At 33.5% G+C, this 58,524-nt stretch overlaps 3 protein-coding genes across 3 annotated transcripts; all 3 read right to left on the bottom strand.

Annotated features, from left to right (window-relative positions):
- Nucleotides 1-16,639: 16,639 nt before the first annotated feature.
- LOC146897016 (inorganic pyrophosphatase 2-like) lies at nucleotides 16,640-18,055 on the bottom strand. The gene is made up of 3 exons (XM_085735600.1): nucleotides 17,780-18,055; nucleotides 17,337-17,663; nucleotides 16,640-17,122 (listed from the first exon to the last, which is right to left on the bottom strand). The coding sequence occupies exons 1-3, from the start codon at nucleotides 17,918-17,920 to the stop codon at nucleotides 16,766-16,768; spliced, it is 825 nt and encodes a 274-aa protein (XP_085591726.1). The 5' UTR covers nucleotides 17,921-18,055; the 3' UTR covers nucleotides 16,640-16,765.
- Nucleotides 18,056-19,612: 1,557 nt separating this feature from the next.
- Nucleotides 19,613-27,161, bottom strand: LOC146897017 (ABC transporter C family member 8-like). The gene is made up of 12 exons (XM_085735599.1): nucleotides 27,073-27,161; nucleotides 24,072-25,486; nucleotides 23,423-23,743; nucleotides 22,783-22,869; nucleotides 22,072-22,692; nucleotides 21,783-21,947; nucleotides 21,388-21,682; nucleotides 20,974-21,188; nucleotides 20,497-20,802; nucleotides 20,356-20,419; nucleotides 19,989-20,228; nucleotides 19,613-19,883 (listed from the first exon to the last, which is right to left on the bottom strand). The coding sequence occupies exons 1-12, from the start codon at nucleotides 27,101-27,103 to the stop codon at nucleotides 19,753-19,755; spliced, it is 3,891 nt and encodes a 1,296-aa protein (XP_085591725.1). The 5' UTR covers nucleotides 27,104-27,161; the 3' UTR covers nucleotides 19,613-19,752.
- A 2,316-nt stretch (nucleotides 27,162-29,477) lies between these two features.
- LOC146897018 (ABC transporter C family member 8-like) lies at nucleotides 29,478-36,806 on the bottom strand. The gene is made up of 12 exons (XM_085735602.1): nucleotides 36,659-36,806; nucleotides 34,345-36,281; nucleotides 33,766-34,086; nucleotides 33,262-33,348; nucleotides 32,600-33,187; nucleotides 32,338-32,502; nucleotides 31,939-32,233; nucleotides 31,269-31,483; nucleotides 30,471-30,776; nucleotides 30,330-30,393; nucleotides 29,968-30,207; nucleotides 29,478-29,860 (listed from the first exon to the last, which is right to left on the bottom strand). The coding sequence occupies exons 1-12, from the start codon at nucleotides 36,681-36,683 to the stop codon at nucleotides 29,739-29,741; spliced, it is 4,365 nt and encodes a 1,454-aa protein (XP_085591728.1). The 5' UTR covers nucleotides 36,684-36,806; the 3' UTR covers nucleotides 29,478-29,738.
- Nucleotides 36,807-58,524: the final 21,718 nt, after the last annotated feature.

Below are 58,524 nucleotides of genomic sequence, written 5' to 3' on the forward strand. Positions count from 1 at the left end.
ATTCGGGCATTACGTTCAGAGATGATCCAGTGTCTACCAACACGTTGGATATCAGGTCAGACCCACAATGCACCGAGATATGTAGAGCCAAGTTGTGGCGTTTCCCTGCTTCGGGGAGCTCATCACCACCAAACCCCAAGTTGTTGCAGGCAGTAATATTGCTCACTATCCCATCAAACTGATCTACAGAGACTTCGTGGTCAACATAAGCTTGTTCAAGTATCTTCATCAACACCTTTCTGTGAGCTTCCGAGCTCATGAGCAGAGACAAAATTGATATCTTTGATGGGGTTTGTAGTAGCTGATCAACAATCTTATAGTCACTTTTCTTGATAAGCCTCAGGATTTCGTCCAGATTGGACTCTTCAATGGATTGGCCTGCTGGGCCGGTGTTCTTGTCAACAGGAGGAACAACTGGTGGAGTTACCGTAGCAATGGGTGTGACCATCTGCCTTTGAAACAAGGGTGGACGGACTTTCCCACTTCTGAGAGCTGTAACTTCACTAGCAACATTATCAACTGTAGCTGGGGATACCAGAGGTACTTCCACCCCATTCTCGACCATGGTTGCATTGTATTTGTAGGGAATTGCTTTGGTAGAGGTATAAGATACCGGACCAGGTAGCCTGATCACCAAAGGCTCAACATTCTTTGTACTTTCAACAGGAGAATCATGGAACACTGGCACAATCACACATACATCACTGACGATCAAGTGTTTGTCATCCATCAGGCTCTGGATATCACCTTGTACCACACAGCAGCCCATAGGATTCTGCAGACATTCTAAACAGGAAGCATGATCGTGTTTGAATAGAGAAGCCTGGCAAAGTTTGACATGTAATGGCACCAAGGGAGTAACGACATTGCGGACATCCAACATGGGATCCTCTTGAGGGGCAGGAACCCTTTCAAAGGCCTCAATTGTAACACCCCGTTTTTCCCAACTTGAAAATTTCATCATAAATCAGAGTATTTAAATCACAAACGGAATGTCACATACTTCCTTAAAACCACAAAATAGATAATAATAATTATCTTTCAAAATTCAACGTCAAAATCTATAATCATGCAGCGGAAATTATTCGACATAATAAAAGTCTTGGCACACAGGCCTTATCAGAAATCTCATAAGTTTTAGTTAATGTTTATTCATAAAAAGTTCATGAAAGCAAGCCCCATCCTGTTACATATCAGAGCACCTAGACACAAGTGAGGAGTCCTCTCACGAACGCTTCTAATCTTTATTACCTGCACATTACCCACGGTCGAGGCAACATATACGCAGAAGGGGTGAGATTTCACAGTCAATAAATTAAACATATAATTCGTCAAAATGCATTTAACAACATAAATCATCATTTACATTTAAAACATTTACCATTTAGCATTATATCAAATCATATTCAATTATCATTGTCAAATATCATCATTAGTTCGTAAACAATTATCATCTCTAATTCATAAGCAAAAATCATCATTAAGTCATAATCAAGTATCATCATATATTTAACAACTTAAGACATCATAAACATCAGCATTAATAATCATTTAGTATCATATTATTATCATCATCAATCATAAACAGACATTATCATCAAATATCATCATCAAATCATAATCAAACGTCATCATCAAAGCATCATCGTCAGACATCATCGTTAAATCATCATTAAATATAAGTTATGACGACTCTACAATGCAACTACAACTTCAACAACAACTCAGACCACTTCAACAACAACTTAGACAACTTCATCAACAACTTAGACAACTTCATCATGCATGTGGTACCAATACAGAGCATCAAGCTCCCAACCAACTTATATGAGCGTAATTAGGCTCTTCAGGGCATCAAGCCCCCAACATAGTGAGCAAAAGCTCCAGGGCATCAAGCCCTCACCAATCATGTGAATGACTAAGCATTCCAGGGCATCAAGCCCTCAACCAACTTATACGAGTATGCAATGGACTCAACTTCCAACAACTTAGGCAACGACGTGTACAACTCATACGACTCATAATCATGGACAACTTCTTAAATTCCAACAACATAGACCGACTCATGCAACCTCAAGACACTAACAGTCGACAACAGAAAACAGCAGCAAGATACAACATATAATAGCGTCTAAATAACATATAAACATTAAAGGGAATGAATCATAACAACTTATAATCACAACGCATCTTAAATAATTCTTATACATCATCACCACTAATCTCAGTCACCTAAACAGACCTCTGGAACTTCTGAAAGTATCCTAAACGACCATTTTTCTTACTTATAAAATCAACTCATGACTACACGTGCGAAAGGATCGCATCGGGACAATTTTGGGCAACTAACAGCCTAACTCGCAGTGGCGAGTAATTTGCTCGCAATGGCGAGCTCGAAGGTCCTACTCGCAGTTGCGAGTAACGTTGCTCGCAGTTGCGAGCGATGCGGTGCAGCTCGCCGTTGCGAGTGTTTCTACTCGCAGTTGCGAGCGATGAATGTCAGTACGGCCAGAAACCTAAAAATCACAACTTTTCACCTATTCTTCATGATTCTTTCATCCATATGGCATCTAATTAACACCCTAGACAATATCTAAGGTCTGTAAACTAATTTTGCATCAATCTAACATCTTTTCATGGTTTAATCATCAAATCGGTCATTTAACCCTAATCTCAATTCTCACCAAAACTCAACCTAATCATGTTAAATTCAGTTCTCAGAACCATACCCTTAATTATATTGAAAGCTAGTCTCACCCTTACCTTAATTCAGATGAACAAAGCTTGCGAAAAACAAAGTGATGAAAACACCCAAAAATACTGCTTCAGTGCGCGATAGTTTTCTCTCAACTCAGACCTTGTTTCGACGATCCGAACGGTGAAAAGGTAGACCCAGGTGTTGTGAATGCTGTGTCCAAAAATCGTCACGATCCAACGGTTAACGAGTGAGATATCATTGTTTTACTGAGGTAGGTTTCAGAAAAACGGAAATTGCTTTCTCTCTTCTTTTTGGTGGCTACTCTTCTCACAAAACAGTTTCTACGTAATAGCTATTCCAACCTAGTCTCTCATATTTATAACCCTCCAACTATTCTATTTACTCTTTCTAATAATTATAATTACCTACTAAATATAATCTAATAAATAATAAACCAAATAACATATATATATTTTCCAGGCTCACATTACATAATTATTCAGAACACATAAATCATATAAATATATTCTAAATTCACATCACATATATAATCACATAAAATCACACCACATCATATAAATCATATAAAATCATATAAATATACACATCACATCACATAGTTCATATAAACATATAAGTCATATCAATATTCACATCTCATCACATAATTCACATAAATATATATAAATATATTTCTAGGCTCAATAAATAAACCAAATAAATCAAGTAACAAAGAATAAATCAACTAATTAAAAAAAGTGGGCGTTACAACTCTCCCCCACTTAAAGAATTTTCGTCCTCGAAAATTGAACATCCTGCAAACAACTCTGGATTAGTCTATACCACAAACAACAATTTTAAACAACATACAATCAAACAACAAGTCAGAACAACAAAAGACAATGTAAAATTATTACACAACACTACGTTGCTTGACACGACTCTACTACTTGGCCGGACGGACCGACCTGCTCTGATACCAATTGTAACACCCCGTTTTTCCCAACTTGAAAATTTCATCATAAATCAGAGTATTTAAATCACAAACGGAATGTCACATACTTCCTTAAAACCACAAAATAGATAATAATAATTATCTTTCAAAATTCAACGTCAAAATCTATAATCATGCAGCGGAAATTATTCGACATAATAAAAGTCTTGGCACACAGGCCTTATCAGAAATCTCATAAGTTTTAGTTAATGTTTATTCATAAAAAGTTCATGAAAGCAAGCCCCATCCTGTTACATATCAGAGCACCTAGACACAAGTGAGGAGTCCTCTCACGAACGCTTCTAATCTTTATTACCTGCACATTACCCACGGTCGAGGCAACATATACGCAGAAGGGGTGAGATTTCACAGTCAATAAATTAAACATATAATTCGTCAAAATGCATTTAACAACATAAATCATCATTTACATTTAAAACATTTACCATTTAGCATTATATCAAATCATATTCAATTATCATTGTCAAATATCATCATTAGTTCGTAAACAATTATCATCTCTAATTCATAAGCAAAAATCATCATTAAGTCATAATCAAGTATCATCATATATTTAACAACTTAAGACATCATAAACATCAGCATTAATAATCATTTAGTATCATATTATTATCATCATCAATCATAAACAGACATTATCATCAAATATCATCATCAAATCATAATCAAACGTCATCATCAAAGCATCATCGTCAGACATCATCGTTAAATCATCATTAAATATAAGTTATGACGACTCTACAATGCAACTACAACTTCAACAACAACTCAGACCACTTCAACAACAACTTAGACAACTTCATCAACAACTTAGACAACTTCATCATGCATGTGGTACCAATACAGAGCATCAAGCTCCCAACCAACTTATATGAGCGTAATTAGGCTCTTCAGGGCATCAAGCCCCCAACATAGTGAGCAAAAGCTCCAGGGCATCAAGCCCTCACCAATCATGTGAATGACTAAGCATTCCAGGGCATCAAGCCCTCAACCAACTTATACGAGTATGCAATGGACTCAACTTCCAACAACTTAGGCAACGACGTGTACAACTCATACGACTCATAATCATGGACAACTTCTTAAATTCCAACAACATAGACCGACTCATGCAACCTCAAGACACTAACAGTCGACAACAGAAAACAGCAGCAAGATACAACATATAATAGCGTCTAAATAACATATAAACATTAAAGGGAATGAATCATAACAACTTATAATCACAACGCATCTTAAATAATTCTTATACATCATCACCACTAATCTCAGTCACCTAAACAGACCTCTGGAACTTCTGAAAGTATCCTAAACGACCATTTTTCTTACTTATAAAATCAACTCATGACTACACGTGCGAAAGGATCGCATCGGGACAATTTTGGGCAACTAACAGCCTAACTCGCAGTGGCGAGTAATTTGCTCGCAATGGCGAGCTCGAAGGTCCTACTCGCAGTTGCGAGTAACGTTGCTCGCAGTTGCGAGCGATGCGGTGCAGCTCGCCGTTGCGAGTGTTTCTACTCGCAGTTGCGAGCGATGAATGTCAGTACGGCCAGAAACCTAAAAATCACAACTTTTCACCTATTCTTCATGATTCTTTCATCCATATGGCATCTAATTAACACCCTAGACAATATCTAAGGTCTGTAAACTAATTTTGCATCAATCTAACATCTTTTCATGGTTTAATCATCAAATCGGTCATTTAACCCTAATCTCAATTCTCACCAAAACTCAACCTAATCATGTTAAATTCAGTTCTCAGAACCATACCCTTAATTATATTGAAAGCTAGTCTCACCCTTACCTTAATTCAGATGAACAAAGCTTGCGAAAAACAAAGTGATGAAAACACCCAAAAATACTGCTTCAGTGCGCGATAGTTTTCTCTCAACTCAGACCTTGTTTCGACGATCCGAACGGTGAAAAGGTAGACCCAGGTGTTGTGAATGCTGTGTCCAAAAATCGTCACGATCCAACGGTTAACGAGTGAGATATCATTGTTTTACTGAGGTAGGTTTCAGAAAAACGGAAATTGCTTTCTCTCTTCTTTTTGGTGGCTACTCTTCTCACAAAACAGTTTCTACGTAATAGCTATTCCAACCTAGTCTCTCATATTTATAACCCTCCAACTATTCTATTTACTCTTTCTAATAATTATAATTACCTACTAAATATAATCTAATAAATAATAAACCAAATAACATATATATATTTTCCAGGCTCACATTACATAATTATTCAGAACACATAAATCATATAAATATATTCTAAATTCACATCACATATATAATCACATAAAATCACACCACATCATATAAATCATATAAAATCATATAAATATACACATCACATCACATAGTTCATATAAACATATAAGTCATATCAATATTCACATCTCATCACATAATTCACATAAATATATATAAATATATTTCTAGGCTCAATAAATAAACCAAATAAATCAAGTAACAAAGAATAAATCAACTAATTAAAAAAAGTGGGCGTTACATCAATCATATTGACAGCAGCATGGTTTGGAAGCGGATTGTCAAGGACATGAGGAACACTGTTCTCAAAAGTCAACCGTCCCTTTTCTATCAGATCTTTCACAATATACTTCAGAGCAAAGCAATTTTCAATATCATGGCCTTGAGCATCCTGATGAAATTCACATGTTAGGTCCTGTCGGAACCTGGGAGGCAATGGATTAGGCGGAGGCTTGCCTGGTCTGGTGACGCAGTGTCCCTTGGCCAGTAGAGTTGGGAGTAGCTCACCGTAAAGCATTGGTATTGTTGGAAAAGAAGGTTTGGGTCGGGGACCCTGTTGTTGCTGCCGTTGCTGTTGAGCAGGAGGCTGTTGTTGTACTTGCTGGGGGATGGCATTGACGGGCATTGGTGGTTGACCCGGTGGTAGAGGATATTGCTGATAGAATGGTGGGAAGAAAGGATGTTGAGAGTATTGCATGTATTGATAGGGCAAGGGTAGTTGCATGGCTGCTGCAGACGGGTTACCAGACACCATCCCTATGTCAGATTCTTTTCTCTTGTGATGACCGTTACCGTACTTCTTTGGTGCACTGGTTGAAGATTCACCCTTTTCAAGGACAATAATACCATCTCGGACAGCCTCTTCTAGTCGAGTTCCCATTGTAACCATATCAGAGAAATTGTTTGGAGCAGAGACTATCATCCTTTCTTTATATTCCTTCTTCAGAGTCTTCAGGAATGTTTGTGTCAACTCTTCCTCATCAAGTCGAGGAGAAACACGGGCAGCTGCCCCTCTCCACCTTTGAGCGTATTCACGGAATGTTTCATCTGATTTCTGAGATAGGGCTTTAAGAGAGTCCCTGTTTGGCCTCAGACGGGTATTGAATTCATATTGTCCTTCAAAGGCAGCAGCAAGTTCCTCAAAGGTATGAATGTTATCTTTGCTCAGACTAGTGTACCAATCTGCTGCATCATCTGTCAAGCTACTCTGGAAGCAGTGGATCATCAGTGCGTCATTGTCGGCATAGTTAGCCATCTTTCGGATGTACCGGATAACATGGTTGTGTGGACAAGAAGTCCCATTGTATTTGTCAAATTCTGGCTCTTTGAATTTCTTAGGAACCTCAAATCGGGACACCAAGCATAGATCACGAGCTTTAGTAGGAGCACCATTGCTTCCCCGGCTAGCCTTGACCTCACGGAGTTCTCCAGCCAACTCCATCAACTGTCTTCTCATAGCTTCCATTGCGGGATCTTGTCCGCGCGGAGTATCAACATCAATCACCTGTTGCACAGTGTGTACAATAGGGTCGGTAACAACGGTAGTCACCTGAGGCATAGCAGTGGACACAGGAATCTGTCCTTGTCCAGCAAAACCAGAGACACCAGCATCAGTATTAGGAGAATAGTAAGCTGAGAGGCCATAAGGACGGCCATTGGGCATAACAAAACGAGCATCAGTAGCCACAGTAGACAGTGGGATAGAGGGAATCACCTCAGCAGTAACTGGAACAGAAGTGGCTGGTTGTTCCTGTGCAGCCATCATAGCGGACATAGCGTCATGAGCCTTAGCCAAGTCTTCTTTCATAGCAGCCAATTCGGCACGGAGCTGAGCATTCTCTTCTTCAAAGTTAGCCATAATTCTTCTCTTGTGAAATCTTGTCTGATGAATTTTATCTGGTTGGTAGACTTTGCGAACACGAGCCACTTTTCAGACTGCGGCGGAAGAACCAGGAGACAATAAGCACGGGAAGCCATTTGTGACCGATGAATGATGCATATGATGCATGATATGTAAATGCGAAAAGACTCTTTTTTGTCAGAGGACTTTGTCAAAGTGGTTGTGAACATCACGGGGAAACACAGTTTTATTTGAAAAATCTTGAGCAAAACTAAAAGTTTAGTTGAGATGGTATCACTTGGCGTTCACATCCGTGATGTTCAAAAGATGACTTGTCTAAATCCTCCGATAAATGCATGGAAAAAAGTTTATGCATGTATGCATGTATGCATGATTATGTTCAAGTTCGGAGAAAACATGGTGGGTTTGAAGCTCAAAGCCGAGGAGTCATGGGTGGACACGGTGTCCGGTGAAACTAGGGTTTTAGGATAATAGTGACCGGGTTCTAAAAAGGTTCCCAAGTTGCAACCTCTCCGACGTATATCGTGGTGTCACGAGTCAACACTCGCTCCATGATTATACGTGGAAGGTCTAACTTGAGTGTAGTATCGCGTGACGACTAAAACTCGAGACAACACCCGGTTTAGCCTCCGCACTACATCCTAGAAAATGGCCATGGATGGGTTTGGTTATCTACGGTTCATAGCGTCATAGAACAATTAGAAGCAAAGTGCCTAAACGCGACAACCCGCGCCGACAACATCACCTCCAAAATGCCTCAGCTATGTGGGATTGATCGCATAATCCAAAACACGAGGCAACCCCCGGAATGAATTGTCGATTATATCCCCCCTAAATCCTAAGTTCACTCAGCCCGGGTGCAGGACTTTTGATATTCTCACCCCACACGTTTGCAAGAATTTAAACATTTATTCACATAGGAAAGCAAGTAAAGGAAGCAAGTAAAAATACAAGCGCAAGCGTGGAAATAAAGACTAGGCGTAACTCTCGAATCTCCCCAGTGAAGTCGCCAGCTGTTTTATCTTGGTTTTCGGGTGTCAAACATTGATTACGTTTGAACCTTTTAAACCGGTGATATCTTATTTTTTCTTGGGAAGGGAAAAAGTAAGCAAAACCCTTGAGAATCGAGGTCCGGGAGTTGTTTTCGCTACGGGAAGGTGTTAGGCACCCATAACGACTATAGTAACCTATAGGAACCGTCTTTAATTTCTACGCGCGCGCTTTATTTTTAAATGCTATTTGAAAATGTTTATTAAACCTAAGAATGTACTAAGTGAAGAATTGGAGGGAGAAGAATGTGTTTGAATTTTTATTTTAGTTGAATTGAAGGAATTTTGTTCCTTGCCTACGTACCCGATTAAGGGATCAAATCCACCGTAGTTCTCTCTCAAAAATGTTTTTGTTTTTGTTGGTTGATTTTAAGTTTGAAAATGGATTTTGAAGAATAGAAAGAGGCCTCAAGGGCATGAGATTGGAAAATAGTGAGGTTGAATTAGTGAATTGCAAAAGAAGTCAAAGTTTGATTATTTTCATTGAAATTTGATTAAGAAAAAGGAAAAGAAAATTCAATGGGATATTGGATCCCAAGGTTTATTTGGAAAAGGTTTGAGTGAAGTTGTTCACATTTGTTTGAAAAATGGGTTTTTTCTAAGTATAAGTCCTAGGCATTCATCTAAACATACAATCCTAAACATACATCTAAACATGCATATTCTAGCTACTTAGTGATGTGTGTGCATGTGTCGGTGCTTGTGTCGGTGTACATTTTTAGAGTCCATTGTCCTTTACATCATATCCTAGATACATTCTATGGCCTCTTTGCCAAGAAAATTAAAATGACATGAAAGTAAAATTTTACAAGAATTCCTAATTATTACATTCTATTTGCTTGCCCATGAAATATAGAAAGAAAGAAAAAAGGGAAATATGCAAAGTGAATATGCAAGATGCTATGGGATAGGAGACATGAAACAAAAGAGTTAGTAGCACAAATGAAATAGAAACAACACACTAAAAGCATAGTAAGGTAAATGCAACTTGAAAATGAAGTAACAAGCAAAATTAACCAAAAATGATAAAAGAGACTTGACATTTTTTAGACGTTTTGGAGAGGGTAAAGATCATAGAAAAGATAGGGTAATGACATAAAAATAATCAAGAGATTATGAGCATATGTTTTGACACACTTTGAAGTCATGAATTTACCAAGAACAATTGAAAAGATGAAAGTGCAAGGGATCGACATAATAACATGCCTAAAATAAACCATTTATGGACCTTGTGAAATGTGAATCCAATGATCATAGCCAAATTTTCAGTCATGATACAAAAATCAAAAGGACCAATATTTCACAAAGTTCACAATGATTCCTATAAGCGTAGTTATCACATTCATTCCCACATTTTTTATCAAGACTCAAGTGCAAATTTAACAAGCAACAAGAATGAAACTCACATACATTTTCATGCTTTGGAGGTAAAATTTAATATGCACAAATTCAAAAAACACACACAAGAAAAACTATGCAAAGAACATGATTGATTTGGAGTTTTTTCCCAACACTTTAATCAAAAATGAAAACCAATGGATTGACAAAGAAATCAATATATCTTCATATATTTTTTTGATCCAAATTAATCATGTATTAATGCTGAAAACAATTAGAATTAACGAGACACAAACATCACAATTTTTAAGAAAGAAAACTAGCGCAAGATTCAATCAAGCAGGGAGGTGCAGCAAGCATTGCAAAGGGTGTATTCAGCAAAATTGCAGAGAAACAATAGAAAAGAAAAAATATATGGGCCTGGAGCGGTTCTAGAGAAGGATCCATGGGTTGAACCAGCTTTGAGAAAAAAGATTGTATAAATGGATTTTGCTTGTTGTAAAAAAAACGGTTTAACACTAAAATTTTAAAGCACTTGCTCTTCTCTCTCACGTTGCCAAAGAAGGCTGGCCCATATACTTTGTCTTCTCAGGTGAGCAAAAATTTTCCGACGCGGTGGCCGGTGGTGGCACCACCGCGTCGGAACTTCGAACCTCCACCATTTTCAAAGGCAAATACATGTTTAGAAATCCTTTTCTTCCCTTTCTTCAAATCCGAAAACACAATTCTCAAATATCTAATAACAAAACCTAGATCTGCAAGTTACAACAACATTTCTCCACAAAACTATCTCAAGCAACATCTTTAACAAACACCACAAACACGTGAACGAACACAGCTCAGAACGGGAGGGAAGCAAAAAGCGTTACCGTCGTTTAAATCGGAGAAAAGGTTGTTCAAGACGGAAAATTTCCGATTAGCTTCGAGTTCTTCTCCTTTGGATTCAGCCTTGACGTTGATTGAAACAGCTTGAACTCTCTCCCTCTGGTTCGATCTATTCAGCTCTTCGTTCTTCATCTTGGATTTGCTTCGATTTTGTACCGTTCGATTCACTTCTCTTCTTCCATCTTCGATCCCGTCTCTGAATCCGATTTCAGCTTCTCTGCTTCTTTGAATTATGAATCCGAAAATGAACATGGATTGATGGAAGTTTTGTTGATTTAATTGTGTTATTGGTGTATGAATTGATGAAATTGATGAGTTTTATGAATTGATGATGAATGTAGTGGGTTGAATTTTGAAGATGAATGAAGATGGAGCATGGATCGGTGCTAATATTGCTGGAAATTTTGTGTAAAAATGTTCTTGTGAAAGCTAAAGAATAGTTGGTTTTGATTTGGAATTTGGGACCGTTTTTGTGAAGAATTGAGTTGGTTAGGGTGGTGGAAGTGGCGGTTAGAGGTTGTTAGGGTGGTTGAAGGTGGTGGAGGAAGGTTGTTATGGTGGTTGGTTAGAGGTTGAAGATGAAGTTAGTTAGAGGAGAGAGAAAGTTGTTAGAAAAGAGGGAAAAAATAGAGAGAAAATAAATTATGAACTTTTTGTGATTTTTTTTGTGGAGTTTTTGTGAAATGAAAAATTGTTGAACCTTGACCATGACTTTGACCTATTTATAGGTGATGTGGGAATACTTGGACCAATGATGGACTGCCACGTGGCACTTGACTTGTAACAAACCTTGACTTTGACTCTAACAAACTTTAAAAGGATTAAAATGCAAATAACGAAAGTGCGCGGACTAAAAAATGAAAATTAAACTAAAATTGAATTGAAAAAGTAAATTGAAAATTAACGTAAAGCGAGACGATTAAAAACAACAAAGCAGATTAAAATGAATCAGCAATTTTATGTGAAATGACCAAAATGCCCCTAGGGGCTAAAAACGACTAAAAATGACTCAGATGAAATTTTAAAATGATTTTTTAACAAGGGATTAAAGCAAGAGTTTATACAAGCGAATTAAAAGACTCAGAGACAATTTTTAGAAATTAGACAGGGCTTTAACACATGAAAAGACTAAAATGCCCCTAGGGGGCAAAACTGACTCAAAATGACTCCAAATGCAATTTTGGAAATGGATTTTGACATGAGATTGAAATGAAGACTTATTCACACTATTTGAAACGACTCAAACAAATTTTTAGAGATTGAAAGAGATTTTGACATAGGAAATGACTAAAATACCCCTGCATGTAAATTTTGCAAATAACATTGAAATAAAATGCAGAGAAAGATGCAATTGATCAGAGACAATTCAAATGACTTATAATGCAAGAAAAGAAAAATTGACTAGTATTTTTAGGTCCAAAATTAGGGTATAACACCGTGTCATGAGAATTTTGCTGGATTATCTCCTCAACTTCTTGACAAGACTCTTCCAAAGGATTCATATCATTTGTATCAGTTTCTATGCTTGTTTTTGCTTCACCCCAATCCCATGCAGCATCCTCCTGAAATTTAACATCTCTGCTAATTACAATTTTTTTCTTGATTGGATCATAAAGTTTGTAGGCCTTAGACTCCTCACTCACACCCAACAGCACACATTTGACACTTTTGTCATCAAGCTTGCTCCTTTTTTGATCAGGTACATGAACATATCCAATGCAGCCAAATATTCTAAAATATGAAACCGATGGCTTAATACCGCTCCATGCTTCCTTCGGTGTGACGTTCTTGACAGCAAGAGTAGGACTTCTATTTAAAATATGAATCACCCATTTTACAGCCTCTGGCCAAAAAGATCTTGGAACTCCTTTTTCTATCAAAACACTCCGAACCATATTTATAATAGTTTGGTTTTTTCTCTCAGCTACGCCATTTTGTTGTGGCGTATATGAAGCAGTAAGTTGCCGTTGAATACCATGTTCACTGCAAAAATCAGCAAACTCTTTAGAAAGATACTCTCCCCCTCTATCAGTGCGCAAGATTTGGATAGGAACACCAGCTTGTTTTTCAACTAATGCTTTGAACTCTTTAAATACACCAAAAGTTTCACTTTTCTCCATAAGAAAATATACCCATATTTTCCTACTTAAATCATCAATAAAAGTAAGCATGTACCTTTTATTTCCATTTGATGCAGGACTGATAGGACCACAAATATCAGAGTGAATTAACTGCAACAACTGAGATGCACGCCAGTTACTTTGTCGTGGAAAAGAATCTCGTTGATGCTTCCCTTTGAGGCAATATTCACAAAGTTGAGTCGGTGGCTTAATGGAGGGCAATCCTTTTACCATATCATGTTCTAGTAAAGTTTTCAGTCCACTATAGCTCAAGTGACCATAACGAGAGTGCCATACTTGAGCTGGTGGCCCAAAACTAGCTTGGAAACAAGGATGAGAAACTCCAGATTTGACGCTCACAGCAAACATACGGTTAGTAGTCATGGATGTTTCAAAAATAAGTCCCTTTTCATTAAACACACTACACTTGTTTTGCTTCATTTCAACATTCAATCCTCTTTCCAAAAGTTGCCCCACACTAAATAAATTATTTTTTAACTCAGGCACATAAAATACATCATTCACCAAATGCACAACTCCATTAATCAAAAGTTTGACAACACCCTTCCCATTGACCTTAAGAGCATAATTATTTCCTAATTTTACCTCATCAGAAAAAGAAGCATCAATTGAAGAGAACCAGTCCTTTCTACCTGTCATATGGTTGATGCAGCCTGAATCGATGAACCACATGTCTTGTGTATTTGATTTTCCATCTGATGAAAGTTGTGCCATGAGTAGCACTGCTTCCTCGTTGGTCTCAGCATAATTTGCGGTGTTGTTCAGGGGTTTATTTGGGCATTCATACTGGAAATGTCTAAACTCATGGCAATGATAACACTCCACTGCTGCCTTGCCTCCTCTACCTCCTCTGCCTCTTCCTCGAGCAGGTCCACCTAGAAAGCCACCTCTTCCACGGCCACGGCCAGCACTTGTCTCATCTTGAGTTACTTTCAGCACTTGCTCTTCATGTGAATTGTGTCCATTCATTCTTTGCTCATGTACCAACAAGCTACTCTGTAGTTCATCAACAGTCATGGAATCCAAATCATGTGATTCTTCAATAGAACATACTACATAATCGTACCTAGCGGTCATTGAGCGAAGAATCTTTTCGATAACAGTAAGATCCGCCATTTGTTCACCATACATTCTCATCTTATTTGCAATTGTGAGGGTACGAGCGAAATAGTCGTTGACAGATTCTCCACTTTTCATCGATAAAATTTCCCAATCGCGTCTTAGGGTCTGAAGCTGTGCTCTCTTCACTCTAGCAGTGCCTTGGTATTTCTTCTTTAAAGAATCCCAAATCTCCTTCGACGTCCCCTTATTCAAAATTGTTTCAAGCACAGCTCGATCAATTGCTTGAAAGAGATAATTTTTTGCCTTCAAATCTTTCAGCTTCAACTCTTCCAATGTTTTCTTCTCATTGTCTGTCAATACAACACCAGCTGCATGTTGAGGAATCCCTGGATCTATAAGATTCCAATACTCCTTTGACCTTAAAAAATTCTCCATGAGCATTGCCCAATGGTCATAATGCTCACCCAATTTTGGAATTGCAGGTTGCACGAAATTGCCATCCGTGGTTGTAGTCATGATTGAAGTCTGTTGCTTCTCTTCACTGCTACACACCTAGCTCTGATGCCAGATGTTATCACAGAAACGGTTTTGGAAGAGGAAAAATACGTTTCTTATTCATTGAATAATAAAAGGCTAAGTTTATAGACTTAGCAATACAACTGACAAGCAAAAAACTAGGAAACTAACCCACACTAACAACACATCCTAAACGTGGGCAAAATAATGGAAACAGCAAAACAGAAAAGAGAATTTATTTATTCTAAATAAACATTGACTCATTCAACACTTCCTCTACCTCTTTTAACCTGACTCTCCTCCATTTGATCTACTCTTCTTACAACGGCATCTACAAGTCTTCTCTCTACATGTCCAAACCATCTAAGCCTATTTTCTACCAACTTTTCTACTATAGGTGCTACCCCCACTCCCTCTCTAATGGTGTCATTCCTAATCCTATCCTATCTAGTCTTATCATGAACCCTTCAATTAAAAATCAGAGGGTTAACACAAAAAAAATTCATACAAGCACGAAATGTAACATAAATGGTAGATATTTGAGCTTCTTAACCATTTAGTCCAAAAAATATTTGTTAAAAGAAATCAACCTTTAAACAGATCTTAAATGATCACTAAACCGACGTATATCTATTCTAAAAATTTATACATAACATTCTATCCTATCTCTATTTAAAAAAATATTGCGTGTATTTTTTAACCCTAAAATTACAAAAAGAAAAATCCTACTTGTCCCCAAAAAATGCTATCACGATGCTTCTTGACTAATACCCTCCTCCATCTCTGTGTGTTAGTTAAAAGGGTAATGCTCAACGTCACGAAAAACAATTTTACGAGAACATCACGAATGCTAGTTCCAACCATGTTTTTGAAAAGAACAATTTTACGAGAACATCACGAATGCTAGTTCCAACCATGTTTTTGAAAAGTGTTGAAAAAGTCAATACACTAGTTCTGTGAATTTCGGCAATTCCCAAAATGTAATTGGTTGAACCACATTTCACAAGTCATTTGAGAAGTTATCTTTCGCGATAAATAATACCACTCATATAAAAAAACTCATTTTAAAATGTACTAGTATCATACAATCTTACATGTTTTCATTTTCTATGTATGTGGATATGATTAATTATACAAGTCACCTTTCAACTAATCAATACAATGAAACTTTGGGTCTTTTGACTCCTATGTAATGAGTTTAAAATTTACATCGTACCAACGTGGATTTTGAAATTGTGTACAAATTTTATATCGAAGTATAAGATAATTCGAAGTGTAGTGCTATTTTTTAAGATTGTCAAAGATTCCATAATTTGGTTTTTAACAAACTCTTGTGTTGAGTTACTAGTAAACAAGTTAACAAAGACGATCAAGTCTCTAACTAGTTTCCACATTTTCACTTACATATCCACTTGTATTAATATTATTCTTAATGAAATGATTTTAGCTTGCTGTAGTAAAAAAAAAATACTAGGAATATTTTTAGAATAAATTTGAAATGATTTTAGCTTGCTGTAGTAAAAAAAAAATACTAGGAATATTTTTAGAATAAATTTAAAGCTAGTTTTGATACAAATTTGAATCTAAAAATCCTAAAATACATTGTCCATTATTTTTCTTTAAATCTAAAATATACAATAATGCAATTAACACATTGATAACTATTGAATCGAGATTCTTCGATTCAAACTCTAAAACTTATTTTAGTTTTAAAGAAAGATTAAGTTTTTTTGATGGAAAAGAAAGATTAAGTTATCTTTATGTCAATAGTGAAGGAAAAAAAAAAAGTGATTTAGACCAATCATTAACCAGCACAATCAAGGAACGTTTAGACCAATTTTAGTACAAGAAAAGGTTTATTAAAGTTAATCAAAGGACAAAAGAAAAACCTATTACATTTGCAATGATAGCAAACTAGCAAGCCTAGAATTTATGGCCTAACTGAGACAGCTTTAGGCAAAGATACAAGAACTGGACTAGGCAGAGTTTGTAGCTTGCAATCTGGTGAAATAAATTGAACATGTTCCTCCATCATAATTTTGTTAATCAAATTCAGCAAAACTTGTTCCAACTCTTCTCCATCACACCAACCATGAATTTCAGCTTTAACAAGTGAAGGATCTTTGCATATCAAATCCCACACTGGAAAATTCTTCCTTGGCATCACAAAGTCTCTTTCTCTGAGCCTCAAGCTAGGGCAATAGTCCCCAGCACCATCACCAAGGTAGATAAACCTCTTGTTATCCTCTTCAAAAATTGAATTTTGAATTTTATCAATGATTAAACCCTGAAATAATGATTTTAAAAAAAAGATTAGTATATTTTATCATAAATAAATTTTAAAATATAGACAAGAGTAACTTTATTAATTTTTGTTCAAAATAAAATTTCTTCATGAATTCAAACTAATGGTCCTACATCAAATTATTCTTTATTTTATATTGGCATAAAATCTAGTGGTCACAAATAAGAGACAAAAAAACACCCAAAAAAATATATACCTTGCACATGTTTGGAGGGCAGACATTGTTGCAACCATGTGAAGCCTTATTGAAATCATGGTAAGGAAAAATTCTAACTCTTCCTTCTTGATTAACATAACCAGGATTAGTGTTAATCTCTGAGAAGTATTCACTAATTCCCAAATGCTTCAAAATAGTCTCAATGTAAAACATATTAGCATCACTCACAATCCTCAAGTCACACCCTAATGCATGTGCTGATTTAATTGCAGGTATTATTCTGTGATGAATTGGAATCCTTTGCAGAACTTTTTCAATCTCTTCAATGGTTATTCCATTTGAATGAAACTCCATCATCATCTTGTCCTATAATTCCAAAACCAAACAAGTTAATCATATATTAGAGACAATGCAGAATTTCAAATGAATGAAAAACAGAGTATTTAACAAAACAGAGCACATGAATGGAATAAAAAGCATACCATGACAGAGTTCCAAGGCATTGTGGGAAGAAGCTGATTAAACAAATCAGTGAAACCTAATTCATCAATCAACCAATTATCACTGTCACAATCAATGATGGTTTTGTCAAAGTCGAAAACAATAACAATGTTATTAGTCATTTTTCTCTTTGAGAGGTGAGAAAATGAATGTGAAAAATTTGAATGACCCAGAAAGAAAAAACTAGTTCACAAGAAATAGAAGCTAAATGGGTATCTGAAAGTGGTTTCAAAATTGGTTTTTTGCTTGGATATGATACAGAGAGAGAGAGAGAGAGGTAGGTATTTATAGTAAGAGAAGGTGTTGGGAGAATCTTTGATGCCAAAGGAATATTACATTATATCCTTTGGCAATTGGCAAAGAATCAGTTGGAGAAGTTAGTGTTTTATTCAATCTTAGCCGTTAAATTTTGGTTGGGAAGAAGATCAGAGGGTGTGGCTTGATTTGACCATGAGAGAAAGTTAGGTGGTCAATTAATGTTGTTGTTGTGAGTTGTGACTGTGTAATGCAATTCTATTTCTCTTCTACCACAAGATGCATTTGCACCTTACAAGAATATTCGAAGTATAGTTCCATTTTATGTATGGTACCAAGATCGTGCATTTATTTACTCTACACTACATTCCTTTTTTAAAAAAATTACTCTACGCTACACTGAACTACTTTATTTATTTTTATTTTTTTTACAAAGAACTACTCCTATTTAAGTGTTTTTTTAAGAATGTAAATTAATCTACATAAATTGATACCGGAAAAAATTGGATTTGTGACGTTGAGAGAAACATACCTAGTGTCTCAAGTACTCATATTTTAGTGTTATTATTGATGATAATAATAATAATAATAATAATAATAATAATAATAATATAACTAATTTAGATAGTTTAATTTAATTTCTATGCATCGACGGAGTTTAATTTAATTTAAAGAGCTTAACATAGTTGATGGAGTATATGTAACCAAAAATAGTTTGTCAAAACAAAAAAATGTAAGCAAAAATAGTTGATGGAGTATACATGAGTTGTGGATAAGTTGCTCACAATTTTTCAAAGCCAACTTATGCCTCCCCTTAATTTATGATTTTTTTTTTTTACATTAATAACGTATATTATTTTGCCTCAAAACAAAATAACGTACATTATTTTCCTTCTTTTTTTTGAAAAACGTATATTATTTTACTTTTTTTGATCAAGTATAATATTTTACTTATTAACGTTTAAATTAAATATACCAATTATTTTTTTTGAAAGAAAAATATACCAAATTTGGAAACTGATACTCTATCTTTTGACAAAAAATATATACAATAATCTTAAAAAGAATCCTCTGCTATTTAATTTTGATCAAGTGAATATAGTTCAGTTTATAAACCGATTTTTTACATTGTGGGTCTCTATCTTTGAGTAACTTTAAGCTAAAATAGAAGAGATAATGTAAAAAAATATGGAGGGAAAATATGATAGAGAAAATAAAAGATGAGAAAGGTGGGAAGAAAGGCAGGTGATCACTTTTCATGGCCGGAGTTCCTTTTCTAATAAATCAAAGCTAAGGATTTACGGTGTACAACTTGTATTTAAATAATACGGTTCAAATTACAACATCGTTGCCTTTATAGTTCTTACTTTCTCTTCGCTCGATTGACAAGCCCTCTTATTGGTAACGATAAGCGATACTCAACAATAACATTGTTCATGAAACATTGACTATTTTTACAAACTCAAAAATTGAAAAGTCTATTAACACAAGATGAGAGTTGTGCCCAACACCTGCCTAGGGTTTTATAGATTTATTATTGATAGATTAGGGAGAGCGACTAAATTGAAATACGTACATTTATAAAAAAAATATTCAAGAATCAAATTTTTTACTTTATTCTTCTAGGCTCATAATTATTGGGATGACAACAATTTTCCTTCAATTTATTTATAATCTTTATTTTTCATAAAGTCAGTATTCAAAGTTGCTGTCTGCTAATGTTTGGAAGGGAATTCTTCCTGCAACTGGACCAATATTCAGCTACCAACTTAGAGAATGAAGAGTTTGTGTCCATTAGCTTTGAAGGCTCATCATATTCCACAAGTTTCCCTTTAATTATGACCAGCCAAAAATTATGAGGCAACCAATAGTACTAAAAAACAGAAGTAGAAAAAATGGGAAATAAAAAGAATGAAGAATAAGGAATTAACATACCATAAGATAGGACCATAACCATGTCACTGTCTATTACAGTTGGAACTCTGTGAGCCACAGTTATAACTGTGCATTCTTCAAATTCTTGTCTAATTACTCTTTGTAGAATTGCATCTGTCGCAGAGTCAATGGATGCCGTCGCTTCATCTAGAACAAGAATTCTGTTTCTCTTCAGTAGAACTCTTCCAAGACAAAACAATTGGCGTTGTCCCAAGCTCCAATTCCCACCTTCATCACTCACTGCAAAATTTATCAGAGTTAGACTTTCATGCTGTATTTATTCGTTGCAAAATCATATATTGAACCATAGAAATGAGAAGCTGTAGCTTCAATGATTATATAGTTTCCTCAATGTTGAAAAACTTACCAGAAGAGTCTAAGAGACTTGGTAGCTTGCTGATTGTTTCCTTAAGCTGACATTTCTCTACAGCCTAAACATACAAATCAAATATAACTTTATTGAATGGCTCATGTAAAATTCAACTGCAATTAAAGTTAGTTCATTCACCTTCCATATTTCATCATCTGAGTACAGGCCTAGAGGGTCCAGGTTTGTCCTAATGCTGCCTTTGAAAAGTGTTGGTTCTTGCGGAATGATGCTTAGCTTCGTTCTCAAATCCTTTAACCCGATTGAGCATATGTTAATTCCATCAATAAGAATATCACCTTTTGAAGGTTCAACTAAGCGAAACAAAGCACTTATAAGTGTACTTTTTCCGCTTCCAGTCCTTCCAACAACTCCTACTCTACTTCCTTCTTTAAATGTACAAGTGATTCGCTTAAGGACTAATGGAGCATTAGGACGATATCTAATCTGAAACCAATGTGAAAATAGCCTTTAGAGTATAATTTTTAGTTCCATTCAGAAATATAAAGGAGAAAACTAAAAGGAGAGGTGGAAAAAAAGACATGGTGTATCATTATACGAGAATCATTGTTTATGAGTCTTAGTCTATATAAATCTAAGACATGGATGCAACATTACCTCCAAGCCTTGGAGATCAATCTTGCCCTTGGAAGGCCATGAAGATGGAGGTCGGTTATCATCCACAATGGCGGGAGGCTCAGCTGGTATGTGAATGAATTGTTTGATTCTTTCAACGGAGATAATATAGTTTGATAAGTTGTTAAACCATCGAGTCCAAAATATTTGGGCTCCTGTCAAGGAAAAAGCATAAGAAAGAGACAGTCCCACAAGGCCTGCACACAACAGGAGAGTTACCAAGAGTTATTAGTCTCGTTAATCTTGTTTTTGTTTTAAGTACTTGCAAAACAAGGACCAAAAGCAAAAAACAATATATTAGTAAGGATTAAAAACAAAAGTTAGAGCATTGAAAAGAAAAAATATGGTATATTTGTGAGGGCAAAATATATTTTTAAACCTATACTATATTATTACCTGGTGATACATATCCCTGAGGATGTAGAATAAGCAACAAAACTGCTGTGATGACAGTCAAGTTTTGAAGTGTTTCAATCCTTAAAACCATCCATTGCATCGCCACATTAGAATGAAAGAACAATGAAGCATCTGTGTCCACAAGTTTTATGTAGTTTTTGAAAAATCTGTCTACCGTGTTGAATGCTCTTACAGTAACCACTCCAACTGATGTCTCAGCTGCAAAATTCATAACTGGTGCTTTGGTGGTTCCATTGATCCGTATTAGTTCCCTTGCAGCAGCTTGATAGTATTGCTTTGAGGAAGAAAAAAAGGAAGATTAAGAAGATCCTACCTCGATGATCTAACGTTGTACATAGAATGAGGAATCAAGAAAACTTAGAAAGTGGGTAAACCTGAATGTATATTGATGCAACCATTGCAGGAACAGCAACAATGAGAACTTGCCATGTGACTGAAACCATTATACAAATTACCACCAAAATTTCAATTGCTGTTGATGCTACAAAGGTGATGGAATAAGGTATATCAAAGTCCAAAATACTCAAATCTGATGAAGCCTGAACAAGAGAGAAGAAAATATTGGCCTAAACACGGGTGGTTGATTAAATAGTAATGAATGAACAGAAGGAAAATACATAGACATAGATTTTTTTCGGTGTTGGTAATAAAAAAAAATCTTACTCTAGTTAAAATCCTTCCTACAGGGGTTGAATCAAAGAAAAGCATAGGAGCATTAAAGATAGCTGTAGTGAATCTTGAGAAGAAAGCAGTAGAAGCTCTTAATCCCAAAAGTGCAGTCAAGTAAGACCTTACATAAACAAAAGCAGCACTAGAAAAAGAAATTAATGCATAAACTCCAATCAAGGTGGCATTAGTTACTTTTGGAATTTCAATGGCAAAAGCAAGCCAATAGGTTGATGAAGTTTGCAAAGCGATAAAACCAGATTGTGCTAACATGATCATACACAGCATGGATGTCCCTTTGGAATAATTAATATAATCCCAAAATGGCTTCCATCCAACATTGCCAATCAATTTTTCTTCCTCTTGTGTAAGCTGTGTACCAATTGGATCCTTGATACTAGAAATCTCTCCCTCACTTTTATTTTTAGTGAGATAAAAACCATGAGAGTCTTGAGGAGTAGACAAAACCTCATTTTCATAACCTCCTCTATTTTCACTATCTCGATTCAACTCAGTAACTTTGTCTTTATGAGCACTCACAAGTAGTTCAAAGGCTGTTCCAGATGTTAAAATATTCTCATAACTACCTGATTGAATAACTCTTCCACCCTCCATTACCTAGAATTTGAGTTCATCATGTTAAATTATATTCAGATGTAACTAGAATGACTGTTTTCTCATAACAAGCATCGAAATGAAATACTTTACCAAGATAGTATCAACTTCTGAGAGAAACTCCACTTGATGAGTAACTAGAATGACTGTTTTCTCTCTTAAAGCATTCATGACACATTCCTGTAGTAATGTTGTAGATGCAGTTAGTTTGATGCGCCAAAATGAGGACAGTAGTTAGTTATATTGTAACTAGCGGAATAGTTAAGACAAAACTCATCACACAGTCATTTAAAATGTTTAATTTTACCAAATATACACATATGTCTGTTTCGAGTTTTTATTTTTGGTCCTACAACTGTCATTTAAAACTCTCCATTACCATTTTTCACACATTCCATTACAAATATACACATATGTCTGTTTTATGTTAGTGACATGGCAGGAACATGTCTGACAAATTATCCTATGTGTACTTATCGCCTACATGTACCTCTTGCCCATTTCTAAATTAGGTTCAGCAATTTGTTGACAAATACTGCGCGATAGAGTAGATGAACTGGGGGAATCGTCCTATGAGAATAGGCCGTGTAGTCCCAAATGTATCCGTTGCCCAACACACACACAATACGATTTAAATAACTTATGTGGGACAAAGGCATTAATACAATTAAACAATTTATAGGAATGCAAGATGTATTTGTCCTTAACTTGATAAAAAGTTATATTTGCTTACATTGAATAGTATTGCAGCTGTATGAGCATCAACTGCACTAAAAGGATCATCAAGGAGATAAATATCAGCATCATTGTACACTGCTCTAGCTAGTTGAATCCTTTGCTTTTGTCCTCCACTTATATTGATCCCTCTCTGACCAATTTCTGTAAGATCACCATGGCTGAAATCATTGATATCCTTATCTAAGGCACAGGCTTTAATTGCTTTCTCATATCTTGTTTTGTCCATGGTCTTGCCAAATAGTATATTATCTTGAACTGTTCCACTTTGTATCCAAGAAGACTGAGAAACATAGGCAAGAGTTCCACCTACCTTAACCTGTTTTCCATTATAGCAAAATATCATGGGGTGAAAATGTTCAAGATACTACTAATACTATGTTTATTCACATGAAGTTAGCATGAAAAAAATCTAAATCTGTTTTACTAATTTCAGATACAAATAATATGTTTATTCATCTGAATTTGGCATGAGAAAAATTTAAATGATAAAATATCCAAGTTAATCTTGAAATTATAGGGCTGTATCGACCTAGTCTCTCACATTATTAATACTACAAATCATCCGTGAAATTGCAAAATGTCTTTCAAGTTTGTCCCTCTTTTTGGATATTTACTCATTTAAATATGTTCTATTAGTAACTTACAGTTCCTGAAATCTTTGGAATCTCTCCTAGTATTGCATACAAAAGAGATGATTTTCCAGCTCCAACTGGTCCACAAACTGCAATTTTCTGTCCCCGCCTGATTTCTATATTAACTTCTCTTAAAGTTGGAGAGACAGATTCATGATTCCAAATGAAGTTTCCATCTTGAATTTCCATAGCATTAACTGAACATTGCTTTAAGTTTCTTTCGCCATCATCATTGTTTATTTCTTCATCAAGCAAAAAGTTATTAAGACGATCGAACGAAACTTTAACTTGAATCATATTGGAAAGAGCCTCTGGGATCAATTTAAACGGTTCTCCCATGTTCCTCAATGTTGCAAGAACTGTGAAAACAGTTTCAGCATTCAATGGTGCACTTTTGGAAACAGCACATCCAAGGAAAACAACGGCAGATATAACTGTAGGAGACATCCAATAAAGAAATGAACTAGAAGCTCTCAGGATCTGTGCCTTATACAACCATAGAAACTCTTTATCACGTAGCGACTCGATTAAGTTCTTAAATTTTTTTTCCCATGATTGTAACTTAATGATCTTCATACTATTTAGAACCTCCGAAGTTGATCGAAGACGTTCGTCCTGTGCAACCATAAACTGTGACTGACAATTTTGTAGGATCCTTGCAAATGGTACATTGAGAAGTCCACATATAAGAAGAGGGACTAAACCTGGAAGAGCACCAATACCTACAACACCAAAAAGAATAAAAATAGACAAAACAATTTGCAATGCAGAAGCCCATGCCATATGAAACCACCATGGAAATTCTGCCATTCTATATGCATCAACTACAATGTAATTCACAATTTCACCGGCCGAGTGTCTTGTCCTTGCCGAGCTAGAAAGCTTTAGTTGCTTTTGATAAATTGCTACCATCAGAGCTGATCTCATTTTCATTCCTGACCTCCTTGAGTTAAAAAACCAATGTCTTTGAGACAGAGAATCAACCAATTTGGTGAGAATCAAAATACCAACTATGGAAAGACCTTGTTTGAGATCTGCCTCAGTTCTATTTGAGTAGTTAACAAAAGCATAGAGTATTAAAGGTGAAACTACAACAGAAATAGTTCTGAGTAATGCAAAAAATGCTATTAATATGTTTTCTTTTAAGAAAGTTCTAACTATAGACCAAAGAACCAAACTCTTTGTATTGTTCTTAGTCCTCTCTTTAACAAGTGATTCCCAGGAATGAACAAATTTTTGATAGGCCATGTTTGCTTCATCTTCAGAAACAAGGGAAGGTATATCTTCAAGATCTAATGGCTTTGAGTAACCTAAACTGAGTAAAGAATTAACCCAAGAGAAAATCAACTTGCTGAGACAGGTAGCACGGCCTAGTCCTGTTTGTTTTGTTTCAACTTTCTGAGCTAGCAGTGGCTCAGAAATATCACCTGCATATATATATATATATATATATATATATATATATATATATATATATATATATAATCCATTAAAGAGAAACAATTAATCAATGTTCAAAGGTTGAATAGTGTTAGAAAAACATAGCCGGCTCTAAAGTAAACAGATAAATAAATGTACACCAGAAAACAACAATTGATCACGGATTCAGCCAATTATGCCTTAGTATTTAAACACATTTTGTACTCTAATCTGGACAGTATCAAACAACACAAATTCTTCATCTTCATGCTAAACAGTAGAATTTGAAGCTACCGTTGACGATGATGACGTTGAAGTTTTGTTTTTGAGTTCAAAATAGGTGCAGAAGATGAGCCTATAAACATCCTTCACAATCTTCAATTATCAGAAAAATGTTCGAACACTCTTTAACTTAAAAAATGGAGAGTTTTTAGACTCTTCTATGAGATTTTTCTTAAAATTCAAGAACATGCACAGTTTTCTGTTGAAATCTATGTCAAAAGTTGTTGATCCATCGAAACTACAGAATATCAAAAACAGTTTTCGGCAAATTAGTTCAACTTCTTAAAGAAGATCAGATTTAAAGAGTTCGGGAGAAAAAGAGTAAGAGCGGTGGAATCAGGTTGTGTTTCTGTTTTAACCGAACTTATTCTTCAATGGAAAGGAAGAAAGCCAAGCGGGATGATTTTGGTGCTTTTGGAGATGTTATGTCAATGTGCTGAAGGAAGATTTAAACTTTTAAGACATGATTGTGGTTTAACTATTGTTTTAAAGAAGATTCCGAGGGTTTCAATGTAACGGTTTGAAATACTCTGAATGTGAGATCCAAGTACCAATAGAATTGTTAATTTCAATAGTTGACCTAGAGTCACAAGTCTCATACTCCATAAGTTTCTGGTTTAACGGATTTATTTGCTCGGGATCAGAACAGAAATTTGTACAAATAAATTTCTGGATCAGTTAGTCCCCATGGTTCAACTTCACACATGTCAAACATATTTGAAAAATCACAGTAAGGAAGGAAGTCCGGCAAAATCCTTTCTGAATTCACAGTGATTGATATCACCATCATAGGCCATGATAGAAATGAATGTATTATTACCAGCAAAAGTATATGAAATGTGCATGTGATACTTAGTTTGAATGCCATATTTGGAATTCCAAACTTAGAAAACCTATTACCAATGACAAGCTCTCCAGGTGCAAATGCAGTCGGTCCGCAGCTCTATTTTCCCAATGTACACAAGTACTAAAAAATGGAATGTAGTGTTGGGCCAGTGATTCACTCACAACAAAGGATAATGGCACAATAAAGGAGAAGAATGGTCATAATCGAAAAATGCAACAATACTAGTAGATTGTGCAACAAAAATCAGTTTCCTGATGAGTTGAGGTAAATGCATCTTAGGTGCTACTACAAGTCTCAGTGGAAAAAGAAAAGAAATGAAAACATGAACAAGAAATATTTATTAATGTATATATGAAATAATTTAGAACTCATGATAGTTGTGACATACAAAATCAAATGAGTGCATATTATAGCTTGGAAGAAGATATATATAGTGTTTTCTTGAAAAAGAATCAAATGAGTTACCTATTGTGTTCTCATTCTCAAAGTAAGTCATTTTTGGAGCTTGAAATTGAATTGCTTGTGCTTCTTAGCTCAGCAGAGTTGACTGAGTTGTGAACATGGAAGGATCTAAGGTTTATTAATAGGGGGCAGTTGCACTGATATTTTAGTTTTAAATTTTTGTGCCCCCTTAAATTAATGTCTTCACTCCATTCAATTAAATACAATACAAGATCACCACAGAAGATTCTATCTTTTTTTTTTTATATAAAAAAGTTCCTATTCTAATTAAATAAATAATCACGTGGGATAAAATTTTGAATTGTTGGTTGGTGAAGTACATACAGAGAGATAATTGAAAATGAAAAAAATATTACAAAACTTTTTAAAATGTAAAGACAAGTAGAAAATAATTATAATTTTTATGTATATTAAGTGTCTTAATTTTTGTTTTTTTTATAAGAAAAAGTGTAAACGAGTTGGAGTCCGAGATTTTACTAGAGTTAGAACAGACCTCAAGACTCAAAGAGCATTTACAAATCATCCACCGAAAAGGTCTTCACATCGATAGTGATAGTGGGGGTTGAACTCACGACCTTCCAACAAGTGAGTCAACCCCTAACCAACTCTCATTATTTATGAGAGTGGTCAATTCTTGTACTTTTCTTCATGTCAATATTTATATTTTCAACCAATTCTAAAAAAAAATTATAGTATTTTCAACCACTCTTCTTTTTATAGTACTAGTTTTTGCAGCAGTTGTCTTGCTATTTAATATTATATCGTTTTATGTGGACTACGTGTGATGCAGTTTTTTTCGTAATAAGTTACCTTGCTGCTGCCTTTTGAACCGTGACATTTTTACGATTATTGTAAGGAAAATATATCAGCTATCTCTATCCTTAAATATAATTTTAGAGAAAAAAAAAATTAATTGTCAATTTTTTTTTAGACACAAAAATGAAATATATTAATGCCCAAGAAAGCGCCTAAATAGTACAAGATGTGCCAAAAAGACGACGAAAGTTTACAAACAAATCCCGCTCAAAGAGAAAACACAAGGCAACAAACAAGCAGGCACGACCACCATCTTTGATGGCCAAATATAAAAGTGACATTAGCTGCCTTTAACCACAAGAGGGAATGAAATTTTACGCTATCTAACAACTTTTCTATAGATTTTTCTTTTTGGTTGAAAAGTCTATTATTTCTTTCACTTCAGGTTACCCAAACACAAGCAAGCCAAATTAGCTGCATAAGCGAACGTCTCGCCAATAAGCTACCAGCTGAAAAAGTGAACCGAACAAAATGGTCATCAGTAGAATTTGGCTCCGCTGTAGAGACCCCAGTCCAAGCTCGGACTAGAGACCAAAGAGCCCTCAAACCATTACAAGAAAGGAACAAATGACTAACTGATTCGACATCCCCACAACCATTAGCGCGTAACTGCATGTCTTGGGAAATAATTCCACGCGCCGCCAGATTGTCCTTGGTCGGTAACCTGTCACGCAAAAGTCTCCAAGCAAAAATCGATACTTTTTTAGGAACCTTATTGTGCCAAATGAAGTCCGATGCTGCCCCTAGATTAGGATTCTCATTGGGAGTAAGTAACTGATAAGCACCACGAACAAAGTAGCCACCCACAAGATACAACTGCCACTGCCACTGCCACCTGCAGAATCACATTAGCAAGCAATCTCCTACCCTCCCCTACCACTTCCTCTTCGCAGTCCCACAACTGCCTCCGCCACTTCTACGCCTCACCACCTTCCTCCCACCCGTACACAAACATATCATACACTGTACATGACTTATTAACTGATAAATCATATAACCGCCTATTTCTCATTATAAATCTATTTTGAATTATTACACATACTCACTCCGTTTTAAATATATTCATATTCATTACTTTTTTTTTTCTCTCCCTATAAACCTTTAATTAATACAACTAAGTATATTTTTTTTGCGGATGAAATAGAACTAAGTATTTTGACATATAATACTCAGAATTATATATATATTGAGGATCCGTTGAAAGAAAGCCATGTAAGATGATTTGGGTGCTTTTGGAGATATTATGTCAATGTCCTGATGGAAGATTTGAGCATTTAAACAATGGTTGTGGTTTAGCTATAGTTTCAAAAAAGATTCTGAGGGTTTCAAGTTTCAACTATGGCTAATGATAGGTGTCAAATTTTATCTGTGTGTTAATTCTGATGTTGCACATAATCACTAGTCTGATCTGTTTTGAATTGTCCACATAAAAAGAACCTACACACATGGTTCTACTGTGTTATATAATGCATAATCTCTAATTTTTTATTGCTCAATCTAATGCATACAAATTGGTTTTCATAACATTGTTCTTAACAAATTGATTATTATTTGAACCTCAAAATTAAAAAGAATCTTAACACTAATGAGACTGGTGGACAATTATCTTACGCAGCAAGATAATACTGAATGAATTTGCTGAGAAGCATCTTCACAATACCTGATTCAGGTTTAATACATTTATTATAGATAGATTAGGGAGAAAAACTAAATTGAAATATGTACATATATAAAAAATTCAAGAAATCGATCTTTTCCCTTTATTCTTCTGGGATCATAACTACTGGGGTGTGAACTGTATTCCTTCAGTTTATTTATAATCATTATTTTCCAATAAGTCATTACTCATTGCTTCATCCTGCTAATGTTTGCGAGGAGTTCTTCTTGCAACTGGACCAATATTCAGCTACCAACTTAGAGAATGAAGAGTTTGTGTCCATTAGCTTTGAAGGCTCATCATATTCTACCAGTTTCCCTTTAGTAACCAGACAAAAATTATGAGGCAAAAGATAGTACACGAAGAAACAGAAGGAGCATATATATTCAAAAAGGAAAGTAGAAAATAATAAGGAATTAACATACCATAGGATAAAACCATGACCATGTCACTGTCTATGACAGTTGGAACTCTGTGAGCCACAGTTATAACTGTGCATTCTGCAAATTCTTGTCTAATTACTCTTTGTAGAATTGCATCTGTGGCAGAGTCAATAGAGGCAGTAGCTTCATCCAAAACTAGAATTCTATTTCTTTTCAGAAGGACTCTTCCAAGGCAAAACAATTGCCTTTGTCCTAAGCTCCAATTTCCACCTTCATCACTCACTGCAAAACTTATCCGAGTTAGACTTTCATGCCTTATTTATTCGTTGCAAAATCATATGTTGAACAATAGAATAGTAATGAATAGCTGTATTATATAGTTTCCTTATTGTTGAAAGACTTACCAGAAGAGTCTAAGAGACTTGGAAGCTTGCTGATTGTTTCCTTAAGCTGACATTTTTCTACAGCCTAAATATACAAATCAAATTTTATTTTATTGAATGGCTCATGTAAAATTCAACTGCAATTAAAGTTAGTTCACTCACCTTCCATATTTCATCATCTGAGTACAGGCCTAGAGGGTCCAGGTTTGTCCTAATGCTGCCCTTGAAAAGTGTTGGTTCTTGCGGAATGATGCTTAGCTTTGTTCTCAAATCCTTCAATCCGATTGAGCATATGTTAACCCCATCTATAAGAATATCTCCTGTTGAAGGCTCAACTAAGCGAAACAAAGCACTTATAAGCGTGCTTTTTCCGCTTCCAGTCCTTCCAACAACTCCTACCCTACTTCCTTCTTTAAATGTACAAGTGATTCCCTTGAGTACTAATGGACTAGTAGGACGATATCTAATCTGAAACCAATGTAAAAAACAGCCATCAGAGAAGAATTTTTCTGTTCAATTCAGAAATATAAAGGAGAAAGCTGAAAGTAGAGGTGCAAAAAAGACATGGTGTAGTATTATACTCTCTCCGTTTCAAAATGAGTGTCGCTTTAGCAAAAATAATTTGTTTCAAAATGAATGTCATTCTCACTTTTCAATGTACTATTAATTATTTTTTTCAAATAGTACCCTTAATTATTATTGTCCTCACAACTTCCAAAGTATCATTTTGTACTTTAATTTATAATGATGACAAATGCACCAATAACTAGCGAGGTTATTTTAGTAAAAGTATCATATCTTTGGACATCATTATTCCATTCCTTAATCTGTGTGGAATTGGCTAAAGCGACACTCATTTTGAAACGGAGGGAGTAGGAAATTTCAAGTTGATATCAGAGGTTATACTAGATTCGTCATTGAGATGGATTCCCAGATACTAGGACATGGATGCAACATTACCTCTAAGCCTTGAAGATCAATCTTGCCCTTGGAAGGCCATGAAGATGGCGGTCGGTTATTATCCACAATGGCAGGCGGTTCAGCTGGTATGTGAATGAATTGCTTGATTCTTTCAACAGAGATAATATAGTTTGATAAGTTGGAAAACCATCTACTCCAAAATATTTGGGCTCCTGTCAAGGTAAAAGCATAAGAAAGAGACAGTCCCACAAGGCCTGCACAAGAAAGGAAAGTTTCCGAGAGTTATTAGCTTGAAAAAATCTTGTCATGGTAAATGTTAATAGACTTATTATATTATAGGTTTAAATATGTTTTTGTTTATGCAAATATGAAATTTTTGCTTTTAGTCTCTGAATTTTTTTATTTTAGACCCTGAAATATTTGCTTATGTTAGAATTGATCCATGTAAATATGCAGAACATTTGATTATTTTCCCTTCAATATGATCTACATAGGAACTAAAATGAATATTACACTTTTTAGTTATTACAAGGGCCAATTTCAGTTCGAACATATTTTGCAGGGAATAAAACAAAACAACAAGGACTTAAAGGAAAATCTGATATCCTTGTAAGCACTAAAAATGAAAAAAAATAACAGGAACAAAAAACAAAATTTGATATATTTGCAGTAACCAAAAATATATTTAAACCTATGTTAATATTATTACCTGGGGATACATATCCTTGAGGAAGTAGAATAAGCAAAAGAGCTGCAGTGATGACAGTCAAGTTTTGAAGTGCTTCAATCCTTAAAACCACCCATTCCATTGCCGCATTAGAATGAAAGAACAATGCAGCATCTGTGTCCACAAGTTTTAAGTAGTTTTTGAAAAATCTGTCTACCATGTTGAATGATCTTACTGTAACCGCTCCAAGTGATGTCTCAGCTGCAAAATTCATGACTGGAGCTTTGGTGGTTCCGTTGATCCGTATTAGTTCACTTGCAGTGGCCTGATAATATTGCTTTAAGGAAGAAAAAGGAGGAAAGATTAAGTTCTTAGCTCAATGATCTAACCTTGTACATGGAATGAGGGATTAAGAAAAGAAAACTTAGAAAGCAGCTAAACCTGAATGTATATTGATCCAATCATTGCAGGAACAGCAACAATGAGAACTTGCCATGTGACTGAAGCCATTACACAAATTATGACCAAAACTTCAATTGCTATTGATGCTACAAAGGTGATGGAATAAGGTATATCAAAGTCCAAAATACTCAAATCTGACGAAGCCTGCATAAGAGAGAATGTATTTGATTAATTAGTAATGAAAGAACAGAAGGGACATACATAGAATTTTTTACCTTTTTTGGGAATGAATAAATCTTACCCTGGTTAAAATCCTTCCTACAGGAGTTGAATCAAAGAAAAGCATAGGAGCATTGAATATAGCTGTCGTAAAGCTTGAGAAAAAAGCAGTAGAAGCTTTTAATCCCAAAAGTGCAGTCAAGTAAGACCTTACATAAACAAAAGCAGCACTAGAAAAAGAAATTAATGCATAAACTCCAATCAAGGTGGCATTAGTTACTTTTGGAATTTCAATGGCAAAAGCAAGCCAATAGGTTGATGAAGTTTGCAAAGCGATAAAACCAGATTGTGCTAACATGATCATACACAGCATGAATGTCCCTTTGGAATAATTAAGATAATCCCAAAATGGCTTCCATCCAACATTACCAATCACTTTTTCTTCCTCTTGTGTAAGCTGTGCTACAATTGGACCCTTGATACTAGAAATCTCTCCCTCACTTTGATGTTTAGCCAAAACCTCATTTTCAGAACCTTCTTTATTTTCCTGATCTTGATTCAACTCAGTAATCGTGTCCTTATGTGCTCTCACAAGTTGTTCAAAGGCGGTTCCAGATGTCAGGAGATTCCCATAACTACCTGATTGAATAACTTTTCCACCCTCCATTACCTAGAATTTGAGTTCATCCTGTTAAAATATGTTCAAATGTAAAATAATATAGGAATCCCAATGAAATACTTTACCAAGATAGTATCAACTTCTGAGAGAAACTCCACTTGATGAGTAACTAGAATGACTGTTTTCTCTCTTAAAGCATTCATGACACAGTCCTGTAGTAATGTTGTAGATGCAGTTAGTTTGATGGCCAAAATGAGGACAATAGTTTCATTATAACTAACGAAATCTGTCTATCTGCTCTTTTTTATTGTGCTTGTGTGTGTATATTATTTTATTGTATAACATCAGTTTTAATTTAATTCGCTTGTTTCAGTTTTATAATATGATAATATCTATATTATCTAAATTTATCTAAATTTCAGCTTCAATATTACTTTTTTCTCATTCTACTCCTAAATAAATATTGATTGAACAACTCTCAAGTCATTATAGTCTCCGGTACATATATGACTATGATTACAGTTTTGTAAAATTACAGCATTCTTTAATTTGTGTGAAAAAACTCAAGGTACAACATTTATTTTGCAACCGAGGGAGTAATTAGCATGATAGAAGTTATATTTGCTTACATTGAAGAGTATTGCAGCTGTATGTGCATCAACTGCACTGAAAGGATCATCAAGGAGATAGATATCAGCATCATTGTAGACTGCTCTAGCTAGTTGAATCCTTTGCTTTTGTCCTCCACTCATGTTAATCCCTCTCTGACCAATTTCTGTAAGATCACCATGACTAAAATCATTGATATCCTTATCTAAGGCACAAGCTTTGATTGCTTTCTCATATCTTCTTTTGTCCATTGGCTTGCCAAATAGTATATTTTCTTGAACTGTTCCACTTTGTATCCAAGAAGATTGTGAAACATAGGCTAGTGTGCCACCTACATTAACCTGTTTCCATTATAGCAAAATATCATACAAGTGCTTATGTATAAGCTATTTCTATAACAAATAAAATAGAGTCAAACTGTTTTCATGTAAGCTATATTCATAAGCTATAGTGAAGAACTTATCAAATTAAGCTGAAAAGAACTTATGGACATGCTATTAAATAAACTCAAATGAGTCAATACAAACGTGCCTTAAAACCATGTTTATTCATATGAACTTAGCATGACAAAATCTAAATCTGTTTTATTATTAACTTACAGTTCCTTGAATCTTGGGAATCTCTCCAAGTATTGCATACAAAAGTGATGATTTTCCAGCTCCAACTGGTCCACAAACTGCTATTTTCTGTCTCCATTTGATTTCTAAATTTACATCCCTTAAGGTTGGAGACAAAGATTCATGATCCCAAATGAAGTTTCCATCTTGAATCTCCACAGCATTGACCAAAAGTTGCTTTATGTTTCTTTCACTATCATCCTTGTTTAGTTCTTCATCAAGCAAAAAATTAGTAAGACGATCGAATGAAACCTTAACTTGAATCAGAATGGATAGAGCCTCAGGGATCATTCTAACAGGTTCTCCCATGTTCCTCAGTGTTGCAAGAACTGTGAAAATGGTTTCAGCATTTAATGGTGCACTCTTGGTAACAGCACATCCAACGAAAACAACAGCAGATACAACTGTAGGAGACATCCAATAGAGAAATGAATTAGTAGCTTTCAGGATCTGTGCCTTCGACAACCATACAAACTCTTTATCGCGTAACAACTCAACTAAGTTCTTGAATTTTTCTTCCCATGACTGTAACTTAATGATCTTCATACTATTTAGAATCTCCGAAGTTGATCGAAGACGTTCATCCTGTGCAATCATAAACTGTGACTGACAATTTTGTAGGATCCTTGCAAATGGTACATTGAGAAGTCCACATATAAGAAGAGGGACTAAACCAGGAAGAGCACCAACACCTACAACACCAAAGAGGACACTAACGGAAAGAACAAGTTGCAATGCACAAGTCCATGTTGTATGAAACCACCATGGAAATTCTCCCATTCTGTATGCATCAACTGCAATGTAATTCACAATTTCACCGGCCGAGTGTCTCTGCCTTGCTGAGCTAGAAAGCTTTAACTGCTTTCGATAAACCGCCACCATAAGAGCTGATCTCATTTTCATTCCTGACCTCCTTGAGTTAAAAAACCAATGCCTTTGAGATAAAGACTCACAAACTTTGGTGAGAATCAAAATACCAACTATGGAAAGACCTTCTTTAAGATCTGCCTCAGTTCTATTTGAGTAGTTAACAAAAGCATAGAGTATAAGAGGTGATACTACAACAGAAATAGTTCTTATTAATGCATAAAATGCTATTAATAAGTTTTCTTTTAAGTTCGTTCTAACTATAGACCAAAGAACCAAACTCTTTGTATTATTCTTTGTCCTCTCTCTTACAAGTGATTCCCAAGCATCAACAAATTTTTGATACGACATGTCAGCTTCATCTTTAGAAACAAGGGAAGGTATATCTTCAAGATCAAGCGGCTTTGAGTAACCTAAACTGAGTAAAGAATTAATCCAAGAGAAATTCAACTTGCTAAGAAAAGTAGCATGGCCTAATCCAGTTTGTTTAGTTTCATTTTTTCCAGCTAATAGTGGCTCAGTTAAACCTTCTTGGACACTATGATTTCCTATATAATCAAGATTTTTGAAGGCACAATATAGAAGAAGGAAATGTACAAGCCACTGTACAATATCAAATGTTTCAATTGCATGATTTCTCGACAGAATTTCAATGTTGAGAGATGAAAACAATGCACAAGAAAATGTCCACCATATAGACACTAATATTCTAATCCATTTGACTCTTTGAACAATCAAAGAAACAGCAAAAGAAATCCAAATCAATCCCTTGATAATGCAACTCAGTTTCTCAGAGTTATCAGTTTTAGCTATGAAATTCCACAATCCAATACTGAAAAATGCAATGCTAATAGCACAACAACAAATTGAGACAATAATGAAAATCCAGCATTTTCTGTGGCTTCCATTTGTAGAACTTTTTCTGATTAAAGTGATAATCAAAGATATGTAATAGACACATACAAAGAGTATATTGATAGTGTCTATTAAGCTCCTTTGAGAACACAAAGAATTGAAATCAAAATTCTTCAAACAAATCCATGAAATTTCACCTGCATATATATAATCCATTAAAGAGAAACAGTTAATCAATGTTCTAAGGTTAAATAATGTTAGAACAACAAACTCATCTCTAAAGAAAACTGATAAATAAATAAACGCGCACATGAAAACAATGATTGCTCATGTAATTCGTTCAATTGTATCAAAGTACATGATGAATTTAAATACTGCGGTCTAAATTACAAGAGTAAAAATTGTACAATACTTAGTTTTATTGTTACTCAACAACATTAGACGCGTCTGCTTACTGATCATCAGCGAATATTAGTCTACGAAATAATTAAGAAGTGGTCATGATAGTTGTAACATACATAAATCAATTGGTGCAAATTAAAAAAGCATGAATCTATTATATAATGAAAGTTACCTATTGTGTTATCAAAGTAAGCCATTTTTGGAGCTTGAATTTGAATGGTTTTTGTTCCTCACATCAGCAGGACAGACTCTGAGAAGTGATTATTTCCAATAGTTGTGACCATTCTCCTGCTGTTTGTTTGTTATGTGTTTATAATAGTAATTTGTTATGAGTTTATACCGAGAGTGTAAATAAGTTTTATCCCCACGTCTAATCATATATCACTACTATTTAACTCATGAGATATCACTACCAAAAAAAATAAAAAATCATGAGATATGGCCACAAACACAAATATTTTGGATTTGAGCACAACCACAAATGATAAAAAGGATAAAAAGTAAAGATCATTATTAACACCTAACTAGTGGTGTTACTATATTGAGACATTGGAATGTGGGCTATGTAGTTCTTTAAAAAATTAAATAAAATAATAATATCAAAAAAATAAATTATTTTCTCTTCTAGTTTTTCTCATCTTGAGTATGCCAAAATCCAAAATGTAACTACTCTACTTTGTTTGTTTTGAAGGGAAAAAAAAAAAAACAAAGTAGAGTTATTGTACAATTTTTTGCACATATCTCGTGAATATGAAAACACATAAGTTGTCATATTCATTAATTATTATACAAAACTTTTTTTTTGACCAAAGATCATACAAAACTTTTGGAGTTTAATGATTCTGCACTCTCCGTGTAATTTTTTTATTTATAATTAAATACATGAATTTTTATAATTGGAGTATAACATGAATATACAAAGTTTAAAAATATGATTAGTTTTATTATTCATATTCTTTATCTATTTTTGGTTCAATTTTTTTGGGTAGAGTTCACTATGAGACAAGCTAGTGAATGTAGTGTCTCATATATATACGGTTGGTGCTCAGGATTTTGATGTTATCTTCGATTGCATTGAACAAACCATTGTTAATTATACGACAAAAAAAATTAAATTCAGTACATAGAAATGCATCCCTTAAGAACATCAATATTAATACGATTAACTTGGTAAATTACAAGATCTTGTGTTTGATTATATCCAGTGCAAATTTTAGTAGGTTAGTTTGAAATATTTTTCTCCTTCGTCCAAATTCGATCCTCCAACTATTTTAAAAAGTGTTCTAACATACATACTTACAAATTGTCTCACAATGAGATCCTAACACTTTTGACGAAAGTTGAACCCATGTCCTTACGATGAATGAATCAACATCTTACTAAAAGTTTTACTTGTCATATAATTTAAAATAGATTTTACCGACTTTGAAATGTCTTCATCACTTATACACCTCCTCATGAAGAATTTAGAGAAGAATTCTCATTTCTCATCCTCATCTGGACAATAAAACCAATCATCTTTCGTACTGGAACAAGAACCAATAGAAAAATGATGTAGATTACAATCAGACAAAACATAGATTTGTGGCCAATAATTGATGATAAATGAATAGCAACAATGTGCTAGCTAGTATTCTTCCAATACAGCACAAGACACTTGAGAAACACGACAGAGTCATGTGTCGATATATTCATTCATCTATCCAATATATACCCACAATAAGCTATGATCAAAACAAAACTTTAGTTAAAATATATTTGTAAAATGTTAATAATAATACGGTGCAGTATTAATAATAGGTATGCAAGAAGGATTGTGTGGATACAATATGCATATGCATGCATCACAATGAAGCCAAGTAAATCTGACTCAAATGTGAAAAAGACATACACGGAATCTCACAACTGGTCAGTCAGACAAAACCAAAATAGTTAGACAAACAAAGATTTGCCTCTTTGCTGTTCCATCGTATTTCACGAATATTGCAGCATCTTTGTTTCTTTCTCTACTATCTTTCATGATTGCATTTTTTTTTTTAGAGATTTTCCATTATTGTTATTAAATTACCTTTTGTAGGTATTAGTTCATCCGTCTCATATATTAAGTGACTTAATTTGAAAATTTTGTAATATTCACATAACTTACTAATTTGATTATGATTGCTATTAATACAGTCTCGATAAATATTTTTCAAACATCAATTTTTTATAATTTTTACTAATAAATAATTAAATATATTAAAGATTAAAATTGTGTATTAATATTGACATTTGTGCTGCATATTAATCTTTAATATCTTTAATTAAGGGGTCAAACCCATATTAAGAGACCAAAGGAGTATCTGTAGACCCCAGATATATAGACGAAAAAAAAGTGACACAAAATAATATTTATTATACTTTAATAATTTATTAAAAAGTGAAATAAAATTATCACGTTTTGTCACATAAACATCAATGAAGAACTCATGAATTGAGAGAGAATGATTATTGACAAACTGAATTGAATGATAGTTACAATAGTTTTTTTTTTTTTTGAGGGAAGTTACAATAGTTATAACCTTTTATAAACACAATGATGATTTGGTATTTAGGGTTTAACATAAAACTAACTCATCCTTAAAAAAACATAAAACTAACTCATAGTAACTAAGTTACTAACATAATCTATTCTTAATGAATCTAATCGGTGGCATACTCCCCCTCAAGTTGGGAAATAAAAGTCAAGTATTCCAGACATGGATGTTAGAGTTAGAAAGAGTTGTTTTAGAAGACCATGATATATAAAATGGTCTAGTAAACCTTGCATATTGTACAACCAAACAAGAAATGAAGGAAATAGTAGTACACGAGTACACTTTCTGCTTCCTTTTATTTCTGTGAGATAAAAACTCAAGTTGCCAGCTTGTGTAAGCCGGTGGTAACTAGGAAAGTTTTTTTCCTTTCTTTTTTTTTTTTTAGGTAAAATGATAGTAAATTTTTAGTTAATAGTTAGTAGGTTAGTTTTTTGGGTCAAACCCTAGACCCAGAAAGAGAGAGAGTGTTTGTGCGTGTCAGAGAGAGTGTGTTTGTGTGCACGCGCGTGCGTGCATGCATGTCTGTGTTATATTAAATCATTACCAAAATTTTGTGCAGTCAACAACTTTTTTGTCAACTTTGTACAACTAGACATTTTTCATTTTCATTTGATTTATGACATTAATCTAGGATTATCTAACTTATAATTTTGCTATATCACTTGCTTTTACTGGAAAAATGTCACTATTTTATTGGTAATTTATCATATGATTCATAATGAGATTAACTTCACGACCCGAATTTTTTTCTTCCAATCCATGACTTGAATCTCGATCCGATAACCTATAATTACAACAGTGCACATATATTTAACTATTTATTTTCTTTTTAGTTTGCTTATTTAGTGGATAAATACTTTGGAAGTTTAGTGGATAAAATATTTATTCTATTATTATTATTATTATTATTATTATTATTATTATTATTATTATTATTATCCAAAAATAAGAAAAACTTGTACTTATTTGCAAGAGTGACAAACAAGTTTAAGTCCATTAGTGGTAAAGTTGGTACAAACGTCGAGCTTAAGAGAGCAAATAGTCACTTGAATCTGCAAGAATCTCGAGATCATCATCACTAAGCACCATTATGTGTAAATGCAATGAGTTCAAACAAGCAAAAGGATCCTCCATATCTTGAACCCATGGAGTGACAGAGCCTCCCCAATCCTTCGGCACAAAGTCATACATTGACGCTCTTGGTTTCCCTTTGAGCTTCAAAGATTGGAGATTAGGAAACCGTTGATCGGGTCTTCTCAGCATGGTGGAGTAGGACATGGCAATGGTAACATGCTTCCGTGTTGCCGAGTCTTTTTCGTACCATTCCTTACATACCATAGAAGCCAAACCTTTGTTTTCTTGGTGGGATATATATTGCATGATGCAGTCGACAAGTTCACCGGAAAGCTGCACATTAATTACTTTAACACCAGTATTCTCCATAACTGCATGATACTTTTGTGTTGGTGTGTTTTGCTTATATGATAAGGAGAATAATGGTAAAGGTGGCTGAGATAGTGAAATCTAGAGAGGTAAGTTAGATATGACTATGAGGTTAAGGGGCATTCAATATTAAGGAGAATAATGGTTTCTCCCTTTCTCGTTGCTTATAAGATAAGGTAGATTTGTTAGTACGTCTTACACTTTGGGGCACATTTGTGTAAGTGTCAATTTTCTAAACATACCCTCAAACAAGCATTAAATTTATTTTGTTTCATTTATTAATTTTTCACAAAGAATGATGTATGTTCAAAATATAATATGATCTTCCTATTTAGTGTATAGGCATATCATATAATGTAAATAGGAATAGTATCTTCTACATTTATTTGAATATATATATTGCCTTGAGCTTATATATTAAAAACGACAGGTGTAATTCAAACAAATAATTTCACCATATGCAAATTCTGTTTATTTCTCATTTTGCTTCATATCATGAACGGTACATGCGAGTCGTATCTCGATTCAATACTAAAATCAACTCAATCAATACAAATCTATATTGTGTGTGTGATTGTGTGTAAGCGCACGCGCGCATGTGCGTGCGTGCGTGTGTTCTATTAAATCATTGCCAAAACTTTGTGTAGTCAACAACTTTTTTGATTGTACAGCCAAACATTTTTCATTTTCATTTGATTTATGACATTAATCTTGGATTGTTTAACGTATAATTTTGCTATATCACTTGTTTTTACTGAAAAATGTCACTATTTTATTGGTAATGTATCTTATGATTCATAACAAGATTAAATTCATGACCTGTAAATTTTTCTTCGGATTCATGATTTGAATCTCGATCCGATAACATGTATTTACATCCGTGCACAATATTTAACTATTTATTTTCTTTTTAATTTGCTTATTTAGTGGATAAATATTATGGAAGTGGATAAAATAACACGGGATAAAGACTTCTGATGATTATATGATTATGAATGATGATGATCCAATGGAAAGGGGTGTGTTTTATATATAATAAGTGAATTGATATTTTCTTGTAACCAACAAATGTGAATTGATCCTTCATTGTTTACTTTACTTTCTATGTGTAACAAGCTTGGAAGTAAGATATCTCCAATTCCTTTTTCAAGTAGTTTCAAAGAAGGAATAACAAACAATTGTGAATTAGTTGATGAAATTTCTTCACTTGTTGTCATATTCATTACTTTCAAACAAGAAGCTTCTTTGATTAGTTGATGTTATTCCTCAGTTGAAGAAATCTAATTCCTTCATTCAACTAATGAAAGGAATAACAAACAAAAAGCTTTCATTTTTGCTTTGAAAGTAAAGCAAGGAATAACAAACAACAAGGTTTTGGTTTTTAATTCTTGCTAAAATTTTGATTATGACGTGTAGGATCCGTAATTTTCTAATCTTTGATTGTCAAGCATGCATGGTTAATTATCATTAGCAACATAATAGTCAAAGAGTTTACATGGCTTTATTCGTGAACATGTTTACATGGCTTTTTTCAGAGCTTTGGTGAGAAAATCAACTAGCTGATCTTGAGACCAAACATAAACCAAATTTGCAACAATATTAAAATTTGTTAATAATAATAATATTTTCATTAACTTTCTCTTTAATAGAGAACTAGTTAATTTTTTTTTTATATTGTTGTAAATTTTATTAATTTTTATCATTTAGTGAATAATGTCTACTTCATCTGGCTAAGTAGATAGCTGCATTTAATTTCATTCAAATTAACTTATAATAGGATGTATGGTGACCAATAGACGTTGAGTCTAGAGGAAGAAATTAGACTCTTAAAATTTGATGACAAGGTTTGAATTTATGTTTGGAGAGAGTCTTATTTTGTGTTTGACACATCTCAAATAAAATTATCATAAAAATTGGACTAATGTACGAACTTTTAAGACAACTTTGCTTTTGTTCGAAGAGATATCTAGATTAGAAGTTAATTTTCATAAAATTATCACAAACAAAGATTTGCCCCTCCACTGTTCCATCGTATTTCACGAATATTGCAGCATCTTTGTTTCCTTCTCTACTACTCCCTCTGTTTCAAAATACATGTCCAAGTCAACCACTTCACATATGCCAATGCACAATTTTAACCGTTAATATCTTTAATTATCTAAAGTAAAAAATTATAAAAATTTAATATTTTGAAAATATTTGTCGAGACAAATCAAACAACATCTTACATGCTAATATTTGTATTTATACTTTAGTAAAAAAAGTATGGTCAAATAAGTCAAGTGAATAGTGCACATTGCAAAAATTGCACATGTATTTTGAAACGGAGGGAGTATCTTTCATGATTCCATTTGTTTTTTTTAGAGATTTTCCATTATTGTTATTAAATTACCTTTTATAAGTATTAGTTCATCCGTCTCATATATTAAGTGACTTAATTTGACTATTTGTAACATTCACACAATGTACTTTAATTATGGGAAATACTAACTTGTGACTATATTAAGTGACTTAATTTGACTATTTGTAACATTCACACAATGTACTTTAATTATGGGAAATACTAACTTGTGCCTTTAAGCCACAAGTTAATGAAACAAATATAGAAATAGCTCATTGGAATGTGTGTGCATTACATTTAATCTTTAGAATGCACAAAATTTTAGAGAATTTTTCTTCTTTTGGGTTTCATAACATGTGCCCTTAGGACACAAGTTAACTCTACCCTTTTTCTATTAATATAGTTTGGATAAATATTTTTAAAATACCATCTTTTTATAATTTTTACTAATAGATAATTAAATATATTATAGGTTAAAATTTTGTATTAATATCAACATTTGTGCCGCAAATTAATATTTAATATCTTTAAGGGTTAAATATCTTTTTAGTCCCTATAAATATATCAATTTTTATCATATATTATCGAAAAATTGATATATTTATAGATCAAAACCATATTTAACCCTATCTTTAAAGGGACAACCCCATATTAAGAGACCAAAGGAGTAACCGTAGACACAGATAGAAACAAAAAGTGACACGAGAATATTTACTACATATAAATAATTTATTAAAAAGTGAAACAAAATTGTCACGTTTTATTACATAAACATCAATGAAGAACTCATGAATTGAGAGAGAATGAAATTCTTTGATTTATTGAAAAACTGAATTGAATTGTTACACTAGTTATAACCCTTTATAAACACAATGACAGAGGGTTCCTTTAGCATTAGGATATTAGTTACTACTGTGATTTATCGAAATTCTATGATTGAGATCATGAACTCATTCTGTGTTGACTGACGGATTCTGTTCCTAGTTTTCCTCTTGTTTGGTTGTGGTTGGTAGTTCCTATTAGAACTTTAGATGGTTCTCTATGTTTTTAGTCTTCATTGTTGTTTTTTTTGGGAGAGATTCTTTGATCTTGTTATCGCTTGATTCGAATACTTTTTTTACACAAATTTTTATATTAGTTTGTACTCTCATGGGATATTTCTCTTTTTTTATATATAATATATATTTATCATTAAAAAAAATTAACTTCAATTAAAACAGATAGACAAAAAGTTGTTGTTTAACCATAAAGAAATTTACACAAAACATCGACAGTAAGAGAAAACAAATGAACACATTGTATGTATACTAGTTCACCATCCAAGGTAGCTACAAATAGTTCTCCCCTTACAAAGAGATTTGTCTCAATATAGTTGAGGAATTAATCCAATATAATCATATTGGTTACGAGCACAAGAATATGTCCAACCGACTATTTTCTAGATTTGATCACAAAGATCTAACTCAAATAAGTCGTTTTATAGTTGTATCAGAATTGATACTAAGATTCTAATTCTCAGAGAGAGGGTATTACTATTCAATCTTATATCAGTTCAAGTGTATGACAACAACTTGATTGTTTTACAATACGATCTAATGATTCTCAATTGAGGATTTTGCAAGTAAACATTTGTCATAAGTTCAACAAAGAGAATATTGTCGCGCATATCTTGTACTAAGTGTATAAAGAGACAATTGTGTTGATTTCAACAAAGATTATTTTACAATGTTGCTTGAAATTTTATCTTCATTGTCTTTAGAGAAATTATGTCATGTGTTAAGAGTCCCACATCAGATAGAAGATGGTCTGACAATATATTTATAAGTGTGGGAGAAATTATTTCACGATTTCTAAGATCATGAATGCTACAGAGGCATTTCTTCTATCAGAAAATACACTTGGTCCAGATGATTTGACATTGATTTAATGAGTAGCTCCTCCAAGCTTGAGTTTATCAACCATATAATTTGACTTTTGAACATTGACCACATGCTTTGAGTGTTGACCAAATTTTCTATTGCTAGTCAGATGATCTAAGGAATTTCTTCAATACATACGAAATTATCGTTAGACAAAGTGATTGTCATAAATCAAATCAACTTTAAATAATATTCCTTTGCTTAATGTTGTGCTCATATTGTAATCAAAGGCAAGTGATTATATGATCATAATAAAGCTTTATTAATGTTGTGCTCATATTGTAATCTTCTTAATCTGAAGTTCTTTGGATTCAATCACATCTCTAATGAAGTGGAGTTTGATATAAATATGTTTCTCTCTCTCATCATATGGATGATATGTTTTCAAATGTACGTTTTAACTTTCACAATTAACAAACACACTGTTATGCATAATTTTGAATTCACCAATTATCTTTACTTTTTTTTATTGGTCCGCACATACTCAAATAAATACAAAAGAATATAGGAAAACATGGTGATCCTGGTTCAAAGTCATGATTCCACATGAAATATGCTCACAAGCGAATTAGTAGTATGTAACAACGACGACAATAATATTTTATTTTTAGGCATCTCAATGGTCCTTACTTCTTACAATTGCAGTCATTTTCGGAATTAGTACTTGTAAATCTTTTGTTTGAATCTCATCATTGCAAAATTAAAAGGAGTTTGTCTAACATGTGCAATATTGCACATGTTAAAACAACTAAAACTAGCAAATTTTTATTAAAAACAATTATTTATTAAAAACTTATATTTGTACAAATTTCAATACAAATTTACTATTTCAAACTTAACATGTGTAAATTCACGTATAATAAAAAAAAACTCAATTAAACATAATTTTTTTTAGTCTTTGACGTTAACTTCTGATACAAAAACAGTAACATGATGACTAACTCAGTTCTAGTTGATATATGTGACAATCTTATCTGATGCGACATGTTGACTAAAAAATTCTAGCAAAAAACAACACTCCACAACCTGCTCCTCTTAATATGCTTGACCTCCACCCTTGACCCTCCACTCCCAAGCTAACATCCAAATTTCTACTATTGAAATATTGTTATCAACATAAAGATCAAAGAGACTATTGATTCTAGAAAGGACCACCTTCTAGCAAGATCTCATTCAAGAAAGAGGTACTTTCCCCATTACCAACTCTTCTCGTCAACCCTTCTTTAAACCATCTCCCATTACCTACTCCCTCTCTAACCCCCCACAAATCCTTCCACTAACCTGACGCCTTATCACCTCCGCTTCTAATTTGATCCCCTCTACCCCATATATAGCTGCCAACACTTTAAACCACAACTCTCCCTGGTCAACATGTAACCTATAACACCAGTTACCCAACAACGCCAAATTAAATTTCATAATTCTTATAATCCATAAACCCTCCATACTCCCTATCCCACTTAATCCAATGAATTTTGTGAGCATCCTCCCTTCCCCCTAAATTTTTTTAAAGAGAAATTCAAGGATATAAATAATACATGTGGGAGCATTGAAGAAGGAAATAAAGTAAACGGTAAGTGATGACAAGACATGTTTTAGTAGAACAAGCCGGCCTCCAAAACACATACTTTTGGTCTTACAACCATAACATCTTTTTCCGATGCTACCAATCAAAGGGTCCCAAAATGATAAACGACATGGATTATTGCCAATTGCAAGACCAAAATAAACAAAGAGGATCCGACCAATTTTACAATTCAGCACCACCGTTTCCTCAATCAACCAGAGTTCCACCGCATTTATGCTCACTAACAAGCTCCTATGAATTTTTTACTTTTAATTTCGAGATGGTTTAAAAAAGGATCAAGTTAGCCTTCAACGCTATAATATTTCCCCAAAATTTTTCTCCATAAGTCAATTTATCATCAACAAATTACAAACGAGAAACTCGAAAATTAGAATCCACACCAACCACATAACCCGAAAAGAGACATGCATCGATCTAAGCATTTAGGATGGCATTCAAACCTTCAACAACAATGAGAAACAAGAAAGGTGAAAGGGGATCTTCTTGCCGCAAGCCCCTTCCCAATATTACAATAGGACAGAGGTTGATATTATACTGAGTCAATTCAAACATGGTTCAAAAGTAGTCTGGACAATTAATTTGTTGAATTTGTTTCATGAACCAAATAAATTAAACCTAAGTGTATGTTTGTTTCAGTTTTGGAGAAGTTAGAATTGATTCTAAAGATGTATAATTGATTTTGAAATGTTTGGTTTTTCTAGAATAAAATTGATTTTACCTCTAAAATTGATTCCACTTGAGGCTAGAAATTATAGCTTCTAATTCTAGGATTTAATTTTTACACTCAAATTTATTGTTCACTTCACTTTTGCATGAATGTATCCAAACATAAATCATTTTACCTTCAACTCATTTTTAGCCAAAACAAATTTACTAAAAATCAAATTTTCTAACCCCAGAATCAAACATACACTAAATTTGTTGAATTTGTTTCATGAACCAAATAAATTAAACCCAAGTGTATGTTTGTTTCAGTTTTGGAGAAGTTAGAATTGATTCTAAAGATGTATAATTGATTTTGACATGTTTGGTTTCTCTAGAATAGAATTGATTTTACCTCTAAAATTGATTCCACTTGAGGCTAGAAATTATAGCTTCTAATTCTAGGATTTAATTTTTACACTCAAATTTATTGTTCACTTCACTTTTGCATGAATGTATCCAAACATAAATCATTTTACCTTCAACTCATTTTTAGCCAAAACAAATTTACTAAAAATCAAATTTTCTAACCCCAGAATCAAACATACACTAAATTTGTTGAATTTGTTTCATGAACCAAATAAATTAAACCCAAGTGTATGTTTGTTTCAGTTTTGGAGAAGTTAGAATTGATTCTAAAGATGTATAATTGATTTTGACATGTTTGGTTTCTCTAGAATAGAATTGATTTTACCTCTAAAATTGATTCCACTTGAGGCTAGAAATTATAGCTTCTAATTCTAGGATTTAATTTTTACACTCAAATTTATTGTTCACTTCACTTTTGCATGAATGTATCCAAACATAAATCATTTTACCTTCAACTCATTTTTAGCCAAAACAAATTTACTAAAAATCAAATTTTCTAACCCCAGAATCAAACATACACTAAATTTGTTGAATTTGTTTCATGAACCAAATAAATTAAACCTAAGTGTATGTTTGTTTTAGTTTTGGAGAAGTTAGAATTGATTCTAAAGATGTATAATTGATTTTGACATGTTTGGTTTCTCTTGAATAGAATTGATTTTACCTCTAAAATTGATTCTACTTGAGGCTAGAAATTATAGCTTCTAATTCTAGGATTTAATTTTTACACTCAAACTTATTGTTCACTTCACTTTTGCATGAATGTATCCAAACATAAATCATTTTACCTTCAATTCATTTTTAGCCAAAACAAATTTACTAAAAATCAAATTTTCTAACACCAGAATCAAACATACACTAAGTTTGTTAAATGGGTTAAACTTAATAAGTTATATAGTTCGACTCATTTGGTTAGACCATTTATCTCTCAGAGAATGTCCAAAATGTACAATTGTACAATACACTAAGTTTGTTAAATGGGTTAAACTTAATAAGTTATATAGTTCGACTCATTTGGTTAGACCATTTATCTCTCAGAGAATATCTCTCAGAGAATGTCCAAAATGTACAATTGTACAATACAATTTTTATCATCCCTCTATTATTATGTCCAAAATGTACAATTGTACAATACACTAAGTTTGTTAAATGGGTTAAACTTAATAAGTTATATAGTTCGACTCATTTGGTTAGACCATTTATCTCTCAGAGAATATCTCTCAGAGAATGTACAATTGTACAATACAATTTTTGTCTCTCAGAGAATATCTCTCAGAGAATGTCCAAAATGTACAATTGTACAATACAATTTTTATCATCCCTATTATTCATGATGAATGATTCATGATGAATGATGATTGTTGATGAAATTTGGGACCTAACTCATCCTTACAAAACCGGCTTGGGCATGGTTCGGTTATCCATATTAACCGAACAGAACCACTTTGGTGAAATGGTTCGGAATAACCGAACCGAACCATTTAAGTTTTGGAAGTAACCGAACCGAACCAAAGTTATGGTTCGGTTAACCGTTTTCTTGCTTATTAACCGAACCGAACCAAACCATTAAGCATATCTATTTAAAACCAACTTATTTTAAAAAAACAACTTATTTTAAAATAACTTATTTTATGCAAAACAACTTATTTTAAAATCAACTTATTCAAAACAGCTTATTTATGCAAAACAGCTTATTAGGATCTCATTTTTCAAAATAACTTATTTGAAACAGCTTATTTATGCAAAACAGCTTATTAGGATCTATTTTTTCAAAATAACTTATTCAAAACAGCTTATTTATGCAAAACAGCTTATTAGGGTCTCTTTTTTCAAAATAACTTATTCAAAACAGCTTATTTACATAAAACAGCTTATTAGGATCTCTTTTTTCAAAATAACTTATTCAAAACAGCTTATTAGGATCTCTTTTTTCAAAATAACTTATTCAAAACAGCTTATTTATGCAAAACAGCTTATTAGGATCTCTTTTTTCAAAATAACTTATTCAAAACAGCTTATTTACGTAAAACAGCTTATTAGGATCTCCTTTTGCAAAATAACTTATTCAAAACAACTTATTTATGCAAAACGGCTTGTTAGGATCTCTTTTTTCAAAACAACTTATTCAAAACAAATATTTTCCTTTGGTAAAACTACCTTTTTTTCAAATTCAAGCTTTGATAACAGCATCAAGAGTAATTATTATGTGTCGTATACATAAGCTGCACTCGTCTCAAAACAGTCTAATAAAGCAGGGTATGCAAATATAACATTACTAATCAACCACTCTAAACAATCGCTTATTTAACTCTGGTAAAACTTAAAAATGTCTCCAAATGCTAATGGTATAATACCATTGGTATTTATAGGTACCTTGTGTTGAAAAGGACAATAGCCAGGCAAATATCCAACATTCATGTTTAATAGACAAAAAAGACCAAAATGGTAGCAACAAGTCTAGTCTAGTTTAAGCCCTACAGAGTAACCAAACTGATAAAAACCAATAAAACAACTCTGGTACATGATTATCCATTAAATAATTCAAATCAACTCAAACATGATTCCAAAATTCCCAGAATAATGCAGGAGCTTCAGAGATCCGCCTGCATTTGTCAGCAAATCAACCGCCTACCAGACAGAACCTGCAAAAAAAAAAAAAATCCATGTTTCATTTTAGGACGAACATCACAAATTTCTATAACAAATATGCAAAAGAAATAGGCATGTGTAGCCTAAAACTTGTGTAAATTAGTAAATTACTACTCTGTTCTGCTAAAAAAATAAGGGAATAAATTTATCACCCAGATGTTCATCCTCACTTAACAACTGCTTTGTATAACAACCAAAATTTCAATTGTTCCTACTTTCTGTAATATAGGCTCTAAAGTGAAAACATGATTGCGAAGGTAAATGTCAAACACAGGTTAATTCCTTTAAATTTAATATATATTGATTTAACGGAAATGCTTTCAATTTTATCTTACCTAGACCCTAGTGCAGAAAATTACCAAACTTTACCATTCAATCAAGATGTTACTCTACTAACAGTCAATTACATCACAAGATGTCAATTACTCTACTAGCAATCAATAGCAAGATATTTAAGGTGTCTGGAGCTCCCCAATACTTATTGAACTTAATTTTCATCTTGTTTGCTGTCTCCATGATGTACTTATTTGTACTCCTCATATGCTTGTTGATCCCTTTCCCAATGGTGAACACCTCTGCCATATACGAAGCACTGGTCACATACAAAGATCCAGACAAACGAATTGTGGATTTATAAAACAATGCTAACAAACAGCCTAAACCCAACATTCATAGCAGGAATATTCCTAGTATATGGTATAGGCCAAGGCTTCACAGGCTCACTCTTCAAACTAGTCACTGACTATTATTGGAAAGATGTACAAAAACTCCAACCTTCAACAGTTCAACTCTACGTAGGAATATACTTCATACCATGGATTCTTAAACCTATCTGGGGCATTCTAACCGATGCTTTTCCGATATTGGGATATCGTCGGAGGCCTTATTTTGTCCTTTGTTCTTTGTTTTTAAATACCTTGCTCTGATTCTGTTTTGGTACATAACACACACAAAAACACACACTCAAATCCATCCACATTTTCATTTCTCTGTTGAAACACACACAAACACTACACAAACACACACAAACAACAGAAGCTAGGAGGATTACATAATATGCTTTTTACCATACAAATTTTCTTAGCAATAATAGGTATAATATATCATACCCAGAAACTATAGACAAAGCTAAAATCCAAATTCCAAACACACAAATTAAGCATACCCAGAAACATGTCGTTCAAAAAAAGCATACCTAGAAATCAAAACTAAGAACTATATGCAAAAACAAAAATCAACCCTAGAAACCCAAAACAAGCATACCCATAAGCTAATTTGTACCTTAGATTCTTCAGAGAAGATTGTGAAAAAGAGATGGAAGTTAGAGTCGCAGAAGAATGCGCTTCGATTGAAGTGAGCTCACTGTCGCAGAAATATGAGGAAAAGAGGTAGACTCGCCATCAGTGATCTTCGAATGAAGAGGTGAAGATTGAAGATGGTGAATTTCAGAAACCCAAAACGCGTTCTTCAGAAAATGAGAAAAGTTGAGGTCGATTTGGGTAGTTGAGAACGATTTAGAGTTGAGATTGATTAGGGTTCATCAATTTAGGAATCATGTTCATCAATTTAGGGTTGAGATCAATTTAGGGTTCATCAATGTTCATCAATTTAGGGTTGAGATCTGTAACACCCCGTTTTCCCAACGTGAAAATTTCGTAAATAAATCAGAGTATTCATCGTAAAGGGAATGTCACATTTCATAAAAATCATAAATTGAATAAATAAATATTTATCCTTCAAAATTATTCAACTTAATCTTTAAAACTTCGCAGCGGAATTAGTTCAACAACATAAAAGTCTTTGGCACGCAGGCCTCATCATAAAAGTCTCATAAATCTTAGTTCAAAAATAATTCTTAAACTTCAACCTCATCATAAAAGTTTCATAAATCTTAGTTCAAAAATAATTCTTAAACTTCAAAAGCAATACGTAAAGGAACAGAAAATAGTATTAAAATCCCCATCCCGTTACGTATCAGAGCATCCTAGACACGATGTGAGGAGTCTACTCACGAACACAGCTAGTCTTTATTACCTGCACATTACCCACGGTCGAGGCAACATATACGCAGAAGGGGTGAGATTTCTCAAACAATAATATTAAGCTTATAAATCATAAATTACATTTAACAACATAAACATCTTATAATTTAACAACTATAATTAAATACATAAACATCATCATTTATCTTAGCAAAATATCATCAAATAGCAGTCACAGTCATCATCACATATCATCATACTAAAAGACATCACAAAGTAATTCGTTAAAACATCACAACTTAACAACTTGACTTGACAATGCATCTAAACTCGACTATGCAACTCTTAACGTCTTAAACCATCTTGAATCATCATGAAATGCAAATGCATGTGGTACCATTTTAGGGCATAAGCCCTCATCGTCGTGGTTGAGCAAAAGCTCCATCGTCATGGTTGAGCAAAAGCTCCATCGTCGTGTTTGAGCAAAAGCTCCATCGTCGTGTTTGAGCAAAAGCTCCATCGTCGTGGTTGAGCAAAAGCTCCAGGGCATGAGCCCTCATCTATAAATGAGTATGCATGGACTCAACATCTTACATCTTACATCTTAGAAACTTCATGAACATCTTATAACTTCTTGACTTGACCGACATTTACACATCTTTAAATAGCATCGTCATCAAATATCACATCTTTATATAACACATCGTTAAATTTCACAACTTCAAAATCCACCTCAATAAATAAATCATCTTTACTTATCCATTAATATCTAATCAATTTAATTCATCATCTAAAAGTTATTATTTCGATCACATTTAAATAATAGTGAAAATAATTTCATTATTACTATAATCCTTATAAAAAAAATCATATTGAAACTAGAACACATTATTTAACTAATATAGTAGTAAGCCATAACCTTTGCTTTGTAACCTTAGGAACCTACCATGTTTAGAAATTAGCATGAAAGAAATGGTGAATAATTTCCTAGGTAGCTATTCGGCCTAATCTTATATCTTGCCACACGCTAATATTATATAGATGCTATACTTATTAATCCTCATCAGGTGACCATTACACAAGTATTAATCAACTAATCCAAGAAACAACAATATTATAAACCGCATGATGACATTAAGAATTTAATCTGGTTTTGAATTAATTATTCTACCATGATTTAGAAACAATACTTTTACCCAAAGATACCTATAGGTATCTCATATCTAACTTGTCAAATAAGCCATGTAAGTTCTGCAGGGTGACTAACAGATAGAGACATTAAAGCATAGAAGTACTCATAAATTACAGTTAACACAAATAAGGGAAATATATATAATTATGTAACAAGTGCATATTCAAATACATCTCATATATCAAATTGAACATTAAACAATCGTAAAAAAAATTCAACAACACATATAGTCGAAAATAAAGTTCGTATAAAAAAATAAATCAAAATTGTTCATATACACACAGATAACGAGAGTTCACAAAAGCGAACATGTATTTCACACGATCAAATTCAAACATGTGCTAAAAACATCATACCATCAATTTAGCTATCAAAATTTCATGATAATCGAACAGCAATAGGTGTAACACAAGTTTGACAAAGAATCATCACAAATTAATACTAAAATCAAATATATAATTATGGCAGCATATAAGAACACAATTTAATCATAGATTCATCAAAGAGAATAAGAAAACAATAAAATTAGCAACCCTTCACTACCCATATGTTCCTACAACCCTTATGGTGAATAGAAACTCCCCCCATACATCAATTCAATGTTTTTTCATCACCTAATCATCAATTCTCACTCAAACCCTAATTCTCATAATCTTACAAAACTCATCCTAAAACACGTTAGATGCAATCTAATGATCTACAGACTAAATATTAGTGCAAGATAGTCTCACCCTTACCTTAGATTGTTTTTCTGAAATCAAAAGCAGCGTTCTTCGTTCCTAGGGTTCTCTCTCTCTGAGTTCTCCTCTTTCTCGTCTTTCTCCAAAAAGCGGTTTAACGTAAAAACTCTTTCTAACCTAAGCTTCCTTATTTATAATACTAATCACTCTTCCTAAATCTATTTAGGCCCAATAACTTATTCTTATTTCTATTCTAACCTCCAATTCTACTTACACTAATAATTCTCATATTCTAATAAATAATAGAATAATACCACATAATAAAATACTAACACCTCATATAAATAAATCAAATAAATAGATTCTAACTTAATAAAAATAATAAAATAAAAGGAGGGCGTTACAACTCTCCCCAACTTAAAAGAATTTCGTCCTCGAAATTCAGAGCATAAGAGAAAATGAATTTAATTATTGCTTAAATATCTTAAACAGTATATAACACAATAGAACTTCAAACAATACACAAAAATCACATCAAAGTTAGTCAGTTAAACATGATCACGTAAAAAAACATAACTACTAACTAGAAAACATGACGACACGATACAACGACTCATCTACTTGGCCGGACGGACCGACCTGCTCTGATACCAATTGTAACACCCCGTTTTCCCAACGTGAAAATTTCGTAAATAAATCAGAGTATTCATCGTAAAGGGAATGTCACATTTCATAAAAATCATAAATTGAATAAATAAATATTTATCCTTCAAAATTATTCAACTTAATCTTTAAAACTTCGCAGCGGAATTAGTTCAACAACATAAAAGTCTTTGGCACGCAGGCCTCATCATAAAAGTCTCATAAATCTTAGTTCAAAAATAATTCTTAAACTTCAACCTCATCATAAAAGTTTCATAAATCTTAGTTCAAAAATAATTCTTAAACTTCAAAAGCAATACGTAAAGGAACAGAAAATAGTATTAAAATCCCCATCCCGTTACGTATCAGAGCATCCTAGACACGATGTGAGGAGTCTACTCACGAACACAGCTAGTCTTTATTACCTGCACATTACCCACGGTCGAGGCAACATATACGCAGAAGGGGTGAGATTTCTCAAACAATAATATTAAGCTTATAAATCATAAATTACATTTAACAACATAAACATCTTATAATTTAACAACTATAATTAAATACATAAACATCATCATTTATCTTAGCAAAATATCATCAAATAGCAGTCACAGTCATCATCACATATCATCATACTAAAAGACATCACAAAGTAATTCGTTAAAACATCACAACTTAACAACTTGACTTGACAATGCATCTAAACTCGACTATGCAACTCTTAACGTCTTAAACCATCTTGAATCATCATGAAATGCAAATGCATGTGGTACCATTTTAGGGCATAAGCCCTCATCGTCGTGGTTGAGCAAAAGCTCCATCGTCATGGTTGAGCAAAAGCTCCATCGTCGTGTTTGAGCAAAAGCTCCATCGTCGTGTTTGAGCAAAAGCTCCATCGTCGTGGTTGAGCAAAAGCTCCAGGGCATGAGCCCTCATCTATAAATGAGTATGCATGGACTCAACATCTTACATCTTACATCTTAGAAACTTCATGAACATCTTATAACTTCTTGACTTGACCGACATTTACACATCTTTAAATAGCATCGTCATCAAATATCACATCTTTATATAACACATCGTTAAATTTCACAACTTCAAAATCCACCTCAATAAATAAATCATCTTTACTTATCCATTAATATCTAATCAATTTAATTCATCATCTAAAAGTTATTATTTCGATCACATTTAAATAATAGTGAAAATAATTTCATTATTACTATAATCCTTATAAAAAAAATCATATTGAAACTAGAACACATTATTTAACTAATATAGTAGTAAGCCATAACCTTTGCTTTGTAACCTTAGGAACCTACCATGTTTAGAAATTAGCATGAAAGAAATGGTGAATAATTTCCTAGGTAGCTATTCGGCCTAATCTTATATCTTGCCACACGCTAATATTATATAGATGCTATACTTATTAATCCTCATCAGGTGACCATTACACAAGTATTAATCAACTAATCCAAGAAACAACAATATTATAAACCGCATGATGACATTAAGAATTTAATCTGGTTTTGAATTAATTATTCTACCATGATTTAGAAACAATACTTTTACCCAAAGATACCTATAGGTATCTCATATCTAACTTGTCAAATAAGCCATGTAAGTTCTGCAGGGTGACTAACAGATAGAGACATTAAAGCATAGAAGTACTCATAAATTACAGTTAACACAAATAAGGGAAATATATATAATTATGTAACAAGTGCATATTCAAATACATCTCATATATCAAATTGAACATTAAACAATCGTAAAAAAAATTCAACAACACATATAGTCGAAAATAAAGTTCGTATAAAAAAATAAATCAAAATTGTTCATATACACACAGATAACGAGAGTTCACAAAAGCGAACATGTATTTCACACGATCAAATTCAAACATGTGCTAAAAACATCATACCATCAATTTAGCTATCAAAATTTCATGATAATCGAACAGCAATAGGTGTAACACAAGTTTGACAAAGAATCATCACAAATTAATACTAAAATCAAATATATAATTATGGCAGCATATAAGAACACAATTTAATCATAGATTCATCAAATAGAATAAGAAAACAATAAAATTAGCAACCCTTCACTACCCATATGTTCCTACAACCCTTATGGTGAATAGAAACTCCCCCCATACATCAATTCAATGTTTTTTCATCACCTAATCATCAATTCTCACTCAAACCCTAATTCTCATAATCTTACAAAACTCATCCTAAAACACGTTAGATGCAATCTAATGATCTACAGACTAAATATTAGTGCAAGATAGTCTCACCCTTACCTTAGATTGTTTTTCTGAAATCAAAAGCAGCGTTCTTCGTTCCTAGGGTTCTCTCTCTCTGAGTTCTCCTCTTTCTCGTCTTTCTCCAAAAAGCGGTTTAACGTAAAAACTCTTTCTAACCTAAGCTTCCTTATTTATAATACTAATCACTCTTCCTAAATCTATTTAGGCCCAATAACTTATTCTTATTTCTATTCTAACCTCCAATTCTACTTACACTAATAATTCTCATATTCTAATAAATAATAGAATAATACCACATAATAAAATACTAACACCTCATATAAATAAATCAAATAAATAGATTCTAACTTAATAAAAATAATAAAATAAAAGGAGGGCGTTACAAGATCAATTTAGGGTTCATCAATTTGGGAATATATTCATCGATTTGGTTTGAGATTGATTTGGTTTCATTTGGTTCTCTGAAAAGTTGAGATCGATTTTGATTTGGTTTCAGTGAAAAATGAGAGATCGATTTTGATTTGGTTTCAGTGAAAAATGAGACTGAAGACTCTTAATCGAAAGTTATATGGTTTGGTTGGTTATGGTTCAAGAACTGTTCGGTTATGGTTCAAGAACTATTAATAAATTAACAGTTCGGTTCGTGAACCATACTGTTCGGTTATGGTTCAAGAACTATTAATAAATTAACGGTTCGGTTCGTGAACCATTATAATGGTTCGGTTATTAATCGAAAGTTATATGGTTTGGTTGGTTATGGTTCAAGAACTGTTCGGTTATGGTTCAAGAACTATTAATAAATTAACAGTTCGGTTCGTGAACCATACTGTTCGGTTATGGTTCAAGAACTATTAATAAATTAACGGTTCGGTTCGTGAACCATTATAATGGTTCGGTTATTTTTGGTTCGGTTCGGTTCGGTTTTCGCGGTTCGGTTCGGTTCATGGTTAATTTTGCCCACCCCTAGGCTTGTAAGGTGAGGAGTGTCTCCTCTTTATAAACTCTTATCAAGAGTCTCATCTATCCGATGTGGGACTTGGGTTATTCCCAATAATTATAAACAAAGACATTTACCTTATTCTTTGAGTACTTATTCATCTTCTAAATTTGAACGGTTACATTCCGACATTTGAGGTCTCATTTATGTGGCCTCTGTGCATGGACGCATGTACTTTCTTACCATTCTAGATGATCAAACTAGATATGTTTGGATCATCTTATTTCAATCAAAAGCTGAAGTTTGAAATCTAGTTACTTAGTCAGCAAGTTAACTAATGAAGCTGTTAGTTACAATGTTCTGGTGTTGTTAGTTACATTAGCATATTGACACATTGTATGTTTTTTTGTATATTTATGTAGGTCTAAACTTTGCAATTGTGTCTATCCTTTGTACGTTTAGGATAACTTGATTTTTAATTCAATTTTTGCCTTTTAAAAAAATTAATTTAAAAGGACGGATTTTTTTTTGACAAAATCAAGTTTACTTTTAAATTATGTGATTTGAGCAAACGACGTAAACCTAACGAGTCGGGATTGAACTAAAAAATATTTGAGTTTCAAATTAAACCAATTTTTATCGAGTCCAATCAAGTTAAATTGGACTGACTCATTGCCATCCCTTAATAGGACTATTATTGTCATGAGAAATTATCTTCACTTTATTAAGAAGTATCATGTTATTATTAGCCA

This window comes from Medicago sativa, chromosome 8 (genome assembly GCF_051527215.1).
Source record: "Medicago sativa cultivar Bolivia chromosome 8, Bolivia_mono, whole genome shotgun sequence".
Classification (NCBI taxonomy): Eukaryota; Viridiplantae; Streptophyta; class Magnoliopsida; order Fabales; family Fabaceae; genus Medicago; species Medicago sativa.

Coding starts and splice junctions, on each gene's coding strand:
- LOC146897018 (XM_085735602.1), bottom strand. CDS start 36,683: ATGGCTTACTTTGATAACACAATAG. Junction 36,282..36,658: donor TTACTTTGATAACACAATAG/GTAACTTTCATT, acceptor ATATATATGCAG/GTGAAATTTCATGGATTTGT. Junction 30,394..30,470: donor CAGATGATGAAATATGGAAG/GTGAGTGAACTA, acceptor TTGTATATTTAG/GCTGTAGAAAAATGTCAGCT.
- LOC146897017 (XM_085735599.1), bottom strand. CDS start 27,103: ATGACTTACTTTGAGAATGAGAACACAATAG. Junction 20,420..20,496: donor CAGATGATGAAATATGGAAG/GTGAATGAACTA, acceptor TTGTATGTTTAG/GCTGTAGAGAAATGTCAGCT. Junction 19,884..19,988: donor GGTTATGGTCCTATCTTATG/GTATGTTAATTC, acceptor TCATAATTAAAG/GGAAACTTGTGGAATATGAT.
- LOC146897016 (XM_085735600.1), bottom strand. CDS start 17,920: ATGACTAATAACATTGTTATTGTTTTCGACTTTGACAAAACCATCATT. Junction 17,664..17,779: donor TGCCTTGGAACTCTGTCATG/GTATGCTTTTTA, acceptor TTGGAATTATAG/GACAAGATGATGATGGAGTT. Junction 17,123..17,336: donor GCCCTCCAAACATGTGCAAG/GTATATATTTTT, acceptor TCATTATTTCAG/GGTTTAATCATTGATAAAAT.